The sequence below is a fragment of the Sorex araneus genome, chromosome 9 (genome assembly GCF_027595985.1).
Source record: "Sorex araneus isolate mSorAra2 chromosome 9, mSorAra2.pri, whole genome shotgun sequence".
Classification (NCBI taxonomy): domain Eukaryota; kingdom Metazoa; phylum Chordata; class Mammalia; order Eulipotyphla; family Soricidae; genus Sorex; species Sorex araneus.
The window spans coordinates 61026518-61098084 of record NC_073310.1 but is presented as its reverse complement, the minus strand read 5'-3'; the positions used below and the strand labels follow the sequence as shown (position 1 = coordinate 61098084).

Here is a 71567-nt window from a genome sequence, read left to right as displayed (position 1 = left end):
AGACTCACCTCACTCATAAGCATCAGCCTGAATAAACAGGCGTGGATACCCTCAGTTGGAAAGAGAAGCATTTCCGGCTAGCCAGCTGTAGAACATGTACCCCACACGTCTGTACACCTGTGTGGCTCATCGTATCCCATGCCACCCAACTGAGCTCAGTGACCTAAGATCAAACTGACATTTATATCTCGAAAGAGAATTCCCAAGGCTCTCTACCAGAAACGTTGATAAAAAAAATACAAGCAGGCTCTGAGGAAGGATGGGGGGTGGGGGGCACCATTTTCAGATTTATAGATGGTTTCTCTCACCTGAATGCCAGCATGGGATACTATCAATCCCAGGGTAAGAGCAGCCTGCTGGGGGCCAGAGAGATCAGCCCTGACCGTGGGCAGGGTACATGCACGGAGCTGACCCTGGTTTGATCTCCGGCATTGTATATGGTCCGCCAAGCCCCACCAGGAGTGATCCCTGTGTACTTCCAGGTATGGCCCCCAAACCGAAATAAATCGCTAAAAGAACAGTCTAAAAAAGTCTAAAACAGTCCTTAAAAAAAAGTGCATCAAACAATGAAAAGAGCTGAACATGCTGCTTGACTCCTTTGGGGACTTTTTTTCATGAGTTTTGAAAGTGGCCCAAAGTCTCAGTTCTGTGTTTCACAGCGAATGTTCTCGGGCTGATGTTACCTAGCAGGTAGAACTAGTACCCGGGGGAATTTCACTTGAAAACCCTATATCCGCAGTATGGGGACAGGGCCACCCTGGTCGGGCTCTGTGACTGCGTCGCTGGACATCCGGGCCATGTCACAGCCAAACTCTTTATGCCTCCCCCCCCCCCCCCCCGCCTGCTAGAAGAATAATCCACTGAGCGCAGCAAACCATGCCAGGTGAACAAACCACAAAATCCCCAAACCTGGGCCCTTGCCGGCACCTGTCCACTCTCAGGCAGCCTCGATTTCGGAAAAGGGAGCAGCACTGTCCCTCACATGTGACCTCCCTGGGCACAGTAAAAGTGATGGGAAAGAGGAGAGCATGTGGGAGTTTACAGCCAGAAGGAAACTCGCGCTGCCCCAGTACCGACACACTTCCCACACTGACCTGTAAGGGAAACGCACTGGGCATGCCAGGTATCGGCTCCTTCGAGGGGCATTGCCCCCCCAGCAAGGGAAAAGGAGGGAGGAAACGAGGTCTAGGTTTCCAGAAGGCTGAGTCACGCAGTAGCACCCGTGACTGCATGCTGTGAGGTATGCTTGGTGCTCTCTGATGCTGGCCTGTCCTGTTGCTTGGGAAGGTCAGCGGCAGGGAAGGGCCCTTGTCTGAGCCCACGGAACTCGCATCCCCTCCATGGGGATGTGTCGTGTCACAGAATGCCCGCCTGGGTGATTTTCTGCCACGAGTCTCACAGTTATGCTCCACCACAGAGTAATTTCCCGGGGATGCTCAATGCACTGATACTTTAGGTGTCCTGACACTGGGGACTGGGCTCCACTGGGAGAGCAAAGGGTCCATCCATGTGGCCGAAAGGACCTGGAAAACAGTGGCTCTAGCTCGGAGAGGCAGCCCCAGGCAGGAGACGTGAGCGCAGAGACAGACCAGTGTCCGCATCCCGGCTCTGCTGAGATTATTATTATTTATTTATTTTTGCTTTTTGGGTCATGCCCAGCGATGCTCAGGGGCTACTCCTGGCTCTGCACTCAGGAATTACTCCTGTCGGTGCTCAGGGGACCATATGGGATGCTGGGAATTGAACCCAGGTCGGCCACGTGCAAGCCAAACGCTCTATCTGCCGTGCTATCGCTCCAGCCCCCGATTATTTTTTTTTTTTTAACTAAATTCCTTAAACTCCTTTAAATTCAAGAGTTTAGTTTTGGAATCTTAGAAATGAGACGTTGTTATGGAACTTTAAAAGTATTTTGCTGGAGAGAGAGAGCTCAAGGGTCTGGATTCAGAGAGACACAGGAGACCTGGGTTCGAGCCCTGACCACTGCCAGGAGTAACCCTTCGCAGAGAACTGACAATAGCCAGGTGTGGTCTAGAAACCAAAATGTAAATAAAACAATTTTTCAAAATTTGCAGCTTTGGTCCCACAGTTGACACAGTCCCATATTAGCTGCACATGGAACTACTTTATCTTTAAAATGAGACAAGGGAATCTGTCTTCATTTAATATTCGTGCTGTTTTCAAGTGGAAAGGTTTTTCTTTTTTCCTTGTTATGATTTGTTTAGTTTTGGGGGCACACAGGCATTGCTCAGTCTCCTGGCTGAGCACTCAGGAATTGTTCCTGGTGGTGCTCAGGAGACCATATGGGATGCTGGAGATCGAACCTGGGTCGGCTGCCTGCAAGGCAACCGCTCTACCGGCCATACTATCTCTCTGTGCCCGGGAAAGACTTTTAAAAGTGGAAGTAGGTTGAACCTCTCACTTACCAGTGAAGCGTATCCCAGTGGCCTTACACTCTGGGTCTTCCTACCTTTCCACTCTGCCTCTCATGTGAAATCCAGCGGCCCTTTAGAGTTCCTCAGAAGAATGCTGTCATTCCTTGGGGTTCATTGCATTTGGAGACCACCAGATCCTGAGACACAGTCAAGCCCCCACACAGCACCTCAGAACCATTTTAATCAGAACCCATGCTCATTCATTTGTCTTGTGCATCCCTCCTAAATAAGAAAAAAAATATTTTTTATTTTTTGTTTTGTTTTTCGACCACACTTGGTGAATCTCAGGGGCTACTCCTAGCTCTTTGCTCAGGAATCACTCCTGGCTGTGCAAGGGGATGCCGAGAATCAAACCCGGGTTGGCTGTATGCAAGGCAAACGCCCTGCCCACTATAGTCGCTCTCTCTGGCCCCTCAGTTTAGAATTTTCTAGTGTCTCTTTTCGAATGCCTGTTGCAGTATACCTTTTTGCTCTGCTTGCCTCTGCACACAAAAAGCAATCCAAATAAGTCTGAGGCATGTTACAATGAAGGTTTCTGGTGCAAGCATTTATTACGTAAAAGCGGGTTTAAGATCTTGCTCAAAGTGAACCTAAACATTCTGTCCTGTACTTATAGAAATGACAGTTGGCACGGAAATGATCGATATTGCCTTTGAATCTAGACGGAAGCTGTTTTTCTGAACTGTTATGTAAGACAGGGAGCGGCCAAGGTGTCCAGCCAAAGGAGATTACAAGGGGAATTTCCTTCCATTTTGTGGGATCAGACTCCATAGCATTTTTCATGTGCTTGACTGTGCTAGACCCTCCCGATAGATCTCTGATGATGGTTAGCATTGTGGGATTTGGTTTTATTTAATTAAAAAAAAATTTATAACCCTTTTCCACTCTTGTGTGCCTGATGATTTTTGAATTGTTTGTCTGTATATAGCTATAGACATAGATGCTACTGGCTTAGATGCAGAAGACAATGATATTCCAGCAAACCACCGCTCCCCTAAACCCAGTGCAAACAGTGTAACGTCACCCCACTCCAAAGAGAAAAGAATGCCCTTCTTTAAGAAGGTAACTGTGACTTCCAAGCTCCCTCTGTGCACTTGCTCAATTGCATTGCGTCACACTTCCAGTCCCGTCGACTGTCTGCGTCCTTTGACAAGCCAGTAACATGCATGCTCTGTTATTCTTTGTTTCTTTTCCATGCTGCTGTAGCTAAGCAGAAGCAGAAATCGGTAAGTTTGCACCCACATAAGCTGTGTGTATCCTGCCACTGGCATCATTAGCACTAAAGCCCGCAGTTTTATTAAGTACCATCGTTTGTGTCTAAGAGAAGAACCTATCAAAAACGCTGATTGAGTCCATGTATTGCAAAGCAGCTAAATCCAGTGAGTGGCCTATTCCGGCACCATTACAGTTCTTATCCTTTTTGATGGAATAATAGCTACTCCCCAAGAGGATCTGTTGAAACCTTCCAAGATGTCAGACACTGACAGTTCCCCATAATGCACCTCTCAGTGCATGCTTAGTTTGTCTGTCTTTGGCTCTTCCTTCCCCCATGCCCAGAAATCTAACTAATAATCTAGCATAGTCAAACCATTAAGGTTCTAATTTATGATACCCAGATACATCATAGCTTGTGCTGGAAAAAAAAAGGCACTTCATTTTGAAAATGTAGTCAGTATTTAAACTTCTGACCCATTAGGTGCAAAAGGTACAGATGAACAAGACCAGTGGAAAGCTGCAGGCTTGTTTTGGCGGTTTACTGTGAGTTTTTCCCATTGTCATGTATAAATTCTCCCCATCTCTCACCTCCTCCCTGGGGCAGGCGTCAACACCCCCCGCCCCCCAGAGTCTTTGCACGGGCCTACCTAGGAGCTGCCAGAGTCCTCTCTGTCCAGGTGACCGTGACGCTCTCCAGTTTCCATCTCTTCCCATTGTTCCACGCCACTTGCCCCCGTCTCTACGCTCCCATAAGTTCTTCCCATTGATGCCCCCTCGGGGTGTGACCCCAGCTCTACCCCACTCTCCCAAGCACCCCCCTCCAGAGCTCCTTTTCTTCTCTACACACTAGTGTTTGGCATTTGTGCAGGAGCTCTGGGTATCTTGAATGTGATGTCAGAGCCACAGACTTTGATAAAGAACGAGGGGTCGTTTGCTTTAGAAGACCTCGGCACTGCAGGCAAAAATCCAATTCGTGGATGTCACCTGAGCTCGGAGGACGGAGCGCAATGTGCAACGTGCCTCCCTGCCAAAGGACTCCTCTCTCTGGTCCCGTCTGTTCGGATCACTTGCAGCCCAGTGATGCACCTCGGTCCCTAGTTCCAGAAGCCCAACAAAGCCATGTCAGTCATGACAAGTTTCTAGACGTCCACATACTCTTAATTCCCCAAACCTTAAACATGTTTATAGCAACTGGGGCTGAATGAAATGAGCAGGAAATTTTTTCACAATAGCACGCAAAGTACCAGTATTCCATCAAATAAGGTAATTTCTGTAGCCACCCTATGCAGAAGCCAACTGACTGCCAAAGCAGGGTTAACCCTTTGCTACCTGGCAGTCACAGATCAAAGGAACCAAAGACATAATCAGGCCTGGGCCATGTCTAATGCAAAGCCTTGAAATAAAATTTCTTGGTAGCTATTATTAAAATGCACGCAATTTATATTTCCAATTACAATGCCAGGAAAGGTACTCTTGCACTGTGTCGTTATCAGGACTTGGCTTCTAATAATTTCTAACCCGATCCCAGGTGGGATCAATGAAGTCACTGGATATGCTTATGATGCCTTCGGCACTGGTATTCATTCTTCTTATGTTATTGATTATGTGGTCGACTTCGATGTAGTGTTCAAGAGCTGAAAATGCAACCTGAGATGGGATGAGGTTATGTTCCATGATTAGGTTGCTTTTAGAGTGGTGCTTGTGTAGTATTTGTGCTATCACTGTATTATGTTTGTCTTTTTTTTCCGTTTAAAAATGTACTCTATTGTGTCTATTAAAATTCATTTTGAGCAGCAAGTAAAATTGCAAGCAGTAAAATTTGACAGTGCAGTCAAAACAATATTTTCTCCTTCCTGATAATACCATTCCTGACTTTTGGTGAAATTTCAGATGGAACATTTTCAATATGTAATGCTATTTAATTCTCCCCTTAAGCGAGTTAAATTCAATCAAAGGGCAAAAGTTTGTCAATGGGCCAATTTGAGCAACCATGAAATGTTCTCCAGCTATAGCCAAATGTAAAAATCACATTTGCACATCAGTTTATCAAATTCTTAAAATACTTTAAGGACCATTTTTCTCCTTTGCTCTGCCTGGGTTGTAAAATATATTTTCAAACATTCCTTAATACAGAACGATTTATATTGCAATGATTTGTTTATCCCTGTCTCCAAAGCCCTTTCTCCCTCAATTCTATCTCAATTCTGTAATTTAAAAAATACATAGTGGCGTATTTGATATGCCAAGAACAGTAACAAGTCTCACAATGGAGACATTACTGCTGCCCGCTCGAGCAAATCGATGAGCAATGGGATGACAGTGACATAATTAGAGATGGCATGTTTATATTTCCTGCTCTCAAAATAGCCATTTTGAATATAGTCAAATAAATGAGCTGTTACCTAATATTGATGAAATTTTAATTTTAATTGCTTTATTTAAAGCACTGAAACTGAGAAGTTTTGGACATTTTGAAAAATTGCTACATAATTTAGATCCTCACCTTCCTCTTCCAAAAAAGACATTATTGTGTTTTAACTTAGTTATATCACAGAAACAGTACCTGAACATCCTTGAGAATCGTACTGGACAAGTAAGTCGCTAGTGACCCCTCTTGGTCTCTAACCATTTGAATATACTGTCACTCACTCACTCCTTTTTTCTAAGACACACAAACTGTCCATTTTAATTTCCCCAGTGGAAAAACTAGAAATCCCAAAAATATGACTAAAGTGTGTCGAAAATATGACTAAAGTGTGTCTAGCGATCCTAATGGTTGGGACACGCAAGCATCCTCACTTAAACTCCCACCATGCAATGGGAAATTTGAAATATTTGGGAAACTAGAGCTACGATGTTTGAAAGTGAGGTTTGATCCAGGTAAGACCAACAACTTAGATGCAAAAGCAGTGCCAGCTTTCCTTTCTCGCAATTAACCAAGCCCGCTGGCTCTTCCAAAAACAAAAACCAAACCAGAAACGCATCTGAAATGCACTATTCACTTCGGGCAAGCCTGCAGCACACCTTTTTCTTTCTTTCTTTTTTTTTTTTTTCTGCATGAGGCATGCGTCTGTCCGTCTGACCAATCCGCCAGCCTTGGTTCCAAAGCAGCGCCTCCTGCTTCAGAAACGTACGGCAGACAACTCTTAAGACAATCCAGTCAGTGGAAAAGTTGAGGGAAATAAACCTGCCCGTCTCGAAATGGGTTTATTTCAAAAAGAGACAAGTTTACAAGTGGTGTGCAAAGCCTTAGACGGCCACGCTCAGGAAGAGCAGTTTGTACCTTTCAGAGGCTTCCCTGCCCTTTGCGTGTCTCCTGAAGGTCTCTTCTCTCTGTAGACAGAGCACACGCCCCCCTACGACGTGGTCCCGTCCATGCGTCCTGTGGTTCTGGTGGGCCCCTCGCTGAAGGGGTACGAGGTAAGTCACCACACTGCACCTTCCTCTGTCCAGCTGCTCTCCATGTCCCTTCCTGAGCCTGGGATTTAAGTGCTCCTAGGAGCAAAGCGTGTTTCCCCAGCTATGCTCTCTCTTTCGTTGTTTTCCTTTTTGATAGTTTTAAATGTTTTTGATCACCGTGAATTACAGAGTCACACAGTTATGTCGAGCTGGCTCCTGACTATGATGCCTTGGATGGTGCCAAAAAGGACTGAGATCATCTCAACAGCCGGCTAATCCTAAATACAATTTTTTTCACTTATTTAAAAAGAAAGGGTGGGGGGGGGGGCATTATTTTTGAGCCACACCCAGCTGTGTTATGGCTTGCTCCTGCTAGCGATCACTCGGGGACCACTCCTGGTGGGGTTTGGAGCTTGGGGTACCAGATGGGGTGCCAGCGGTGGAACCTGGGGAAGGACTTTCCCACAATCTTCGGAGGAGTCAAAATTCTTTGTTTTCCTCCTGCAGGTCACAGATATGATGCAGAAAGCGCTGTTTGACTTTTTGAAACACCGGTTTGAAGGGCGGTGAGTAGTACGGAACACTGCGTCTTTGTTTTGAAGCTTATCAGTCCCACTGGGACAAGTCTGGGAGCCCCAGAGGAAACTCAAATCTCCGTGGTGGCGGGAAAGAAGTGTCTGTCAGCCCCACCTGGTTTGATAAAGAATCACTTGTCTGAGCTCAGCACATCCCCGGCTCTGGCTAATCCGGCTTTGCTGTAGCTGTGTCTCTGGGCTCAACTAGCTGAATCACATGACTGCCCCATTTCTGTTTTGTTTCGGGGGGTGCATACCTGGCTGTGCTCAGAGCTTACTCCTGGCTCTGTGCTCGGAGCTTGCTCCTGGCAGGGTTTGGGGGACTGGATGAGGTGCATGGACCAAACCTGGGTCAGCCGTGTGCAAGGACTATACCATCTGCTATACCATCAGTCTGACCCTCATTGTACATTTTTAACAATGTGAACGTGCCACCTCTCCTCTTCAAGCATTTTGTTTTCCCATTTTGTTTCCCCAGGACTACAGAAGGCAGTTTATGTAGCTTCTGGTGCTCCGCTAGATAAATATTTACTAGATTCTTCCTTCCGTGTCCATCCCAGCTCCTGTAGCCATTATAGACAGAGATAACAGTGAATGTAGCCTATTTTAGTGATACAGTCTCACACCTTCTCAAAGCATTTTCTAATCATATTGACTTTTTAGCAGGGATGGCAAGATCAAGGAGGGGAAGTTTTAAAGCAGGAAAAATACTGTCATTGACCAAGTAAAGGACTGAGAGACCCAAAGAGAAACACAAAAACTGTTTCCAGTTTTTTGTCTTGCTTTTTGCATTCGGGCCCCATCATCGTCTACCTAACCAAATGCTCCTAATTAGATTTTTTGGTTGTTGTTGTTTTCATAACTTGAAATATTTTCATTATTTTTATGCCAGGAAACACAGCTTCATCCTTGGGCTCTTGGCTCGGGCCAGGGCTGTGCGCATCTGGCCGCGTTTCAGAGGCGTCCGCTCCTGTCCTAGGCTCGCTTAGCGTTTGTTTCTCTCTCCCTGGCTCTGTCACTCCCCACTGCTTGGAACTCTCCACGCACGAACGTGCACACCCAGATATTTCAGCTCAGCCCGGCACCGTTTTCCATGGCCGAGCACCCGCACTGCCCTTTCCTGAATGCCAAAAATGGGGAAACGGGTTGGAATTTCCTGACTTCACTTCTGTTGAAAGCAGAGTGAGTTTTGAACTTGGCAGAGCGAGTCCGACCCCTGCTGTGTGTGCCTTGGGCCTGCATGCCTCGGGCTCTGCCTCTGGCCTGGACTGACTTGAAAGAGCAGACACGCACAGATCTGGCCGAGGCGCCACCTCTCTGCCAGTGGGCCTTGATGATGTTTGTGTTTTCTGTTTTGCTTTTTTCCGGGGGTGAGGGGGGGGTCACACTCAGCGATGCTCATGGGTTACTCCTGGCTCTGGTGGTGTTTCGGGAACCCTATGGGATGCCGGGGATTGAACTGGGGTCAGCTGTATGAAAGGCAAACACCCTCTCCGCTGTACTTTCGCTCCTGCCTGGCTTGTGATGGACCTTATCTCTGCCTCTGGAGGCCTAGGTCTGAAGTCTGATATTCTAGGTTGGTGATCAACAATTCAAGTTATCAAAGGAAGTCACGGGGTGATTTTTAATTTGGATTTTTTTTTTTTTTTGGTGGTTGTGGTGAGGGAGCTCCCGAGCTACGCTCAGGAGGGCCAGGGGACCCCTGGCATTTCAGTGCAAAGGTCCGAGGACGCAATGCTGTCAGACCCTGTGGTGCGAGAGATCACCAGGCCGCTGGGTGACGCCTGGGGGACCACGAGTGCCAGGAAACCAACTCTGCTCAGGTGCCCGTGACGCCTGCTTCCTGACCATTCTACCTCCCAGCCCTGTGGCAAAATTTGTAAAAGTTGTACGGAACTGTGCCTTTTTGTGACCTGTGGCCAGTATATAGAACGTCTTTGCCTTTGGCAAGCCCAGACAGCAATGACCTCATCAAAAACCTCAGAGAGGTGAGCTGGAGAGCACAGGGGTTAGGGCCCTGACTCGGGTTTGATTCCCGGCATCACATACTCCCCCTGAGCCCTCCCAGGAGCCATCCCCGAGTACAGAGCCAGGGTTCGATCCTGAGCACCGGCAGGTGTGGTCCCCAAATCAAAGGCACCAGAGAGGACACAGGGATGTGGCCCTGCACAGTGACATTTCCCAAAGCCATTGCAGCGAGTGGCCGCTTTCATGTGGTCCTCAGAGCAGAGCTGTTAGAAGGGAGCAAGCCAGGGACACGGGGACGCTGTGGCCACAGCTCCTGCCCTGCCGTGGTGACTGACACTTCCGAGTAGGCTCAGCCACTCTTGTCACTTTTTTGTCCAGGATGGTGCATCTGGACAGCACGCAGGGTTTGTGGAGACGCAGCCCAGCCTCTGGCCCTCAGCCGCGCCTGCGTCCCGCGTGTCACTCTGAGTCCTGCCTGGATCCCTGCCAGACTGTCCCGTAACTTGTCCCTCATTTCTATTTTTTTTTCTTTTTCGATTTTTGGGTCACACCTGGCGATGCTCAGGGGTTACTCCTGGCTCATGCACTCAGGAATTACCCCTGGCGGTGCTCAGGGGACCATATGGGATGCGGGGAATCGAATCCGGGTCGGCCGCATGCAAGGCAAACACCCTACCCGCTGTGCTATCGCTCCAGCCCCTATCCCTCACTTCTAGCCTCTGAACTGAGGCCCCTTTGTAGAGGGGCTCTGCTCACCCGTGTCCTACATTGTTGGCTAAGTGACCCTAATCTGGGCTCAGCATCTGCCACTTGCTGCTCCGCATCCTGTACTCTCTTCTCCCCCGAGGGCGCAGGGCCACCCCAGCAACCCCCAAGCCACAATAGGTATGTAGGAGATACTCGCTCGACCTGTGCTGTGTGAGTGACTCCATCCTTGGCCTTGCTGCTGTGCAGCACACGGGGAATACCATTCCCTGTTGGCGCAGCCAGAGCCTCGGTGATTGCAAAGCTGCAGTCCACAGCATGCCTCGACCAGACAGCACGTTTGTAAACAGTTTGTAAACAGTTCCTAAGGCGGGATGTTCCCACCCAGAAAAGCCCGTTTCTGTGTGGGAAGGCATGGGGGAAATGACACTAAATGATTCGGATGGATGGTTTTGGTGTCTTCTCTCATTATTGCTTTTCATGCAAGAAAAAAATTTCAGCAGCATACAACAAAGCTTAGACATCAAATAGATTTAATTTTCCAAAAGACAGTCTTTCTCTGACCCAGCCGCATAAAGGCCCACATTCAGCAACTGGGAGGGACCTCAGATTGGGGATGTAGAGTAAAAGCTTGATGCAGAAGCTGCAGTGGTGTCTGGGCAAAAGGCAGAAGGAAGGGGCGAGACACAGCCTTGTGGATGGGAGAGATGCACAATGTGGTGGATCTAGAATTCTAGGAATCTCCCAATTCATACTTAGTATATCCCAATGCCTGGATTTGACAGTACAGATGTAATCTGTGTGTGTGTGTGTGTGTGTGTGTGTGTTGCTTGACTGGCTTTTGATTTGGGGGTCACACCTGAGGGTTCGCAGGAGCTAGTCTTGGCTCTGTGGTCAGGAGTGACCCCTGGAGTGACCCCCAGCAAGACATATGTCATGCCAGGGATCACAAACTCTCCAGTTCCAGTTTCACCTTGCTTTAGTTGTTGGAATCCTCTTTACTAGATCCCTTGATAGTTTTCAGGGTTTACCAAGATTTTGGCCACAAACATCCTCCAACAGATTCCAGAGGATATCCCAAAATGTTTTTGAGTGCCTCACCTAGCAGTGCTCAGAAGCTACTCCCGGTCTGTGCTCAAGTGCCCCATGGTGGTACTCAGGGAACTATATGCAATGCTGGGTATATTTGAACCCGGGGCAATGCCTCGTGCAAGGCACCTGCCTGCCCTTCTGCACTCTTTCCAGTGCCTAAAATCTTTTGAGACCCCGAGTGTCTACAGATGACTTGGCTGAACTCTCCCACTCATTTTTTCCACCATCAAAATGCCAAGCCCCCTCCAGCACAGTCTGTGGCCCCCGCCCTCCCTCTCCTCTTGTAACCACAGCTCCACGGTCTGAGCTCTTGATTTGTTCCCATTGTCAACACGGCCATATCCGTGATAGTTAAGGCAGTTATGGAATTCTTGGAATGAAGCCCTTCCGCTTTGGAGACTGCCATAGCTCCATTCACTTTTGGCTTCCATGTTGTTTTTGAGAAAGACCGAAACAATTATTGATTCTTTAGACCAAACCCTTTGTTTTTCTTCTCTTCTGGAAAATGTTAGCTTTCTTTGTCCACAGTGGCATGGATTTGTAAAAATGTCTTTCATGTGGAACTTCCAACCTTTGTGCTGTACACTCTTAGGAAAATCAAACTCATTTCTGGAATTATTAGTTTTCTATTTCTCTTTTTCTGGAACGTTTGTTATTTGGAAGTTGGATCTCTTGGATAATTCTGTATTTTTATGTCTTTTTCTATGTGCAATCTCTCATTTGGGTTTTAACTCTTTAGATTTAACTTCATCTTCTAACCCTTCTCAAAGTTTTTTCACTCTGTGGTTATATACTTAATTTCCAAAAATCGTGACTTCTTCTGAGTTTTTAAAAATGGAAAATTGCCCATTTCATGTGCAAGCCAGTGATGTAATTGATAATGCATCTGACAATGGATTAGAAAATTGTTCATTTCTTTCTGAAGAGGAGCATGTTGGGGCCACATCTGCAGTGCTGAGGGATAATCCCTAGCTTTGTGCTCAGGTGTGATCCCTAGCAGTGCTCAGGGGTTATGTAGTGCTAGGGAGCAAAGTCAACCAAAGGCACACAAACTGCCACACTCTCTTCAGCCCAAAATATGTACCAGTTGCAGGGCTGGAGAGATAGCACAGCGGGTAGGGCGTTTGCCTTGCACGCGGCCGACCCGGGTTCGAATCCCAGCATCCCATATGGTCCCCCTGAGCACTGCCAGGGGTAATTCCTGAGTGCATGAGCCAGGAATGACCCCTGTGCATTGCCGGGTGTGATGCAAAAAAGCAAAAAAGCAAAAAGCAAAAAAAAAAAAAAATATGTACCAGTTGCATGGGTGTCTATGTGTGTGTGTATATGTACATCGTTGGGAAGGACGAGTAAAGAGAGGCTTCTAAAATCTCAGGGCTAGGATGAATGGAGACGTTACTGACCTGAGAAATTTAACGATCAACGGGATGATGATGATGATGATGATGATGATATATCTATAATTTTAGTTTTCAGTTTTTAATATTATTCACATTTGTTTCTGTCTGGGCCTCATGTCAGCAGCTTTCCCAAGATGTCAAGAGAATACAGGTGTGCTGGAGCACAAGAACGGAGCACCAAGTAATCAATTGGAAAGTTGTTGTCTTGGGGTGGCAGCTTCCTGCATCCCTGTAGGGTCTCATGGGATGGTCTCCAAAGAAGCTTTCAGTGCCATTGTCTTTTAGGTTTTTTCTGTTGGGTAGTCAGAGTCCCAAGGTGATGACTGTGTAGTCAAGGGAAGCAATAAGCGTGAACACAGAATTTCTACAAGAGGCAGAGGGTCAGGGTACAGTTTTCCAATCCCTGTTCCTGCTGTTGTCCCTGGTCCCTTCTCTGCTTAGGGCCCCTTGGTTCAAGACCCTCTACTTTCTCCCTCATAGAAATAATGTGGGGCTGGAGAAACAGTACAGTGGGTAGGGCGTTTGCCTTGTATGTGGACGACCCGGGTTAGATTCCCAGCATCCCATATGGCCCCCTGAGCACTGCCTGAAGTAATTCATGAGTGCAGAGCCAGGAGTAACCCCTGTGCATTGCTGGGTATGAGCCAAAAAGCAAAAATAAATAAAATAAAAAATAATGTAGGGACTCATGGGGACTGGATTAGCACCAGGAGCCTGGCTGTTGCTAAAAGGAGAAATAGTATTTTCCTCTGAAATAGGTATTTACCAAAGCATATGATATGATTCCCCCCTCCCCTGCCCACCTCCTTCTGCGTTCTTGGAAGCCCTCACGTGATGTGTAGATTCAGCCTCTCCAGGTCAAGTCCCTGGTTCTGAGTTCCAGTTGTTGCTTCTCTCACTTCTACCCTTACAACAATACCCTCACCCAACTTACCTTTCTTTAAACCAACAACCTGTGTGTTCCCTTCAGAAATCATCTTAAATCTTTAATCACTTTGTGAATTACTTTTCTTATTCACTATCTCTGTTTTAAGACGTTAGCCCTGGATGCTGGAGGGGAAGGGGAGGCAGAGGGGGAGTGTTAAAAGATGAAGGCCTTGCTGATGTGGGCCTTATTCATCTCCATACCCACCATTAGCACACAGGATCCTGGACATCTAGGATCAAATTCCAGCTTCACAAATTTTACTAGATGGCCTTCCAGAAATGATCTACCAATGACTTATTTTCTTCATCAGTAAAAGTAGGATGATAATAAACCTCCCTGCTTGTGTGGGGGATGATATAATCCAGATAATGAGATAATGCTCAGTATCGACTTGGCACCTGCTACACAATCAACTAATGTTCACTTATGCAACTGCAGAGAAAACACAAGGAATGAGATGTGCGCTGGTGTTTTCTGGACTTGAAAGTAGGATTACTCTGTTTTTCACACATAGATGAATATTGGGCATGCTTTTGTTCCTTTTTTATCGTTCATAACCTGGGCGTCTTTTGCTACTTCCCCCCATCAGGATCTCCATCACCCGGGTCACTGCAGACATCTCACTCGCCAAACGCTCAGTGTTGAACAATCCCAGTAAGCACGCAATAATAGAAAGATCCAACACGAGGTCAAGCTTAGGTAAGTCCGTGTGCTGCCGACGAGCTCAGCTATGTAAATACTTGTTCAATGAGGTTGCCAGTGAAAAGATCCAACTCGATGATAATTCCATGTGTCACCGAGCAGAACAGAAAAGGGCACCGGGTGCCAGTAGCTAATGCCACAGTCTCAGTGATTTCACGGTTGGAAAAAATGTGTTATGATAGCTGTGAGTTCAGATTTCTAAGGCTGTCAGGATGAATGTTTTGGCTATGTGGTTTGTTTATGCTCATGTGAGCTCTGGTGTCTGCAGACTCTAAAACTCTTGGTCTGTGTCAGTGAAGCCAGTGACCTCTTTAAGGCCCCGTTTTGTCGTCTATGAGATCATCTTGACAACCTTGTAGAATGACTGTAAGGAGGAAATGCAGTCGTCTCCACAGGGGTTTTGTTCCCAAATCCCTTGGGCTTGAATTATATCACTAATAATATTTTATTCAGGATTGTGTATTGGGCTTATAGGTGTCTATGTAAAGAGTGACGTCATTCTCTGCCTATTTTCCACTGACAGCTATCAGTATTTCTATTTTAATGATAAAATGAGGTAGAGTTTCAGTTGACCTGTCTGCAGAGTTATGTTTGGGAACATTATTAACACATACGAGTTTAATCAAATGAATCTGATTGGCAACTATTCCATCTCTTTGAGCTATGCCTAGAGCCACGGGTTTACTGCTGTGCACAGAACTTCTATCTGGACTGGAGCGATAGAACTTCTATAAATATACATTTTCTGATCATGTGACAGCTTCAATTTTGGTTATCTTTTCTAATTATAAACTAAATAACATGTGTATATTTACTTACATGTTGTACTTTGAGAGTTAAAACATTTTTTAATTTAAAAGACTTCCCTTCTCTTTGCTGTTGCAATGACCAGGGTCAGACACTAGGTGGTGGTGGTCACACCCTCCCCCTCGTGGTGCTTACACACACTTGATGCAGCTCCAGACTCGGTTGACATTTGGGCAGTGCCAAGAATTGTAGTGATCTCAGGGCCTGAAAGGCAAGAGCACTACCACAGAGTCATCCCAGGCTCCCTAGAATCTGGTTTTCAGCATAGAAACTTTTAATTTTCTTCTCGTCTATGGAATAAGCGATAGCATAGCGGGTAGGGCGTTTGCCTTGCACGCGGCCAGCCCAGGTTCGATTCCTCCGTCCCTCTTCGAGAGCCGGCAAGCTACCCAGAGTATCTCGCCCGCACGGCAGAGCCTGGCAATCTACCTGTTGTGTATTTGATATGCCAAAACCAGTAACAATAAATCTCACAATGCAGAAGTTACTGGTGCCCGCTCGAGCAAATCGATGAGCAATGGGATGACAGTGACAGTGACAGTGACAGAATTAAGTATTATTGAAAATAATGTACATTGGGGCAAGGCATGTAGCTCAGTGGCAGATACTTCACCCAAAAACCCTGGGCTTCAATCCCCAGTATTCTCTCCAAAAATAATGAACTTTATCTGTGAGTAATAACTGCGACACTACAAAACACAATCTTGTTCCTCGTTCTACCTCATCTAAAATATGTACCTGTGTATATGTACCTGTCCCTCAAAACTTCCTGTACTTAGTCCATGTTGTCAGGAACCGTTGAAAGACTTACTGACTGGATGGAAAAACAATGGAGTTCATCTATTTAGATTGACCAGTTAAATAATGGCGTAGCAGCTTTCTTTGCATTAACAAGACATTTCTAACTCCCAGCTATAAATCGCTGTTTCGTTTTGGGGAGGCCTCCCAAATAATACTTTGGAGGCCTAGGGGGATTCTTGGCCAGCCAGGCTGGTGACTCAATACAAGGGCTCAAGGATGCAGCGGAGCTTAGATCCTAGTACAGCCAGGAATTACCCAGGCATCCCATCAGTGGTCAGGGGTTCCCAGGGCCACACCTGGACGTGCTTGGAAGGCTCTGTAGTGCCAGGGAGCCAGCTGGACTCATGCAGGCAAGTGCCTTAGCCCCTACACGCTGATATACCCGTAAGCCACAGCTTTGCCAGCCTTAAGGCTTTGTGAAGTTTGGGGAGTTACTGCTTCTCTGTGTTCCACAGGAGTGTAACCCTTTTGTATTCAAGTATCAACACACCAAAATCTCTGCTTAAAATCTATTTTCTTACCCCTTAAAACAATTTCAAGGTAATATATTTTTCTAAGTCTGTATGATACGGTATCTATAATGTGGCCTTATTTTTAAAACATATTAGCACATCAGGAGCTTGCTAAAATTAAATCAGGACTTATGATCCAGTTTTTCTGAGCAGCTGTGAAGTGTGTGTGTGGAAGAAAGGTAAAATGTGGGACTCAGTTTCAAGGCAGAGGCAAGATATTAAAAAATTCTTTTATTCAACAATTTATTAGCCTCAAACTTCAGTTTACCCAAATTCCATTACGGTGGCAGTAAAAATGGAGAGTTTACTATAAAAGCACTTTTCATTGTATATAGGTTTAGAGAATTTTTGAGAATACTTCAAATGTAATAGATCCTTGCAGCAATTACACCTTTTTACAAAGGAATGGAAAGTTCAGGGGCTGGAGCGATAGCACAGCAGGCAGGGCGTTTGCCTTGCACATGGTTTCGATTTCCAGCACCCCATATGGTCCCCCGAGCAGTGCCAGGAGTAATTCCTGAATGGAGAGCCAGGAGTAACCCCTGAGCATCGCTGGGTGTGACCCCCCCAAAAAAAATCAACAAAGGAAAATCCAGCACAATTTAAGGGGCAAAAACAATCTTTCTGTAAGCTTGGAAACTGGCAGCAATATAACATGTTATCTTTGGAGTTCATTTCGCTCACATGCCATGGTATGAAGAAAACAAACCCTGAGAACATGGTAGCTTTAAGTACATCCTTAGATTTTTGAAGGGAACACTGGACTTTTTGCATGTAGAAATGGTGTTATATAGGCTCATGAAAGTTCTAGCCTTCTTTCTCAGTTATAATAAAACTTATTTCAGAGTGAAGGTTTATAGCAAAAAATTATTTAAGTCCCATAGATGAAATGCATTCCTAAAGCCAACTTTTCTCCCTGGCTGAACAGAATTCCCTAAGACCTTGGGGGGTGGCGGAATAATGGCCCTTTCCACAGGAGGCCCTCCTTCGGCTCTACCGTGTGCAAGCATCAACCCAATAATGGCAGACACACCTGGAAACAGGTCTACCATTTCGCCTTGATCTGTTTGGTCTAAAATCTGTTTGTACTTTCAAATAACCAAACTCTCCTCAATCCTTCACAGCGGAAGTTCAGAGTGAAATTGAAAGGATTTTTGAACTTGCAAGAACGCTGCAATTGGTAGTCCTTGATGCAGACACTATTAATCATCCGGCTCAACTTAGTAAAACCTCTCTGGCCCCGATTATAGTGTATGTAAAGATCTCCTCTCCGAAGGTAAGCTGGATTGCTGCTGTTGGCTCTGGAATCAAGCTTTAATTAAATATGTGTAGGTTCTACTTTGTAGTTACAGCAAAATAGGAATATTTTGTATAGCTGGTAGTCAAAAATTTTTACAATTCTTGTAAAATTAGAACAGTTCTCAAACTGTGGTCAAGATACTTCCAGAGTATATATATGCTTGGCTAAACCAAAGACATTCTTTTTCACTGTTTGACATTTGCACACAGGATGGGTAAGACTGCAGAATCAAGGCTGGTCTGCTAACAATTACTGTACTCTTAACCACTACAGTGTAAATAGTTTACAAAACCCAGTTTTACTTGATGTGTGGAAGGAGTTAAGTGCTTTGCACAATGAAATAGTATCTTGAGACAAGTACTGGTGTGATCATTTAAGCTTCCTAAGTAATAGGATTTTTACAAATTTTCTTGAACAAGTTGAGTCACTTCAAGGAAAATAACAAATACTTTGTTTCTGGGCCACACCCAGTGGTGCTCGGGGCTTTCTCCTGACTTTGCATTCAGGAATCATTCCTGGGGTGCCAGAGATCAAACCCAGGTGGACTGAGCAAGGCAAATGCCCTACCCACTGTACTATCGCTGTAGTGCCAAACAACAAATACTATTTATTGCCAATAACAAAACTCCAACTTTAAAACCCAGGGAACCTGTATCCACCAGTTCCCCCAGCACATTTTTCCTACTAGATCGATAAATATGTTCTAGTATGGCATAAGAAATGTGTCAACATTTGGAAGATCTGAAAAACTCACTGAACTATTATTTTCCAACTGATCAATGACTGTTACAGAACATTCGTGGTTAAAAAATCCGCAAGTTTAAAGATAAACCACTGGAATTTAATGTAAGAAAAAGCTTTGTAACTTCTGGCCTTGAGAAAACTAAGAGCAAACACCATGCTGAGTATTTTAAAGGGCTACAAATTGGATACGTGTGAATTTTGCAGATAATCTTAATTATATCTTACATCTCAATCTGTTATTAGCTATCAGTGCTGCATATAAAAAAGCCCAAGGAACCCAGGGGATTTAGCGGGCCCTGAGGCAATGATGGGGAAAGCAGACATGCTGGTGGGGGGTAGAACACGTATGGCTGAAACCTTATCATCAACAGTACTGTAAATCATGGTGCCTCAAATTAGGAAATTTTTTAAAGCCACAAGGAATTATTAGTAAATCTTAAAGTTTACCCAAGTGCATACAGTCTTGTTTATAAGTTTATCTTTTCTAGGTTTTACAACGACTAATAAAATCGCGAGGGAAATCTCAAGCTAAACACCTCAATGTCCAGATGGTCGCAGCTGACAAACTGGCTCAGTGCCCTCCAGTGAGTTCTCTTTATGCTCAATATAATCCTGGGAAGAGATCAGACTTGTACATTAAAATAATTAGGGTTAGTCCCAAAGTAGTAGAGATAAGTATCAGAAGGTCTGCCCCACCTTGGGGCAGCTTGGAAACTGGCCTCACATGCTGGGGGAAAAGGCAGCTCAGATAGAGAAGGGAGCACCAAGTAGAGGATGTCGGGAAGACCCATTCAAATTAGAAGATGTGAACTAAAAGTAGACCATAGACCAAACATGATGGCCACTCAATACCTCTATTGCAACGTACAACACCCAAAAGGAGAGAGAACAAAAGAGAATGCCCTGCGCAGAGGCAGGGTAGGGTGGGGGTGGTGAGAGGGATACTGGGATCATTGGTGGGGTTGAATGGGCACTGGTGGAGGGATGGGTAAGTGATCACTGTATGAATGAAATGCAAACACAAAAGTTCATAAGTTTGTAACTGTACATCACAGTAATTCTCTAATAAAAATTTTTAAAAATAACTAAAATACTGAGGGTTGGGGCTGGAGAGACAGTGCCAAGGTTAAGGGAATACAAAGAGACAGGTCGGTGGGCAGAATAAGTAGGAAGCAACTCCTCCCCCAGGGCCTTGATCTTCAGCCCAAGCATATGCCCTCTCCTGCAGGAGCACTGTCTGGCAGATAGAAAGCGTAAGGCAGTGACAGAACAGCTAATTAGCATCCTGCATGCAGGAATCAAGGCTGCCCTTTATTGTTCACCTGTAATCCTGAAGAGCAAATAGCCAGCTCTTAATAACTGAGAAATTGATATGAAGCTTTGTTTTTTTTTTAAAAAAGCAAACTTTAAATAGTGATTCCATCCACCTCATACTTTACATATCACGTGCTGGGCTCAGAGATTACTCTGATCTGTTTCAAGGGTAGGTGTTTCTGAAGCTGAAGAATTTTAATTGGACTATGGTAAACACTCAGAACTACTTACACTTTGGACTGTGTCAAACCACTGGCTGCAGTTTCTGCCAAATTTCATGCCCTGGCCTGGCTTCATTAATCTGCCAAATGAAGCCACTTCCAGTACTATTGAAATTTTCTGATTCACATCTCTTTTCTGCCATACCCTTAACAATGATTCTCCCTGCTCACCTTTTCCTGCTGCTTTAGAATACGGGATACTGTATTATGATTTGAGGTAGGCACGCACGATCTTAAGAAATGGGAGTACTGGAAGCGTATGTAGTGGTGCCCCCTTGAGGCCTCTTCCCTCCTTCCATGAGACTGGCTCGGCTCGGGGTGACGTGGGAGAAGGCGTGGGACTGGTACAGTTTTTGCCTCTGCAGGAGTTGTTTGATGTGATCCTGGACGAGAACCAGCTCGAGGATGCTTGTGAACACCTCGCCGATTACCTGGAGGCCTACTGGAAGGCCACCCACCCGCCCAGCAGCAATGTCTCCAACCCACTTCTCAACCGGACGTTAGCCACATCCACGCTGCCTCTTAGCCCCTCTCTAGCCTCTAATTCACAGGTAAGGAGGCTCTCTATGGCTCTTCACTGAGCAGCTCGCCAACTTTAATTCCCATCGCAGCGTCCAGCCCCAGGAGTCCGCGCAGGGCTTGTTTCAGTAGAACAGCTCCACTCAGACCGAGAATAACACTGAGTATCTCAAAACCTTCAGCATAGCTATACACCTGTGAGAAAAGCAGAGGAAATGGGCCACTGCACGCACGCACACATAAAGACCTCAAAACTCCCTACATGCATTAAAGCAGCATTTCACAGCTGGAGGCATACGGCCCCCACATTATTTCAAGGGGGGGGCACAGCTGGAAAGAAACAGTAAAACACTGCTTAAAAGACAGGGATTGGTGGATTTTCTACACGGTGAGCAGCAAGTGGTAGAGGCGGACCACCTTCCCCATATTTTACCCAGTATATAGCCTCGGATAAATTCCTTTTCTGCTCAGGCCCTATGGCAACCTTTCTCTTCTGATAAGGAAGTCAGATGACACAGCATTGTTCAGAGACGTGTCTTATGGTATTTCCCTTTCAGTTCCCCACGTATAGCCTAACAGCAGTGGTAACATCTACACCGCAGGTACAGAAAAATCTCAGGGACCTCTGGGCAGAGGAGAGATCTATCTGAATCCCATTAGAAGAAATCAAAGACCTTTCCATTGTACTATTCTGTGTAATATAAATGAACATGTAGTATAAAAAGCAATCCACTAAAAAGAGCCAGTGGACAGTAACCGGAGAACAAAGACAATGAACTAGGTTAGATTTCATTTCAGCGTATTAGATGGAATGTGAATACTTAGTAATTCCTTATTGCTGATCCTGGCCAATGCCCCCCTCTGCCAGGGTTCTCAAGGTGATCCGAGGACAGATCGCTCTGCTCTGGCCCGTTCTGCGCCCCGAGTTGAAGAAGAGCCCTGCCTGGAACCAGTCAAGAAGTCCCAGCACCGGTCCTCCACCCAGCACCACAATCACCGCAGCGCCGTGAGCCGTGGCCTCTCCAGGCAGGAGACATTTGACTCGGAAACCCAGGAGAGTCGAGACTCTGCCTACGTGGAGCCCAAGGAAGATTACCCCCACGAACACGTAGACCACTATGCACCACACCGTGAGCACAACCACGGGAGCAATGAGCACAGACACAGGGAGACTCGGTACCGTTCCAGGGATCGAGAGCAGGACCACAATGAGTGCAACAGACAACGCAGCCGTCATAAATCCAAGGATCGCTATTGTGACAAGGATGGAGAAGGAATATCCAAAAAACGGAATGAGGCTGGGGAGTGGAACAGGGATGTTTACATCCGCCAATGACTTGTGCCCTTATTGTGTGTGTGTGGTTTTTTTTTCTAAGTCTTGTATAACAGCACTCCAAACTAATTCTTTGGGGTCCACATTGCAATCATATGTGATGTCTTGTATATTTTTTATTGCTGTTGCTTGAATAGCAATAGCATGAAATAGAGTATTAATATACTTTGTTTTCTTTTGTAAGTGGTACATGAATTTGCCTGGTACAGCTGCAGTCCTCCGGTTATGCTGGACTTTACAGAAACTGGTACAGCTGCCACTTGAACAAAATCTGTTGCCATCCAGATGGCATTAGTATTTTCAGAAATGTAGTGGATGTGCGCAGCAAGCCAGAATCAGCCCAGATAAAATGTGGTAGGTACCTGATTTGCATATTCACTCATCCATGGACACTGTTGCTTGTACCTCTGGCTGACTAAATTTGGGGACAGATTCAGTCTTGCCTTACACAAAGGGGATCATAAAGTTAGAATCTATTTTCTATGTACTAGTACTGTGTACTGTATAGACAGTTTGTAAATGTAATTTCTGCAAACACCTTCTTATATATAATATAATATAATATATATATATCAGTTTGATCACACTATTTTAGTCTTAATGCCAAGTCAGCAATTTCTTTGAATTACAGGGACTAGAAGTGCCCACATTCAGGAAATTTGTAAAAACATCATCTAGACACCTATCCCCATTCGAGTAGGAAGATTGTACATACTGTAAATATGTGTGATTGCTTGACTTGAAAAGGTTTGATTTCTTACGTTTCCCCATCCCTGTAAGTACATCATTTTGACCATAAATTATGGCAAATATAACCAAACTCCAAAGGCTGTTTTAAACCCGTACAGTTTCACACTGATTGTGACAAACACCTTCTTAGTAGCTAGTGTCTGAGGTCACTGGAGTATACGAGCCAGAACTGTATGCACGTGTGTGCGGCTGTGTGAAGTGTGACTGACTTGAGAGATGAATCTAATTAAGAAACTAAACTGAGAACTAGAATTCTGCCCACCTGGCTGTGCATTTAACTGTGCTACATGTTGTTTTCATGATGGATCAAGTGGTCAGGGATGTGAGGGAACTTGCTGCCAAAGGGGACATGGGAAAGCATTCGTCTTGCTGGGTCCCGGTGTCTGCCCCTGGAGAAAAAGTACAGGCAACTTTCAACTGTGTTTCACTGGAAATGTACAATCTTTGTGTGTTCGAGTATTTGTTTTGTGAGAAATGTTTACACAGCTTGTAGAATTATTTTGTGGGAAAATAAATTTTTCTAACTTCTCCCACTTCCTTCCCTAACTGTACCCATCACTCCTGTTGTTTGTCTCCCGCTCACCTGCCATTTAACCCCTCACCACCAACTCCCAACAATTTCACTGTCTGTTAAAACCCAGAAGTGCTTCTTAGAACCAAAGTTTCTGCTCTTCAGAATCGGTCAGGGGGAAAATGGGGAGAGATGAAGTCAATAAAATGTTTAAAATATTTTCCTACACCTGTTCTGAAGGGGAACCCAGGAGAGACTAGCTACCTGCCTCAGCTGTCTTGCTGTAAGCAGCTCACAATGTGGTTGTCGCTCAAAGACTGAAACCACCCGTGTCTCTTACATGCCCATCTTTGTCCAATTATGACTGATCAGTATTAGATGTGCAAGTACCTAACACTTGAAGTCTGTATATGTCATCCCATTGCTCATTGATTTGCTCGAGCGGGCACCAGTAACGTCTCATTGTGAAACTTCCTGTTACTGTTTTTGGCATATCGAATACACCACAGGTAGCTTGCCAGGCTCTGCAGTGCGGGTGAGATACTCTTGGTAGCTTGCTAGGCTCTCTGAGAGGGACAAAGGAATCGAACCCAGGTCAGTCACGTGCAAGACAAATGCCCTACCCGCTGTGCTGTATACTATATAATTATTGTTAAAAATAAGTCACCCTGTTTCTTTTGCTGGATTATTCCAAGCTCTTGCCAAATATTCTTGAGCCTTTAAGTAAAATCATTTCATATCTAATTCATTAATTCCCCCTTCCCTCAAGAATACTTAAAAAAATTAGTTTACATATATAATTTTTATCCAGTAATATGAAACATTCCCCATTTAACTATGGGCAAGTTAAATATAAAAATATAATATATAAAGCTTTGCTTTAAAGTGTTCACCTCATTAGAAGTACATATTCCAATTTAAGTACTTTCATAAAAAAAATTTTATCTCACCAGCCCCACTGTTCCCTACACACAACTTTATGTAAATAACTTTGAAATATTTAAATTCTTTCAAGTACTATCTTATTACTTGCTGCTACCATCAATCCCTTTGAAAGAATTATGCTAACAGATGATCAAAATTTTATTTTCTTTAAATTTTATCCTTGGATTCTTTTTTTTTTTTTTTTTTTTTTTTGGTTTTTGGGTCACACCCGGCGATGCACAGGGGTTATTCCTGGCTCTGCACTCAGGAATTACCCCTGGCGGTGCTCAGGGGACCATATGGGATGCTGGGAATTGAACCCGGGTCGGCCGCGTGCAAGGCAAATGCCCTACCCGCTGTGCTATTGCTCCAGCCCCTATCCTTGGATTCTTAAATTTCTCACTTGACTGTGAAAAACATGTTAGTCTGAATCAGAATATTCCTCAAAAGCTCTATTTTGTAGTTGAGTTTGAGTTGACATAAGGAGTTCTATGTGAAAACTTTATAGTGGGTATATGTGTAAACAATGTGTGCTATAAAATCTGCACGGAATTTTAAAGTGAAGAAATAATCCTAAATCAATGGAATACTCACAGATCATACAAACCTAGTCTCTTCATACAGCAAAGGCTTAATTTTAACCTACTCAGCTATAGGATCATTTTTGTAGTTAGCCTAGAAAATTCTAAAAATGTCAACAGTTCTTTTTTCCTTTTTTTGGTCAAGCCCATTTCACTTTTTCCTATACTCTTTCTCTACTGCTTATTTAAGCTAATGTTACAAAACGGTGCTGCTTAATGTAGGACATATTAGTCATACTGTACTTTGGGACAATGCCACATTTTTAACACTGTCTGCTATGCATTCCCATTAAGCAATCATTGTCAGCTACACTAAAATGTTCAACAAATATGGGTTCAAGTAATTCATATAAAACAAAGAGCTGGCTTCTGTATTGTTTATTAGTAGCAGCATTGATTACTGTCTTGGAAAAAGATTTTTAAAGTAGAGAATGGCAAACATTCAACAGGGCTACAAACAGGGGTTGGTGAAGACCATTTGCCCTCCATGTGCACAGCCCGAGTTTGATTCCTGGCGCTGCCAAAAATAAATTGACATATTCAGTTCCACTTGCCCCTGTGGAATGTCTTAAAAGCAATGCCAGTCATCGATATTCCTTTAGTGAGCTTATTATGTTGATTTAAAAAAAGAAAAAAGATTTCAGGTAGGTAAAGGATCTATTAAGACGTTAAGTACAGCTCTCCCACCTTAATTCTATATTTGCAGCAATTCTTGACTCAACTTAAAATTTCATTATTCACTTTTATAGGAGAGATTTACTTTAATTCCTCATCCATGTCCCTTTACGCAATGATGTCCATACTGATAGTCTTAGATGCTCTGATCTTATTAAAACTCCAAGAGTCAGTGTTAGAAAAAAACAGGTAACTAGATGGTTCTGGGTCAGTTGTTTCATTATGGCTAAGTTATATTTTTATCTATTTGTACTTCACTTTGCTATTTAAACTAACGTGATAACAGGGTTTTGAAGTGTACTCACTGTTGAATTTAAATGCTCTTATGTTTTGCAGAAATATGTGTTAATACTTAATGGTAAAGATAATATATTAATTTTTCTCCACATTTCCTGATTTTTTTCTTTATTGTATTTCTCTTAAATTTCTGTGTCCCTTTAAAACTGGATAATTTTAAATTAGTTTTTATTTTCCCATTTGCTCTATTTAAAGGAAACTCACTGAAAATGTTAAAGAAAAATTTTTGTCTAATATTTGTCCTCACTGTTTTAAATATGCAAATATTTACTTTTGTTATGTCTAAATTAATTCATGTTTATTGCTAGGAGACATTACTGATGTCCGCTCGAGCAAATCGATGACCAACAGTGCTACAGTGCTAGGCTATGTCTCTACGATTTTCATCCCAGCTTCTCATATAAGGCTTTCCAGAGAGCCTTAGGAAATATGGAGTTTGTGGATTTTAAACATACATTTAAGGGCCAGAGCAATAGCACTGCAGGTAGGGCGTTTGCTTTGCATTCAGCCAACCTGGGTTTGATTGCTGGTATCCTATGTGGTCCCTTGAGCACTACTAAGAGTGATTTCTGAATGCGGAGCCAGGAATAATCCCTGAGCATCACCAGTGTGACTGAAAATACAAATAAAATTAAATAAATATACATTTAAGAGCTGGAGAGACAGTGCAGCAGGTAAGGGTCTTGCCATGCACATGGCTAGCCTGAGTTCAATCCCCAGCACCCTATATGGTTCCCCGAGCATCATCAGGAGTGATCCCGAAGCTCAAGCCAGAAGTAAGCTCTGCATACTGGTGTACCTAAGCTACACCACACAAAAAACAAGTAAACCATTTGTTTAGTCAAATACCTATAAGACAAAATGCAGAATGTGGGACAGACAGAAGTCAGCCACATATTTGAATCTTACAGAACTTTGAACTAATAAATAAGCATTCACTGAGGGCTGAAATAGAGAAAAGACGGGCTCCCTCCCTCCAGGGGTTTCCCAGTTCAGGGGAGCAGTTTAGATGCCTAGGTGTATAGTAGATGCAATGTATCAAGGGCCACAAAAGCAGTGGAAGAAAAATGTTCAAGACAGCCTTCTTCAGAAAGAAGGCTACTTAAAGATCTTAACCTGAACCAAGTCACTTAAGCAATCCTGATGGATAATATAGCTACGAGAAGTTCCTAAGGGAAACCTATGAAAGAGAGGAAACTATTAGACAACTGTTCCCAAATGTCCACTTGATATGCTCAAGGCCCAGCAATCTGGGGATGAGCTGAAAGTTAACAACACTTATGTGGTTAACATCATAAGACCCTCTTCAAACTGCCCGGGGTTATCTCTGACCTAAAAAGCAGGTAGCATATAGCAAGCTTGAAGCTAGAACTTGAAGCTTTTTATTCATTTTTCAAAAGGCAGTCACTTTTATTGGCCATACTAGGATATGCCTAGTGATATTTTTATCTAGATTCAGTTTTAGTTATGAAGTGCAATTTTTGTTTTGTTTTGTCTTTATCATACGCATAGTTGTTTTGCCTGATGGAGGTTTCCTGTGAAATATTTTACATTCGACAGGAAACTCTAGGACCCAGATGTACATGGCAGGCCAGCTACCAACTATCAGAAGTTGGTTTTCTCTGCCTCCAGTCACATCTTAAATAACACATGTGTTCTGGTAGATAATAAAAACTACCCAAATTGCAGGACACTTTGTTTAAAAGTACGAAGAAGAAAAAAAAAAGTAACAGTAAAGGCACAGCACCATTTCTAAAGGTTTTAGACTTCATTTGAGAGAGAGTTGAAAGGCCACAGCAATAGACAGCGGATAGGAAACTTACCTAGCATGCGGTGATCAGTTTGATCCTTGGCACCACCACATGTTCCCCAAAGTCTGCCAGGAGTAATTCTTGAGTGCAGGGCCAAGAGTAAGGTCTGAGCACTGTGGGTGTGCCACAGCCCTCCACCCCACAAATGAAAACATAAAGAGGCTTGAGTGACAAAATATTAAGAAAAGTCAGGTAATGTGCAGAAATTAGCACAAGGTAAGCGCTATACCTTCCATTAGGACTCAGGAATAGGAAAAAATTTCCAAATTTTACATTACTAATTTTATTTCTTTTGGGAGACTTGCTGATTTTAACCTTAAAAATCACTTACATCCTTTATAAATACAAACCAGATGAGTCCAAATGAAAATGTTTTTCACATCTATTGGCATGTCCTCTTCTTCATACTCTACTAAATCAATGAAAATTCTTCCCAAAACATAAGATGACTTCCTCTCTGTCTTTGTCCCTGATGAAGGTCTCTGGCACTATTTTCTTACAGCTGTGCGACCAGTCACTGGCAACAATCAGGTTTTTTAAAAAAACAAACAAACAAACAAAAAACAGGGCTGAAGTGAAAGTGTTAGCACTTGCCTTGCACATGGCTAACCTGGGTTCGATTCCTGGCATCCCATATGATGGCCCAAACCCCGCCAGGAGTGATCTCTGAGCACAGAGCCAGGTGTGGCTCCAAAACAAACACAGCCACACAAGAAACCCTAACAAACCCACAGATGATGTTTCCTAAGCCTCCTCTGAGCTTTCACATTTTAGGAATTTTGCAATAAAAAAGCCTATGCAGTCCTTATTTGCCAGTCGGATCAGGTCGTCCCGGCTGGCCTCCCCGAGAGACTCGATGTCAGTGTCCTGCAATGGCACAGCAGAGGGATCAAATCGCTGCAGCTGTTTCAAGTGTTCGGATGACAGTCCAGCTCCCATCATTCCTGCGCCTCCGAGCTGTGGCTCCTGTTTGGAGAAAATGAGCCAGTGTGAGCAAGCATCCTATCCAGAGAGTGCCTGTGTACATGGACGTTATAAGGCAAACTGGACTGCAACCACCACAAATTCTAGAGAGGAAGGAATGAAAGTATCCTTAATTTCTGTGGGATGCAAATGCTATTTGCTCACTAAAACAGTCAAGTGGAAAAACTGAGGGAAAGGCACCAGGTAAATGAGCACCCAATTCCCATCATTGCTAGAAACACACAGAGCCCAATTCCAGCTCTGCCATGGCCTAAAGTACGTGATAAACTCTGTTATGAGGCTTTAAGAAGGTGGGGTCGTGCCTGGCACATAGTGAGTACTCAATACACGGGCCCGACCACCATCATCAATAACAGAAGATACAAAGGAGCCTTATCATATTGCCCCAAACTGACAGGAGCTCCCCAGGCATCAACAGATTCTTCTCTTGAACACCATACTAACTGGATTTAAAAAAAATTTTTTTTTTGGCTTTTTAGATCATATCGGTGATGCTCACGGTTATTCCTGGCTCTGCACTCAGGAATTACTCCTGGAGGTGCTCAGGGGATGCCAAGGATCAAAGCTGAGTTGGCTGTGTACAAGGCAAACGCCCTAGGTAAACTATACTATACTATACCGCCAGTCCCTTGGACTTATTTTTTAATGTGCTATAAATATTAAAAAGAGATCCATATATTAAGGTCACATCAGCACTTTGAGAAATACAGAAGCACAGGAACTGCAAACCAGTATTACCAACAGATCTAGAATTTGAATTATGTCAGCATTTCACAGACAAGTTCGTGTTACCATAAATTTTCAAACACTCACCCGACAAAATACACTGCTTACTAACTGACTCATCTTTTGTAGATATAAATGATGACAATGATGACATGTGTGGTATCTGTAAGGTATATACTGAGTATGTGCGTGGACATACACACAAATTCCAAGGGAATTCTGAACTGTTACTTTCATCTATAATTATCTTAATTTCTTAGTCCAGAAATTAACTCTGAATTTTTTTTTTTTTTTTTTTTTTGCTTTTTGGGTCACACCCAGCGATGCTCAGGGGTTACTCCTTGCTTTGCACTCAGGAATTACTCCTGGCAGTGCTTGGGGGACCATATGGGATGCCGGGGATCGAACCCGGGTCGGCCGCGTGCAAGGCAAATGCCCTACCCGCTGTGCTATCGCTCCGGCCCCTCTGAATCCTTTTTTATATATTCTAATTACCTCTAGATTCAGTCTGAGAAGGTACAAAAATTAGATGTTCAATTTATCTGAATGTGAGCATTATTACAGAGCTAAACAATCTCAAGTATGGACTAAAGCTCTAATCATAAATAGTAACAGAGCAGCTGGAGTGACAATACAGCAGTTAGGGCACTTGCCCTGATCAGCCAACCCAGGTTTAATCCCTGGCACCCCACACGGTCGCCCAAACACCTCCAGGAGTGATCCCTGAGTATAGTGCCAGGAGTAAGCCCTGGGCACTGCCTAGTTTGGCCTAAAAAACAAACAGGCAAACAAACAAAAAAGAAAGAAAAGAATAATAATAACCTAACAGAAAACCAATGCTAGGCTTCTTAAGTGGCAAGCTTTTTTTTTTTTTTTTTGGTACGAAACAGTAAGTAGAAATCATCCTGAACAACCCCTCATCCCACCCACTTGTTTTTTGATATACTGGTAATTAAAGCCTGTTTGAACTTTGATGTTACATGAGAAAAAATGTTCAGTATTTCCATGTCAGAAAAATCTAGGAGAGGGAGGGAAAAAATAAACACAACTTTGTAAAAACAAGCTCTCAGTAATAGGGAAAAAAAGCCACAAATAAAAGAAACATGAGTAAATGCACATTATCTGATCTCAGTGGCACTTGAACCCAATGGCAATGAATGAAGGCAGAGGAAAGACTTGGTGAGGACATTGAACACTCTCGCAGCAGACTAACATGGATATAATCCAAGAAATGTTCTTGTTCATTGGTGAATTTGCTTCAGAAATCTTGTCTGGCATATTTCCTCCTGTAACACCCTGTGCTTATCACCACACTTAACTTGCTGTGATTTTTCACAGTGCCCTGAAAGATTTGAAACTATTCTTACCTGAGGCTGAAGCTGAAGGCAAGGAAACTTGGCGAGGGCCCAGGCAACTTGCTCCTCGTTCTCTGCCAGGGTGATAGTGCATGTGCTATAGACCAGCACGCCCCCTGGTTTCAGCAGCTGAACGGCCTAAAGGAAAGTGAGATCACATCACAAGACCCAAACACTGCTCAAGGCATTTGATAGGGGCAGTGTTTGAGGGTCGCTTAATTGATGTCCTGTATGACTCCTTTTTCTCTACTTCGTTCTAAACGAGAGTGATTTAACGGTCTTGGACCTGCTATATGGTCCTCTGGACCAAGACTTTCCCAAACTCGATCATTCAACCCCACTGCATTTAAATGCCATTTTGATGTGAAACTATACACTCACATATTTAGGACAGACAACCTGCTGAAGTCCCTCCATTATAGAATCAAACACTTCACAATTTCCTACCATCAAACTTGATAGGTCCCAAGATGAACATCTCGGTTTCCTCTGAAAGCCACAGATGTCTTCCCGACCTTCCAGATTCCCAGGCCTGGTGCTCACACTACTCCAGCATTCTCAATCTGCCTGTTTCTTCCTCACACACACGTAGCACACATTTCCACCCCACCCCAGCACATGCTACCAGCTCTATCCTCAAAATATTACAAGAATTTTGGCAGTAATCACCATTCCCTCTGCCATCGTTTGAGCCAAGTCTCATTATCTTTTGCCTGGATTGTTGCAACAGTCTCCTACTTGATTGACACGTGTCCTTCTCTGACCCTCGGTGATCTATTTTCAATACAGCAGTCAGAGCAGCCCTTTGAAAACTTGTCACTTCTCAGCTCAGAACCCCTTGAAGTGCCCTTCACTCTCCTTGGATTCATAGCCAAAGTGGTGACTTTCCAGGCCAGAGCAGGCCTCTGGCCTTTCTGACCCCTCTTGGTACATGGTGCTCACTCGACTTTTCCTACAGTGGGCTCTGCCACTCTGGAACGTGCAGGGCACACTCCCACCTCAAGAGCTGTGCCCCCATGCTCGGGCAGCCTGCCAGATTCTCTGCATTCCTGTCCCCTCATAATCTTACCTTTGCGTAGATGCCACTGTTTCAGCTATGCCCTTCTCCCACTGCCACCATGTAAAAGTACAACTACTCTAATTCAGCACTCCAAGGCTTCCTTTCATTTCCAGTTTGCTCCATACGACTATTGCCTTATAATATTAGCTTTCTCACCTACTGATTTTCCACCCCAGTTATAACAGAAAGCCCATGAATAAAGGCAGGGACTGTTGACTTTTCACTATTGTATTGTTAGTATCTAGACTAGTATATTAGGATGCAGAAGGTGCTCAATGAATATGTCCAGAAAATGCATCAAAAAACTGAGGACGGAAAGATAGAACGAGGGTTAGGTGCTTGCTCTGTATGCAGCCAACCAGGGTTCAATTCCTGGCATCCCTTCTAGCCCCCAAGCACCGTCAGGAGTAATTCCTGGGTGCAGAACCAGGAGTAGCCCCTGAGTACCATCAGGTGTGACCCAAAAACAAAAAAAAAGGAGTATACACAAAAAGTATACCAAATAACAAGTTTGATTTTCCAAGTATATATTACACTCATAACACAGATCTTAAACACAGTAAGCTGGTTAAAATTTAGGTTTTGTTACTATGGTCAGTAATTATTTTAGGCATTTTATATAGATTTTCCTCATTCTACTTACAACAAACACAAGGTAAGTTCACTATCTCCAAAAGGTAACCCTTTACAAATTTTTTTTTATCTTCTATCTGGGGTGGGAAGGTTTGGGTCACAGCTGGCTGTACTAGGGCTTATTTATGGCTCGATGCTCGGGGATAACTCCTGGCTGTACTTGGGGTACTAGAAGTGGTGCCAGAGTTTGAATCCAGGTAGGCTGTGCCAAGGCCTTATGTGCTGCACTATCTCTCTGGCCCCAAAGGGAACCCATTTTATTAAAACTACTACCCACACTCCCTAGCTATGGAAACCAATGTTCCTCAAATCACTTAAATTGAGGAATCAAGTCTGCAATCAAGATGTGTTTGATTCTAAGCCCACATTCTTGGCTTACACCCAGCAAGTGGTATATCTGCTCTATTCTTTTATTTGGTCTCCCAAGCAGTTCTCATGGGCCTCCAAGGCTACATCCAGGAATGCCCAGGAAAACCTTGTGGTGCCAGGGATCAAACCCACAGCGTCTGCCTACAAAACATTTGAGTCAAGAACTATCCACTTCCAATTTGCTATCTAAGATGATCAAGAATGTTTGTTTTGAAGAAGGGAAATTTATCTTATGCCATTTTTTAACACCAATTAGTAACTACCAATTATTAACAGCAGTTTCCTAGGAGAAAGCAAAATGCTCAAATTTCAGTGTCTGAGCAGAAAAGCTGCCGTATTGTATTTCGGAAATGAGTGATACCACCTGCTGAAGGAGCAATGGGCATTAGAATGATACAAAGGGTGACAGACAATACAGCCTTGGGTGCAGAGGCAGGGAATAAGGGGCCATTTCTATATATGATCACTTAAAGAAGGTGGATTTCTAGGGGGGGTCACCAAACAATTTTTTTTTCCAGAAAGAAGGACCATAGGTCAAATAAATTTGAGAACCTCTGGATTAAAGGCTGGATCAAATAAAGAAAAACTCCCTGCATTCAAAACTAGGTCTTCTGGGGGGTTCGCTGCATGATTAATAAAAAAAAAAAAAACACACACATGGAATTTACCATTTCAATAACCCAATTTGGTGGCATTAAATATACTCACACTGTTACATAATCATCACCACTATCTACTTGTATAACTTTTGTTACTGTCCCAGACCAAAATTCTGGACACAACTACCCAGGGAACTCTCTCCAGTCCCCTAATGAATTCTATCCAACTTCCTGTTTCAATAAGTATTAAAGTAACCTATTAAAGTAACCTCACTGTAAGTGTAATCATATAATATTTATCTTTTTCTGGCTGGCTTGCATCACTTAGTATAACTTCATCCACACAGACTTTCACTCCTAAGTATGTTAATACAGAACTTTGCTTTCATTCAGCTGCTGACTAATAACTGGATTATTTCCACATCTAAGTAACTGAATAATTGCTGCTGAGTACAATTTTTCATTTTTTTTTAACTATCAGAGTAGTATTATCACCTACCACTGTAAAAAGCTTTCTCTGTAATGGCGGATACGAAGTCACCTCCTTTAAAGTCCAAGTATAAGCCATGTTTGGTCTTTGTCCGAGGCCACTGCAGGGTGCATCAAGAAGAATCCGGTCAAAGGATTCTGGTGAAAATGGAGGTTCTTCTAGGGAAAGAATCAAGACACTTGTTGTGCACCCTACGATAGATGCATTATCAGAAGCAGCTTTTATATCATTCATCATCTGGCATAGGAAAATAAAAAACATTTTTTCCCCTTCAACAGATGAAACTAATTGACTACATTCAGTAGAGATTTCCTATATAAAAAGATTCAGAATGTGATTTTCATAGTTGAGGATTATAAAACCAAATTCAATGAGACATTATATCCCTAATGTCAGAAGTTGCAACTCATCAGAGCTCAAACTTCTAATTAATTCTAGTCTTTTCAGGAAGCTGACACTTCTTGGTGATCCCTGGGACTATATGGGACTGTATGGGACTCTATTTAATAAGTCCCAAGCACCACCAGAACTGATCCCTGAGCACAGAGCAAGGAGGAAGCCCTGAGTGCGAAAAGGTGTGGCCCCAAAATGAAACAAAATTCATCTGAGTAAATTTAAAGATCTAATACTCCATAATTCATAAAATCAGGCAACAGTGATTTGGCAAGGAGAAAGTCACTCCAAAGAGCTGTAGAGACAGTGGATTATTTCAAACACGGTCACCTTTGCAAGGAGAAAATTGAACAATCAGGTCAGAAACCTCACTAGTGCTGATTAGCTAATTTCAAATTGCCAGATCAAACGTTATGTTTGAGGCCAAAATTTAATTAAGTGGGGCTGGAGATATAGTAGAGCTGGTAGGGTGCTTTCGTGTACACAGCTGACACAAGTTTGATCTCTGGCACCTCATATTATCCCAAGCCTGTTATCAGTGATCTCTCACTGCAGAACCAAACACACAAACAAAAAATTCAATTAAATTAGTTAGCTCTTAGTAATCTCCATTTAGTGATTACGGTTATTAGTACAAGTGACTCCATTTTTGAACTGTTGTCTTTTTTTTTTAATCAGACATTACCAATACTCATTACATTATCATGTGATGAGTAAAAAAAAAAAAAAGCAGTAACTGATTATGCCAGGTTATTTATTAGACTGTCTCATAGCAACAAAGACTGATTATCCCTCTATCTTGACTGGTCTAATCCTAATCCCTACTTTGTTTGTAAGATTACATACATTCATAGACATGTGAAAACTGCTATCCTAACAACAGTTTCAGTAATGGTATGGTAATGAATTAAATTGAGTTGTTTTCACTATTAACGATTTTTTTTTCTTTTCTGGGTTACACCCAGCCATGTTCAGGGGTTACTCCTGGCTCTGCACTCAGGAATTACTTCTGGTATTGCTCAGGGGACCATATCGGATGCCGGGGATTGAACCCGAGTCAGCAAGGCAAACGCCCTACCTGCTGTACTATCATTCCAGCCCCCTTAATTACCATTTGAACAACAGTTTTCATACAGGAAAACTAAACAGTTAAAAAGAGTATTTTTCTCTGTGGCAATCCATAAGGGAGTAGGGAATCAAAACTATTTCTACAGTCGGGGCTGGAGCGATAGCACAGTGGGTAGGGCGTTTGCCTTGCACGCGGCTGACCCGGGTTCGATTCCCAGCATCCCATATGGTCCTCTGAGCACCGGCAGGAGTAATTCCTGAGTGCAGAGCCAGGAGCAACCCCTGTGCATCGCCACGTGTGACCCAAAAAGAAAAAAAAAATTTTCTACAGTCATTTATCTATTTTATTCCTATTTGTATGGGGACTGCATCTGATGAGACTCAGGGTCTCCTAGTAACCTATTATGTCTAACACACATACTCTAGTAACCTCATTATAAGTGAAATCATGCGGTATATTTATCCTCTTCTGGCTGGTTTACATCATTGAGCTTCATCCAGCTCTGTGCCCAGTGGTCACTCGCAGTGTTGCTCAGAAGACCAAGTGGGAGCAGGGATCAAACCTGGGCTTCCACCATGCAAAGCATGCACTCAATCCACTAAGTTATCTCTTCGACCCCCACAGCATTTTAAAGCCATTTTTACTCAAATTAACTAATACACGTTCTGAGAAGAATAATGCTCACTCGTTCATTAAAATAGGCAAATTTCTCAAATATTTAGATAAAATAAAATCTAAACAAAGAAACAAAGAGAAACAGATAATGATTTAAAGAATGTAACCTTTTATTGGAAACTAGATACATGGCAGTTTTTTCTCCCTTCCTAATTCATATCACATTCTTCAAGAAAAAAATGAAGAAAACAAAATAAATCAGAAATCATAAAACCGAAAGACTCGTATTACATCTCAGAAGTTTTCTGAGATGTAATATGAACTAATGTCAAATATGTTAAGAACAGAGTATAGACCAAGGCTTAGGGGATGATACCGCTTTATCAAAAACTTCATATTCAGAGATAATTACCTGAAGATGAAGTTAAAAAGCAAAATGACTGATAAGCAAAATGGTAACTATTGTAGACAAAATAGCTTAGTTCTTTGCCAAAGGTTCAAAGTTCTAAAGATACCTGGGGGCTAAAACAATGATAATGAAATCTATCTGGAAAAGTCAATGATTAAAAGTCTTTAAAAGATAATTTACTCACCTTCTGTGTCCTTAACCATATCATGTTTAAGTGCCTTTGTTCCATCAAAGCAAAATGCTCTAATGGAATTTAGCCCCAACAATACAGCATTTTGCTTTATTTTGTCCACTTTGTTAGATATCTTATCCAGTGCTATCACTTTTCCCTAAAAAAAAAAAAGAGAAAAAAGTGTAAATATAAAGCAATTATGAAAATTAATGAGCAAAAACTAATAAAAAATTAATTCTCCACATTCCTCCTAATCCTACTTTTGAAGCTGAATTAACAAAATGCATATATTAAATTTTTATCAGATACTTAGTCCTTCTGTTTTAAAAACACATTTTGGGGGCTGGAGTGATAGTACAGGCGAGTAGGGCGCAGACCTTGCATGAACCTGACCTCAGTTCACTCCCCAGCATCTCACATGGTCCCCCAAGCACAGCCAGGTAATAATTCCTGAGTTTAGAGCCAGGAGTAACACCTGAGCATTTCAGGTCCAAAAAACTTCCCCCCACCCTAACCAAAAACAAAATAAAACAAAACAAACAAAATAACCCAACAACCACATTCTTTCTATATGCTTTTCTTCTAAGGTCCAGCTACTTTGATCAACAAAACTCAAAATAAAAAACTAGGTTTGTGGGGTGAGGAATGAAGCTCAATGGACAGGCACTTGCCTAGTATGTGTGAAGCCCTCAACTGCAATCCCCAACGCTGCAGAACAAACAAAATGTGCTTGCAATCTTTAAAAAAAAACAACAAAAAACCTGAAAAGCCATTTGCATTACATGCCATTAATATCCTTTCTATTTTGCATTAATTTTATGTTGTGGTAAAATAAAGTATTTCACCTCAAAATTTCTACTGTTAACAACTTAAATTCTTTTTGGAGGGGATTGTGGGAGGGCGTAATACCCAGTGGTGTTTGCAGTACCAGGAATCAAACCCAGGACTCATCTTCTAAACCCTAAACCATCTCCTTAGCCCCACACCTTAAATTATTTTTGAACAAAGAATGTAAACACGTAAGCCAATTCATTCTAATGAACAAATGATTTAATTCCCCTCAAATTCAAATAATAATTTTTTAAAATATGGCGACCGCACCCAGAACACTTGGGAATGAGGTCACCCTAGGCAGCAGTAGGCTCTGAGATCACACTCAGAGCTGCTGGGATGATCATGTTGGACCGAGTTTGCACTATTTTCCTGGCCACAACAAAATATCTTTTCTATTAGGCAATTTTTCTAATCACTTAAGGCTAGTCATCAGTTACTGCTACTGCAAATGGGTGTGTGAGGCCAATAGCACAAGATAGTAAATTTTATCTTTCAATGTATTCACTTGAGAAGATATATTTCAGTATTAACATTTCAACCTCCAGTATGTGACATTTTATTTTAAGGAAGTCTAAATGTGTTGGTTAAAGACTAAAGCGAGGGGCTGGAGAGATAGCACAGCAGGTAGGGCGTTTGCCTTGCACGCAGCTGACCCAGGTTCAATTCCCAGCATCCCATATTCCCCTGAGCACTGCCAGGAGTAATTCTTGAATGCAGAGCCAGGAAGGAGAAACTCCTGAGCATTGCCAGGCGTGAAAAAAAAGCAAAAAAAAAAAAAAAAAAACCCAAACAACAACAACAAAAACCCCAAAAAACGACTAAAGTGAAAGTGAGTTTTCATTAGATGCCTTTGGATAATGAAAATAATTTGCACTACTGAAAAACCTATGATTTGGGGGCTGGAGAGTAGTACAACAGGTAAGAATCTTTCTTGCATGCTGCTGACCTGGTTTGATCCCCAGCACTACACAGGGTTCCCCAAGTCCTGCCAGGAGTGATCCCTGAGTGGAGAGTCAGGGTAGACTCTGAATAAAGCCAGGTACAGCCCAAAAGCAAAAACAAAAAAGAGAAAATAAAAATTACAACTTCATCTTGTCAGAGTAAATGATCCTGTTACTTATTTCCTGTGTAACTCACTTCACTGACTTAAGAATCATCACATGTAGATCAAAAATGGATCAGCTGGGGCTGAAGTGAGAGCACAGCGGATAGGGCATTTACCTTGCATGCAGCCAACCAGGGTTCGATTCCCAAGCATCGCCAGGCAGAATTCCTGAGCTCAGAGCCAGGAGTAACCCCTGTGCATTGCCAGGTGTGACCCAAAAAGAAAAAAAAAGGATCGGCTGCTAAATTCCACCATCTGACACTGGGGAGAGGGAGCAGCAAGGACACTGATTCTGTTGGTAAATAGAGCCTCTGCCCTTCCCTCTGCTACCTTCCTTCCTTGTCACCACAGCCCCAATCACAATCCCTGTCCACTGACTTGTCTATAATCTGCCTTCTGTTTAGTATATAAGACTAGAGCAATAGCACGAGAGGTAGGGCATTTACCTTGCATGTTCCCACCCGGGTTCAGTTCCTCCATCCCTCTTGGAGAGCACAGCAGAGCCTGGCAAACTACCCGTGGCATATTTGATATGCCAAAAACAGTAACAACAAGTCTCACAATGGCGACGTTACTGGTGCTCACGAGCAAATCCCGTTGATGAACAACGGGAGGACAGTGCAACATTGCTACAGTTTACTACTAAATCCCCAGTAATTGGTACACACTAATAACCTGTTGAATCTGTCAATTAAAATCTGGCTTCAGATCAAGGAAGTTATTGCAAAAGATATTAGTATGCAATAAGATTTTTGAAACCATTCAGTTAGCATTATCGGGGGGGGGGTGGAATTAGCTACTGGCAATACTATTATTTTCTTGGCTTCGGGGACACACCCAGCAATGCTTTAGGGGTTACTCCCAGCGTGGGTCTCAGGGGACTCTGTAATGTCAGAGGTTGAACTCAGGCTTCCTGTGTGTAAAGCCTGCGCTCCAACTGATTGAGCTATCTCTACCACCCGCTACATCATTCTTGAAGAATCTCAATGAAATACTGATTGGTTACAAGGCCAAGCTGAGTTTGAAAACATAACACCAGCCCCGAAGATAGAAAACGCATATGAAAAAAGATACATAGGAAAAAAGCAATTAAATCTAAACTAAAGTTCAAGGACAGACTTATCAATATTTTGCGACAATGAAGTCAGCTGTACAATTAAGCCAAGTAAGGTTTCTAAGTACCACTAAGACTACACAACATACATAATGGATACATATCTGTGTATATATTTGTATGTATGTTTTACAACTTTAATTGGGTACTACCAAATTAATTTGTAGTGTTGAAATTAACAGTTTAAGCAACTGTCAAGTCTCTTAAGAACATGAAAACACCACCTAATTTTAGTTAATTTTAATTTTATGAGGGAAGAAGTTTATTCTAAATTATAAGAGCAGACATGGGATGCAAGGTCCTGAGACAGTCTTCACAAACGGCAATTCTCTACTGAGCTTAATAGGTGGCTGAGAACTAAGCAGTCTACATATGCCTGAACCTGAAGCATCTGAACACCAGATGTCTATGAAGTCCAGGCAGTCCCCGTTCCTCACTAATTTCACTCTGAACAGACTTACCTCATCACGCATTAGCGTGGCAATGTGTGTTGTTTTGCCTCCAGGTGCTGCACACAAATCCAGAATCTTCTCTCCAGGTTGAGGATCCAAAACATGAGTTACAACAGCAGATGGCAAATTCTGTAAGAAAAAACAAAAATTATCAATGACATGAAACCATTCAAACTTTTAGAGACAGAAAACAGAAAGAAGTCTTTGGAAGTGATCCCATACAGCATCCTGTGCTAGAGTGTGCAATTTCGGTTTTTTTGTTTATTTGTTTTGGGCCACTCTCAGCAATACTCAGAGCTTACTACTGGATCTGTGCTCAGGGGTCAGCCTAGCAGGGCTTGGAGGACCATATAAGATGCCAAAAATCAAATCCAAGTTGGCTGCATGCAAGGCAACGACCTTCCCTGTGGTGCTATCTCTAGAGTCCCAGAGTACACGCTTTGTAAATATACGAGTGTCAAGAAGATTACCATTTCCTAAAAGGACCTAAAATTTCATAGGATATTTACACACACTACACATTTCTGACCTTTCACGAGGCCAACCCGTGTTTGATTCCTCTGCCCCTCTCAGAGAGCCCGGCAAGCTACTGTGAGTATCTCGCCCACACAGCAGAGCCTGGAAAGCTACCCGTGGTGTATTGGATATGCCAAAAACAGTAACAATAAGTCTTACAATGAGAGACGTTACTGGTGCCCGCTCGAACAAATCAATGAGCAACGGGATGACAGTGACAGTGACACATTTCTGAAACCAATTCGGCAACCAATTAAACAAAATTAAAAGCATACTGCTCTTTCTAAATTCTAAATTCAATGATTGTCAGTATTCGAACACCTAAGATCACTTAGAAAAATAAGTAAGCCTTAGGTCTTTTTTCAGAAAATTTATGCAACTTTGTAATTTCAAGTGCTTCCCATCTAACTCTCTTGTAAGAAACCCCATCTAAAGTTGCTAATGCCACTCTATAGACGTGTTTACATTGCCATTTTCTCATCACTGAAAAAAAATTTAAAATGTAAAAAAAAACCATCTTGGTCAGTTCTGATTTATAATCACAAACAGAATGACAGTACATCACCTGAAGACTGCTTATGTATAGCAACAAGTGATATGACATCATTAATTCATTCTTAGTATTGCTGTAAACTTAAATGATAGAATGATATCACATAATAATTCATCTTTTAAATTACTTAGCAAGAAAAAAAAGTAGAAGCTAACAAGCATAGAACAAGTTTTTTTCAAGTTTAAAGGTCTGAACTCATTCCCACATTTACATCTATTAGCATGTCCTCAAGAACTACAATAGTACATGAATCCCAAAACACTACTTCTAAACTGAAGCTCAAAGGTGAGAAAGATGACAAAATGAGACAGCAGAACTGATGCCAGTTGACTTTTGGTTAAACAGCAAGCAGAAGAGGAAGTAAAGAGCATCTGAACTCGGGTTAGCAACCAGATGCTACTACATGAAAGGCCTTGCTCAAGAACCCTAACAGATGCACTTGCCAAATACACTTCATTTGGCCATAAAACAACATCTGGGGGCCAGAGAGAATAGAATAGCAGGCAGAGCATTTGCCCTGCAAACGACCAAACTGGGTTCAGTCCCCGGCACTCCATATGGTCCCCAGAGCACCACCAGGAGTGATCCCTGAATGCAGGGTCAGGAGAAAGCCCTAGCACTGCCAGGCATGGCGACAAAACCAACAAATAAATAGTCACTGTCACTGTCGTCCTGTTGCTCATCGATTTGTTCGAGCGGGCACCAGTATCATCTCTCATTGTGAGATTTATTGTTACTGTTTTTGGCATATCCAATACGCCATGGGTAGCTTGCCGGGCTCTCCGAGAGGGGCGGAGGAATCAAACACGGGTCGGCCGCATGAAAGGCGAATGCCCTACCGCTGTGCTATTGCTCCAGCCCATAACAAATAAATAAATATAAAAAAAATTAAAAACCATCTAACCAGCAGACTAGTAACAAACCAAATGAGAAAATACACATGGAAGAATTTTGTTTAGATTTGGCCAATACCTAGCAGTGCTCAGGGATCACTCATGGTGGGCTTGGGAGACCATACGGAGCACCAGGCATTGAACCCTGGTCCAAGGTTTAAGGCAAGCGCCATCCCCCACTATATTATCTCTTTGGCCCCCATATGAAAGAATGTAATAGCCTGGGTATAAAAAATTAATTGCTTATCTCTCACAGCAACTGATAACTGCTTGACAAAAACCCATTAGAAAATCATTCGAACTTTATTCCAGGTTACAAAGAGACCATTTATATGTAAATACAAGCACACACACACCACACCAGTAAAGATTAAGAATCTCCAGGAAAAGCAACAACCACAAGAAGCTATTAAAGCATCATGGGCAAAAGAAATAGAAAAAGGGTTGTTAAAAATTCAGTTGAGGGGCTAAAGCAATAGCAGAGCGGGTAGGGCATTTGCCTTGCATGCGGCTGACCCGGGTTCGATTCCCAGCATCCCATATGGTCCCCTGAGCACCGCCAGGGGTAATTCCTGAGTGCAGAGCCAGGAGTAACCCCTGTGCATCGCCAAGTGTGACCCAAAAAGCAAAAAAAGAAAAAAGAAATTCAGTTGTGGGTTGCAGAAAGAGTACAGTGGGTAGAGCACTCGCCTTGCATGAGCTTGACTTGGACCCAATGCCCCGTTGTAACATCAGGAGTGATCTCTGCATGCCGAGCCAGGAGTAAGCCCTGAGCACACGGGTACAGCCCCCAAGCCGAACACCCAACGGCAGATGCAGAATCAGAAGGCGGTTAGGGAGCCCTGACTGCATCTACAGCGTCACCCCCAGGCTGTAGGCTAGGCAGGCACACTGCTCTGAGGGGAACACAGCTCTGCCAGGGGGTCACCTCCACACACTGCAGCCAAGCATGTGCGGGCATCTGCGCTGGCCAGTAAGGCGTCTATGTTTGTGTGTGACCCCTGGTCATCACAGCAACAATACAGAAAAGGGAAAGTGGGGAAGAGAAGTTTTTGTCTTACTGCGTAATGAAAGGCAGATCAGAAAATACATAAATGCCACCCTCCCCTCGAAAAGAAGTTCTCAAAGAAACATTCAGATTCCACACAATTCACTGAAGACTGTTTCAAGAGCACCGAATAGTTGACTTTTCACTTACTTGTAAAAACACATAGCCGGGCAGGACACTGTCAAAGGAAGGGCTGCGGTACACGGGATCCGTCATTCTTATGCCTACACCTCTGAAAAGGAAATCAAGTGTTGGTACAAACAACCTGATCTCCACAGCATTTTTCAATCTCTAACTGACTATGCCCCACTCTGGCCCTCCTGAGTCCTCTCCCCACCAGCCCTGCCCCATTGACTCTGTTTTCACCTGTGACCCTTTGCAATATCCTGGGGGGAGACTCCAGTTGAGAAATGTAGATTACAGTTAAGTTAATGCTGATCTACACAAGCTTTCCAGGAACGTGTCCATGCAGCATGTCAAACATAAAATGCTATTTGGTTTTGGGTTTTTTTTTGGGGGGGGCAGGGGGCGGGGGTAGAGGTTGTGGTTCAGGGTTTTCTCCTGGCTCTGTGTTCAAGGGTCACTCTGGTAGAACTGAAAAATCAAATAGGAACTGGTGGCAGACGAGGTGAGTGTCTTCACCCTTTATGTGCTCCCTCAGGCCCCAGAGAGAAATCGGAGCACACTCTGGGGCAGGAGCCCCCATTGTGCTGCCCTGCCCTTGGGCAATCTTGCCTTCCTGAGGACAGGACAACATTCAGGTGTTTCCCGAGCCCATTTTTTTGTGTTTGTTTTTTTAGTGTATTATTTTCAAATCAACTATGCCCATGCCAAAATGGTGTGTTTGGGAGAGGCGTATTTTGCTCCCCTCCCCCCAAACTATGAACTCCCCTCACTTCTAACCACCTCCAGTACATGATAAATATAACTTTCTTCCTCTCCTCCATTTTAGCTTTCATCTTGTGTTAACAATTAGGCATCAGTGAATCCAATCAAATCAGGCATTTTCAATTAGAAGTAAGACTACTTGGGTCCTGCTGTAGGCAGGATCAAAGCAAACCGTTTCCTACTGAAATCCTGACTAGAACAGGCTGTATACAGGAAAACATCTCAAATGTCACTACTCTACATTCAAAAGTCAGTTCTACACTGAGACAATGGTGCAAGCACCTAGACCAAGACCTCAGCCTCAACCACAGTCTAGGGGAGACCTAATATTAAACTCCTAGAAACCCTGGACTGTTCCTTCACTTAAAAGACTTTCTTAGGGGGCTATAGCACAGCGGGTAGGGCATTTGCCTTGAACACAGCTGACCCAGGTTCGATTCCCAGCATCCCATATGGGCCCCCAAGCACTGCCAGGAGTAGTTCCTGAGGGCAGAGCCAGGAATAACCCCCGTGCATCGCGGGTGTGACCCAAAAACAAAACAAAACAAAAAAAGACTTTCTAAATTGCCAAACTCTAACCCTCTGAAATACACAGAAATGTGCACATTTATATGCCGGCCTTCCTAACCCAGATGGGCCTGACTAACCCAATATCCTGAGCTCTGGGCCCCTTTGGGCTATCTCTTTTTAACTATGCCTACCAGTACAAGCATGTCATCTTTACAATGTTTAATTAACAATAATTGGGTCGATGAGATAGTAGAGCGAGTCAGACCTGGGTTCAATCCCAGCATCACATACACTGCGCCTCACCATAAGTGGTCCCTGAGCCTTTAGGAATAAGTTCTGAACACAGCTGGGTGTGGCCCCCTCCCAAATTAAAAAAAAATAATAATAACAAAGAATAATGTCAGTCAATTATCATTCAACCATAAATAACATATAACATACACTTGGGCACACACACACACACACACACACACACACACACACACACACACAGAGTGTATACGTTGTTTGGCAGAGCCTGGGAATGAACCCAGCAGTGATCCCTCAGCACAGAATCAGGAATAAACCTTGAGCACTTCTGGTGTGGCCCAAAACAAACAAACAAAAAAAGTTATATAAAATGGAAATTTGTTATAGTCAGAAAAAGGGTGAGATAAGGTCACTGGCCAAAGGAGATAACTTCAGGCAAAGCATCCATCCATGAGGGAAGGCATGTTACCTCATGAGCATTGATCAGGCAAACTCTGACTGGTTAGGTTCAATTTCTACTTTGGGAGAAACTTAGACCACAGTTAATACTAAGTTTCGGTGGGGTACAGCACAAAGGACTTTATTTGGAACCCACCGCCCCTTTTTCTAACGGCACATACTATTTCTTTATAAGGCGGTGTGCTCTTTCTCTCTTAGGCAGAGCAGGAGCCCAGCTGTTGCGCTTGAATTTATGAAGTGTTTTTGAAAGGTGGCTGCCTCCTACCACAAAGAAAAACACTCAGAAAAGTCTTCCGGCCCAGTTACGAGAACCACCACATCAAAGAAGAGAAGGAAGATGAGTAAACCACAAAGAACGAACTCGGAGAGCAGGCCCCAGTGTTAATTCTCTCTTACAAGCCCAAAGATAACCACAGCAGATGGCTGGAATCCTGAAACAGAAGCGCCCAAAGCCGGCTCAAACACTCAGCCCTTTTGCAAAGCACACGTGGCCACAGCAAGACGTCAATGAGCCCCAACACTAGCACAGCCCAAACCTGCAGCAATGGGGGCAGAAGCGATAGTAACTGGGGAGGGTATTTGCAATGCATGTGACAGACCCGGGTTCGATCCCTGGCATCCCATAGGGTCCTCCAAGCAACACCAGGAGAAATTCCTGAGTGGAGAGCCAGCAGTAACCCCTAAGCATCGCAGGGGTGACCCAAAATGCAAAACAAACAAACAAACAAACAAAAAACCCTGCAGCAATGGAAGTAAAATCACTGACTTTTTGAGCAGGCAGCACTAAAAGCAACAGGGACCTGAGGTGAGGCCCCCGGGCCCCAACCCCAAACAGCCTGTGCTGAAGATCAATCAGCCAGTCAACAGGCACACACCCTAACTCCCTTCTCTTGCCTCATGTGTCCCCTCAGCTGCGGGAGGGGGGTACAGAGATTGATAAACTACCTCCATCAACTTCTGAATAAATCACTTTCTCAAAAGCCAGAGCCTCAGGCAGCAAGTCCTTCCCATACTTCTTTATCTCCATAGTCATAGTCTGCTAAAGAGAGCAAAATCTTCCTGGCAGTTTAGAAGTTCTTGACACTTAAAACAGGAAGCTGATCTTCAGAAGAATCTGATTATATGCCCAAATTGCTACAACATAAAAAATGGTTCCAGCAGCCAGGTATGAGTAAGATGGAGAAATTGGCATCTTCTGTGCAATGATGGAGCTAGAAGTAGAATTAGAACAGTCTGAAAACACTAGACAAAGGAACTGGGTAGCTCTCAACTGTATTTAGAACCAACAGCCATAGATGATAAAAAAATAACTGCATTTTGGGAGCGGGAGAGATCGTACAGAGGCAGGGCACTTACTTTCATGCAGTTTTGATCCAGATTTGGTCCCTAGAGCCAATACGGTACCCTGAGCATTGCCAGAAGTGATCCCTGAGAGCCACCAAAAACCACCACCACCACAACAAAATAACCCTGTATTTTTACAAAATATAGTTGTACCTTTGGGTCAATCCTTACTATTCTAAGTTTTCTTCCAAAAACCTTCTCAAGCAAATATTACACCCACTCTCTTACAGAAAGAAAAACATTGGCAAAAATCCTTTCACGGATGACACTGTGCTTCTCTATCATATCAATTCCTCATGGGCTATATGAAATGCAAACCTTGACAAAAAACATTGTTTTGCCATAACTTTTCATGTTGAATGCTGACTTTCTGTTAACATTTAATTAAAACAATTTTACTGTATATTAACATTATAAACTTTCCTTTCACAAAAAGATAACGTTAAAACAATAAAACTGGATTAACTTCTCCTTTACCTAAGTACTGTTCTCAAATGATATAGAAAGTTTCAAAACAATAAAATTCAAATAAAATTCAAAAGGAAAAGTAAAGTTATTTGACAATCAGTGTGACTAATAGCTTACAGTATTTAGTCTAGGCATTTATTACCTAAAAGCATTTTCTCCAAAACAAGGAAATAAGGGCTAATTATTATACCAAAATATTATCCATACAATGCAACCAGATATACTCTTGTTTTAAAATTCTTGAACCACAAAAAGAAGAGTATTTATTTCCTTCCAAACACTTGGATAACATACTTTAGTTCGGGAAGCCCACTGAAGATTTCTCTGCGGCTTAGTTCAGAAACACCATTTCCAAGAAATACTTTGGTTCCATCAAATTCTTTGGCTCCTTTTTTACATTTGCCTTTAATATCAGAGTACACGGAAATAATATCTCCAGCTTTCATAACTAGAAAAAGGAAGAAAAATCACACTTTAGTGTTCTGTACTTTGGTGTAAGAAAAACGAAAATTCTTTAATCAGACAGAGGGTGGCTAAGGAGGAGGGGCGGAGGTTCTAGGGGCTTCAATCAAAACTGGCTCCATTAACTCATTTTGTGGAACAGAAAATAGAGCTTTACTTTCTGTTTCCTAACAAGAACCCAACTGAAGATCTACTCCTAGGAAAATAAAGAGAGTGTTTAAATATCCTTTCTCACCCACAATTTTTTTTTTTTTTTTTGCTTTTTGGGTCACACCCGGTGATGCACAGGGGTTACTCCTGGCTCTGCACTCAGGAATTACTCCTGGTGGTGCTCAGGGGACCATATGGGACGCTGGGAATCGAACCTGGGTCGGCCACGTGCAAGGCAAACGCCCTACCCACTGTGCTATTGCTCCAGCCCCTCACCCACAAATTTTTAACCAAACAGAAGGATTGGTACTTTAAGTTACTTCCCCCAAATCTAATACTTCCTACAATACTTTACATAAATCTGGGTATCTTTGGGTCAATCCTCCTGTTCCAAATTTTCTTCCAAAAAACCTCCTTAAACATACATCACACCCACTCTCTTACAGAAAGAAAAACACTGGCAAAAAACCTTACATGGGGGGGCTGGAGCAATAGCACAGCAGGTAGGGCGTTTGCCTTGCACGCGGCCGACCCGGGTTTGGTTCCCAGCATCCCATATGGCCCCCTGAGCACTGCCAGGAGTAATTCCTGAGTGCAGAGCCAGGAGTAACCACTGTGCATCGCTGGGTGCAACCCAAAATGCAAAAAAAAAAAAAAAAAAAAAACCTTACATGGATGATACTGTGCCTCTCAGATAAATACCTCATGGGCTGTATAAAATGCAAACCCTGGCAAACTCTGATAAAGGCAAATTAAAGATAGTATGCATGATAATTTAATAAAATTCCCATCTGATAATGCATATAAGTTTTAGGAAATTTTTATTTTACAGAGAAACTTAAACACTGCACTTACATGCTGAGGCTGACACAACTCCTGGCACATAGACGTGGGCACCTCTCAGCACTGCATTGCCACACTGGGCACCGACCACAGCTTCACATGGTTGTTTCTTAATGTTCTTCCTTGGGGAACAAGACAAAACCGTGACATGCCTTCAACATTGCCAACCTTTTGAATGTTCTGAGGGATGGGGTGGTCGAGGAGAGGGTGTTAATAAATATAAAACAAAAAAGTTTTTTTTTTTTTTTTTTTTTTGCTTTTTGGGTCACACCCAGCGATGCTCAGGGGTTATTCCTGGCTTTGCACTCAGGAATTACTCCTGGCGGTGCTTGGGGGACCAGATGGGATGCCGGGGATCGAACCCAGGTCGGCCGCGTGCAAGGCAAACGCCCTACCCGCTGTGCTATCGCTCCGGCCCCCAAAAAAGTATTTTTAAGAAAAAAAAAATTTCAATAGGGTTCTTAAAAAAAGAAAAAGAAGTGCAGCGGAAAGGGAACCCAATAAAGAGGCACCAAGGAGCACATGAGAGAATACAGCGGGAAGGGCTCTTGCCTTGCACACAACTGACCCAGGTTTGATCCCCAGCATTGATATAGGTACCCCACCTTCACCACGAATGATCCCTGAACACAGAGAACACAGAGTCAAGAGTGAAGCCATGAGAACTGCTGGGCATGGCCCAAACAGATAAAAAGAATTCCTTTCATTCCCTTAGATTCTTTCATGTTTTAGATTCCTACTGTAGGGTGTTTGCCTTTCACGCAGCCGACCCATGTTTGATTCCTCCGTCCCTCTCAGATAGCCCGGCAAGCTACCGAGTATCCCGCCCGCCCGGCAGAGCCTGGCAAGCTATATCAAATATGCCCAAAACAGTAACAATAAGTCTCACACTGAGAGATGTTACTGGTGCCCTCTTGAACAAATCGATGAGCAACAAGACGACAATGACTGTAGTTTAAAATCACTTCTAAGAAAACTGGCATTATTTCCTACCAGATAACTCTATTTGCTAGGGAGCTGTGACTGTGGGATGGGGGTGGGACCCTAGTTCTTCCGCTGATTCTCACTTGTGATTTCATGAGAGGATCGAACTCACTGCAGGGAAAGCAGTACTATTTCTCCAGCTCCCTGAAACTCTGCATTCTTATCAGAAGCAAAACATCACTGAACCTTAGCCAAACAGCTGAGAAATGATTAGAAGCACAATCTCAAAAGACCTGTGATCACAAACATAGTAAAGACTGACTTAACACTGAGAAGATGAGAGAAACCAGAACCATGGTTTCTTGGTAGGGCGGATGCAAAACATGTTTCAAGGTAAGGGAAATGGGTTACATCTTGATTGAGTGGGTGACTGGATGGGTGCTTCACTGCTATTTAAACGTAGGAAACCTCAGCAAATGGTATTTAATTGTAAGCAGTTTCATATTGAAACTCTTACAAAAAAAAAATCACCTAATTGCAAAACACGTGCTCATACTAAAAAAAACAAAAATAATTATGAGAAAAAAACCTCTTCTCCCCTTCTTGCCCCACTTTGTCCTTAAACAATTAACCCCTGTAACTCATTAAGCTATACCCTCCAAACTCAGCATAAATGGAATGTGTAATTGTTTTATTTTTTTAATAATAAAAAAAAAAACAAACGATTAGGGGCTGGAGCAATAGAATGTAAGGCACTGGCCTAGCACACAGTCGACCAAGGTTTGATCCCTGGCACAACATATGGTCCTGAGCCCCACCAGGAGAGATGCCTAAGCACAGAGCCAAGAGTAAGCAGGAGTAAGCCCTGAGCACCACCAGGTGTGGCAAAAAAAACATAAGTGATTATCATAATCACAGCCACATGCTTTGATAATTGTGCACAGGTTTTTTTTTTAATTGCATGTATAATTCTTCTGCATTAAAGGCAACATAACATTCCACTGCATGATAAACTATAATTTATTAAACCCCTGATCCTCTATCTATAGCCACTAAATTACCTGACACTTTTATTATAACTTTTAGGGATATAAATATTATACCATAACTAGAGAGTATTTTATGTTGCTAAGAAATAGAACACCCGTAATATACAGGTTATCTTTTAGATTTTTAAATACATCCTTTCTGAATATGCAAATGAATAGAAAAATATTGTTCTTTTAAGAACATACACAGTAATTTCACTTCATTAGGAATGAATTAAATTTCTTTTTCTATTTAGTCACTGTGCAATCACAAAGTATTCATGACTGGTTTTAAGGCATAAATGTCTCAACACCAATCCCTTCACTAGCATCCACTGCCCTCCACCAGTTCCATCCCTATACACTCGTTTGCCTCCCACCCATCAGTATACCCCTATGAGAGACACCTATTATTATAACAAGTTTTACATTGTGGTTTACAGTACAGTTACTAATAAAAAGTAGAAATAATAAAAATATAAAGAAAGTAGAAATAATCACTACACTGAATTCATCTAAAAATGCATTATTCTGAGACAGGGGCAATAGTACAATGGGTAGGGTGATTGTTTTGCACACGGTAGACCCAGATTCAATCACCAGCACCACATATGGTTACCCAAGTCCCACTAGAATTGAACCCTGAGCACAGATCCAGAAAAAAGCAGTAAGCACTGCTGGGTATAGCCTACCCCACTCCCCAATTTTTTAAGTAAATAAAACAGTAAATAAAAATGCATTATTCTCAGCAGTATGAGTTCCACTCTGAGTCTTCTTTTACAGTCTTTTCCATAATGGAATATGGACAACACATAAATTTGTGAATTCTTGTCTTTTTATATAAAACTGCTAGTAATGGAGAAAGTATTACCAGTAAAATATAAAAATGTGTAACAGTAAAGAATGAACCTGTGACAAATTTCTACCTACGTTAATTTGAAAAATAAAAGTTACAAACCTAGGTCCAATGACAGGAATAAGGAGAACATCCTGAAGGTCTGGATGTTGAAGAACAGGAACACTTAATCCATTATATTGCTGTTAGGAATAAAAAACAAACTATAAAGCAAGTAATAAATCTGATAAATTTCAACTTGCAGAACTTTATCATGACTTCAAAAACCATAAAGCTTCCACGGGATACTACTTTAAAAAAAAAAAAGCCTAAGCAGGGCTGGATGGTATAGAGGGTAAGGCATTTGCCTGGCACCCGGCTGATCCAGATTCGATCACCAGCATCCCACATGGTCCCACAAGCACTGCCTAGAATGATTTCTGAGTGTACAGCTAGGAATAACCCCTGAGCACCACAGCTGTGTCCCCCAAATAAAAAAGCAAACAAAAATCTAAAACAACTATGTTTCCTTTATAATGAATTTCAAAGCATCCTGACTACGTCATAAAGCTCAACTCCATTTAATGTTTGACTTTATAATCAAATTTTCACCTTAAGTGACTGATGTTGAAAATATACATCCAATACTGAATTGCGTTTAATATCCTTAGGAAAAAAGTAGGAGGTAAGGAATGTGACTCAGTAGTTACATGGTATGCACATTTGAGTCCTTGGGTTCGATCCCCAGCACCACAAAAACGAGAGAAAAGAAAAATTCTATGAATAGGGCATTGCAGATTGAGATTACTAAACATTTTGAGATTGGTAAACATCATTCATTAAACACTAACAATACTGAGTGCTATGCAGAGTGTAGGGTGTCTCTGCCTTGCATGCGGCTGACCTGGGTTCAATCCTCATCACCCCACATGGCAGCCTGATTAATGCCAGAATTGGATTCCTGAGCACAGAGCTGGTGTGGCTCAAATCCTCAGCCAATGCCCGCAAAATAATAATAATAATAATAATAATAAAATAATAAAATAAAAAAAAATACTGAGTGCTATGTCAGTTTTGATAAGGAGAAAAGGGGGAAAGATGGGGCTCAAATAGGTAGTACAGCATGTAGGGCATTTGCCTTGCATGCAGCTGGTCCATGTTCAATTCCCAGCATCCCACAGAGGTCCCTACAGGAATACTTTCTGAGTGCAGAGCCAGGAGTAACCCCTGAACACCACCAAGTGAGACGTAAAAAATAAAATGCGGGTGAAATAAATTTTGTGGCAAAGGTGGAGGATTCTCAGTGCCCTTCTTCATATGTGGCTTTCATACAAGAAACAGGTGCAGGGCCAGTGGTCTAAGTACTGGGGCCGAGCCAGCTCTCAGTACCCCGAAAGCCAACTATGTGTTATCACTTCCTAGCTCCATGGTTACACTGATACCCTGAAACCAACCACAGAGGAATATTTATGCCACTGAAATTAGCAAAGACCACAAAGCAATGACTTCTTTCCTAGAAAGTGGGATTTCAGTGTACCACTACTTCAGAATGACTGAGCATCCCACAAAGCAGAACAAAGAGTGGGTAGGCCAGTAAGAACTGCATGCTCCATCAGGGGGAACTGTGCAAATATTTGAGAACAAATCTAGCGCATGGGCAAGAAATTATCTAGTCTTTAGACTTCAGATACTATGTGATAGAGCAGTAATGAGAATATACTTTTCCTGTAGTATCCATATGCCACCCAGAAAAAAACACTTCTAAAATCAACTTAATTTATAAGTTGATAAAAGAAAAACTATTACAGAAAGCAAATTTTTCACCAGGTCAAAAATTATCCAGGTTTCTGCTGCTCCCCAGGAAAAAGTGGATTCAGGAGTCTATTTAATATTCATTTAAAAAAACTGCCCCTGGTGCCAGAAATATAGTATGGCAGGTAGGGTGTTTGCTTTGCACCGGCCAACCTGGATTCGATTCCCTGCATTCCATATTGTCCCCTGAGCACCTCCATGATAATCCCTGAGTACAGAGCTATGAAAAAAATGCTGAATGTCACTGGGTGTGGTCCGAAACCCAAAAATAAAATTAAAAACAAAAAACAAATCAAAACACTCTCTCATCCCCATTCTCCCTGTCTCTTCCCTAGTCTCCAAAGACTTAATCACTGTTTGATGAACTTACAATATCTAATCTATGGTAAACTGATTCTTTCAAGTAGACAATACATTTTCTCACTTACTTTTGTTCATGAGTATCACTTGCTTTATACTACAGAAATATGTGAGAAGCTGAAGAGACAGTACCAGCAGGTAAGGCAGTTGCATTGTACACAGCCAAGCTAGGTTCAATCCCAGAACCATATATGGACCTCTGAGAACTGCCAGAAATGGTCCCTGAGCACTGCAGGGTGTGGCCCAAAAACAGAAGGAAAAAAACATAAACCACATTAAATCAAGGGGTTTCCTTTCTTCTTTTTCATTTTATATAGAAATCAAATTTTCACAAAACCATACATGTACATAATTCCCTAGAATATAAAACTTAGCACCTCACTACCTTCTTCTACTATATCTGCTCCATGACACTTTTAAATTTATTTGTGGGCTGGAGTGTTTAGGTCATACCTGAGAGGCTCAACGGTCATTCCTGGCAGTGTTGTGAGCAACCATCAACCATGCCATATTCAGAACAAGTAAGGCTACAAGCAAGGCACAGGGCCTTAAACCCCTTTAAAATCTCTAAAGTTTTTCATTGTGTCCTCCACCCTCTATTTTGGGGGTTTTGTTTCAGGAGTTGGGGATACTCAGCAATGCTCAGGACATACTTCTGACTCAGTGCCCAGGGACTACTCCTGGCAGGGCTCAGGAGTCTAAATGGGGAGCTGGGGATTAAGCCCAGATTGGCTGATTGCAAGGCATATGCCCTGGCTGCTGTAGTATCTCTCTGGTCCTTTTGAATTCACTTTTTAAAACACTGAATATTGGGCCCAGGGAAATAGTTCAAAAATGTGGAGCACATGCTTTGCAACTGGGAATTCCAGGGTCAATTCCCAGCTCTATATGGTCCCCAGACACTACTGAGAGTGACCTCCAAATCCCCAGTAGAGAGCAGCCATTGTGCACTGGAAGGTGAGTACAGAAACTAAATGAGGCATGATTTACAGACTATAAAACATACCTATTAAAAATGCACAACTCAAAGATCATTCACTACATGTAAAGAATTGCACAATAACCACAATTGCCGTTTCTGGTATTTCCATCACAGCACAAAGGCTCCATATGCCCATTTGCAGACAATGTCTGTTCCCAGGTCCCAATTCCAGGCAACTATCTACTTTTTTTCGGGGGGTGGGGGAGGTCACACCCAGCGATGCTCAGGGGTTAATCCTGGCTCTACACTCAGGAATTACTCCTGGTGGTCCTTGGGGGATGCTGGGGATTGAACCCTGGTTGGCCATGTGCAAGGCAAACATCCTACTGGCTGTACTATTGCTCCAGCCCCAACTATCTACTTTCTCTATAGTTTTGCCTTTTCTGGGTATTTCACAAAAGTCAAATTAACATATGATATCATTTGGGGAGTGAGAGGCACACTTAACAGCGCATAGGGTCACTCCTAGCTGTGACAAGATTCCTGCATGCACAGCATGTGCTCCAGCCACACAGAGCTCCCTCCCTCATGGTAGCATAGAGTCTGACTTCCTTCACTTTACATAAGAACATAAAGTGAGGTTTACCCATGCACAGTGCATGGATCTGTTACCTTCAGTGATGATTAGTTTTCACTGCCACGAATAAATTATTGCACGTATCCTCATTCAATACCAGATGGTGGACATTTAGAACGTTTCTCTCTTTTAGCTATGATGAGCTGCTATAAATAAACACATTTAAGCATTTGTGTGGACATGTTTTCATTTCTCTTGGGTAGAAACCTCAGATTGGAATTGCTGGGTTTATGTTTAACCCTGTAGCTGTACTCTAAAGAGCCAATCATTTGGCATCCCACTACAATATGGAGTTTCAAGCCTCTCCATCTCCTGGATTTTCATTTAAAGCCAACATTTTATTTTAGAACATTGCATTTTTAACATGTGGCCCAAATAAATTTGGGACACGTCCTACCCCTTCCATTTGGAACATCTCCCTAGGAAACAGGAGTATTGGAAATATGAAAGGAAAAAAATTAATTTTTATAGGTTTGGTTTTTATTTTTAATTGCAGTGTAAGGAACTGAACCCAGGTTTCACTCATTCAAAGTATGAACTTTCCCACTAATGGAGGAAATCACTTTAAATTACTGGTAGTGAAAATTTTATTCAGAATGATATTAAATATGTAGCTTCCCTAAGTCATTACAAGTTTAAAACGGCCCAAAACAGCACTCTTCAACTGTTTACGCACAGCTGCAGACAGGCACCTGCCCTCCAGAGAGCCCAGGATCCGCAGTGATACTAGGGCACTGCAGTGGTTTTCAGCCTTTCGACACCTGCAGCCTGAGATCAGTCCATAGCCAGTGGCTGAAGGTAACTGTCTCTTCCAAGACCCGTTTCGTGCTCTGTCATCAGGGCCTGCCACTTCATCACCTTCACTTTTTCCTAACCTTTAAGGAAGGCTTCAAAGTCCACTTAGAATGACACTCACAGACACATTCTATTCAGACCAGGAGATCTTGTACACCTAGCTGGAAAGCTAGAATAGCTGGGCTCTTGGAACAAGGTGCCAAATCATCATCATCATCATCATCATCATCATCATCATCTGTATCTTCCCAAGTTATAGGCACCTCTGCTGGGTCTCAGGATAGGGTCCTGTCTGCTAGCTTAAAACATATGTCAAACATATGAAAACGTATGTAATGGCTTCAAGAAGCTGCTTGTAGAGAAGTTAATGTAATGGCTTAGAGAAGCTGCTGTTTTTTTCTAGATCTTTATTATTATGCTAAGTTTTGGTCACACAATTATAAATGATTCTAGTTGGTTCTCACAACCTGGTCATTTACTACTTCAAGCTGTGTCTTAAAAATGTCTAACACAGGGGCCGGAGTGATAGCACAACAGACAGGGTGTTTGCCTTACATGCGGCTGACCCAGGTTCGATCCCCGGCACCCCATATGGTGCCCCAGGCACCGCCTGGAGTAATTCCTGAGTGCAGAGCCAGGAGTAACCCGTGAGCATCGCTGGGTGTGACCCAAAAAGCCTAAGTAAATAAATGAATAAAGTTTAAAAAAATGTCTAACACATATTCCACAGATGTCATGAAATTTTATTTATATTTGAATTGGGGCCATACCTGGCTCTGCACTCAGGGATCACAACTGGTGGTGGTCGTGGGACCATATATGGTGCCGGGGACTGAATTCATGTTGGTCACCTTACCCTTATCTGTACTATTGCTTCAGTCCCTAATGTCATATAATTAAAAAAAAAAAATCTCGGAAATTTCTGATCACATCAAAAAAAAAAAATTGGTAACGTAGCCTGTGACAAATGAAAGCTGTACCTGCTTTTTGTATTTAGATGATTATTAGGATATCTGCTGCAAAATCAGACTTTTAGTTAAAACTGACCTTTTCAAATGTATTGTCTTCCTTGGACACACAGCAGTCACTCCAATGGGTGCTCAGGGGACCACACATTGCTAGGGATAAAACCTGGGTCTCCGGGTGGCCATGCTTTTGCACGGCCACTTTGCTGCTGAACGAGCAAGATCCAGAGCCAGCTACATGACTTCTGGTCCCAGCAAGTGCTTGCAGCCATGTCTCCAGACTATGAACTAAGCTTTTGCTCCATGCTGCCCCAGGAAGGGAAATGATGCAATTTCCAACTTAAATCTCCCTGGACTTAATTACTAAAATACAGAAATCCTAAACTGCGCGGCTGCAGTATATCTTTATATCTCTTCATTCTCATCATTGGTAAACTAATTATCAAATGTTTCCTTGTCAATAGGGCCGTATTTTTGGGGATAAACTCCAACAAGAATGAGTTCTGCGTTGAAACTCCAACAACAATAGTGAGTTTTATGCTGAAATATGGAATGTAATCAAGGTAAAGAGAAAATGAAGTGAAATTTATCAGTTATGCAGGTGGGGGTGGGGACCTAGGGGGACGGGGGTGGGGGGGGTGGGAGGTATACTGGGTTGTTTTTTTTTTTGGTGGTGGAATATGGGCACTGGTGAAAGGACGGGTATTTGAGCATTGTATAACTGAGACATAAGCATGAGAACTTTGTAACTTTCCACATGGTGATTCAATAAAATAAATTTAAAAAATAATAATAATAAAACCTGGGTCTCCAGAATGCTGTGCTTGCACTCTAGCCTATTGAGGAATCTCTGCCCTTCTCATATATTTCAGTGATAAGGTAATTAAGGTCCCTAGGCATTATGTAAGCTAGCCATGAAAATAAATTCAAAATTAGAAATGCTAAGTTCCAGTTCTGGCATAGCCATTATTATATAATCCTGAGCAATTTAACATTCATTATCCTGAATTGCTTCACTTACAAAACTGGAATGTTAGCAAAGATACTAACCAGCCCTTCAAATCCAAGGGTTCTATAACCACAGAATCAGCCTCTAACGGCTTTACCTATACTGGACACACAGATATTTTTATCTTGTCATTGTTTCCTACATAAAGTATACAATCATAGCATTACAAAGCATTTACATTGCCATTATAAATTAAGATGACTTAAAATACACCGGGAGTTGTACACACATTATACAAATATTGTTTTATAAAAGGGACTTAAGCATCTGAGGATCTGGGTGTCCAAGACAGGTTACTGGAACAAATTCCCCCTTGAATAAGGAGGGTCAGCTGCATATCAGAAGATACCGGTGGAGAGCTCTATAACACAGACATACCATAGTACTATATACATAATGATAAAAACATGTGCACAAACCTTATGGAGTTCATCAAGCAACAAATTTTTCACATATTGTACTGAGGCTAAGTGTGTATTTATTCTGACAGTTGTGAATGATGGCGGGTGTGACAAGTGCTTTAACAGAGTTTCAAACTTCCTTTCTGCTTCATCTTTACCTCCAGCTGCTATAACCTGAAAAGAAAAGAATAAATTAACGTCTCTAGTTCCCTTTACAAATTAACATTATTAAAGAGAATGTTGAAGACTTACTGTCTGGACCAGAATGTCATTGCCTTCATTCATTATCAATACCCGAAAGCCCCTAGAGTATTTTTTAACCAGTCTCTATAATTTGCATGCACAGAAAATCCAGGTTCCAAATATGTACTTTTCATTCACTATGTCTAGGGCTGGAGCGATAGCACAGGGGCTGGGCGTTCGCCTTTCACGCAGCCAAGCCGTGTTCGATTCCTCCGCCCCTCTCGAGAGCCTGGCAGCTACCGAGAGTATCAAGCCCTCGCCAGGCTACCCCTGCGTATTGGATATGCCAAAAACAGTAACAATAAGTCTCTCAGTGAGACGGTACTGGTGCCCGCTGGAACAAATCAATGAGCAACGGGATGACAGTGATTCACTATATTTGAGTTTTTTAGCTTCAGATTTCTGCATGGTCAGTTAATAGCTTTTGTCAGTTTGGGGACTCAAGGATCCTCTTCCACTTTCACATCTGAGAGGAAATCTAAAGGACTGAGGTCTAAAGGTTGGCAAACCACCAAGCACAACCACTGGCATTGAAGCTGCACTCCACAGAAGCGCGCGTCACTTCCACCCAAGCGCCTGAGCAAGTGCTCAGACCGGGTGCAAGCTTGCTTTCCCGTTGGAATGCCAAGCCATAAAAGGCACGCGCCACACCGGCCTCTAATCCCGGGAAGCAGCTCGGTCCCTGCAGAGAGGCACTGGCAGGTACATCCAGCAGGACAGGAGCAAAAGACCAAGGCTACGCGGGGTTTTACCCCCGGCACCACCTCCGCTGTCCCGAAGCCTGCCAGGAGTGATCCCCCAGCACAGAGCCAGGTGTAAGCCCTGAACACGGCCGGGTGGGGTTGTCTGCACCCGACCCCTCAAAGTCAGGGCCAGGACTCGAACAATTAGACTCGTGGGCCTGGGAGAGCGAGCGCAGCGGGGTGGGCGCCTGCCTTACACGCGGCCCACTCGGGTTCGACCCCCGGCACCCCCGGACGGTCGCCCGAGCACTGCCAGCTGGAATTCCTGGGTGCAGAGCCAGGAACCCCCGAGCATCGCCGTGTGTGGCGTCCCCCCACCCCCCCCAAAAAATGAGGATTTCTTCTCAGAGGAGCCAAGTGCAGGAGCGCGTGGGCGCAGGCGGGAGGCGCGGGTTCGAGCGCGCCCACGCGCGCCGAGGGGCCTCCTCTCCACGGCCCATTTCGCTAGGAAGCGTGTGGGGACGCCTCACGTGTCTCTCTGACCTACCTCCGGATTCACAAAGCTGGCTCTGAGGTAGTTTTCGACCTCAAGCCTCAGCGCTATCTTAGGGAAAAAAGCCATTTCCCCCCCGACGGCTCAGTCCTCCGAGGCAGAGGCTGGGCACGGCCTTCGGCTCCCGCCCAAGCACGACGGCGACGCCCGGGAAATGGGCGCCGCTCAGCGCCGCGGTCCAGTCGGGGCCGCGGGGCCCATCCCCGTGCTGCGGGCCCGGCCGGCCGGGAGGCCAGCGCGGGGACACCGAGCGGGAGAGCGAGTCGCGGTCAGGGGAGCGCCGCGCAGCCCCGCCGCGGGCGAAGCCCGCAGCCCATTTCCAAACCCGCGCCCACAGCGTCTCCTCAGCAAGCCACTTCCGGCCCGCGCCACTTCCGGTGGCGGGGCCCACCCCCTCTCCCTCCCACGGGCCAATCCGCAGCCCGCTCTTTCGTGACGTCACGCGCCCGGGTTTCCCAGCGGTGATTCCCGGCCTCGGTGCGCGGGGGCGGGAGGGACGCAGCTACAGCTGGAGGTGCGGCTGGTGGGTGCGACAGTCCGCCAAGGAGGGGCCGGGAAAATGCGGCCAATGACGTGGGGATCAGGCGAAGGCGTGGCAGGCAGCCTACAGCAGCTGAGGCACGGCCCCACTAGGTGCCCCCTCAGAGCTCCCGGGGTAAGGAGCCAGGGCTCATCCCGAGCCTCCGATTTCCTGAAATTAACCTTCTACGCGCTGCCCTGGCAGGCAGGCCGGACTCCAGTTGTGAAGGAACATGGTTCTTTTATTTATATATGGCTTTTTTTGAGTCACACCCGGCAATACTCGGGGGTTACTCCTGGCGGTGCTCGGGAGACCATCTGGGATGTTGAGGATCGAACCCAGGTGAGCCACATGCAAGGCAAAGGCCCTCCCCGCTGCCCTATCGCTCCGTCCCAGAACGTGGTTCAGATTCCTCCAAAGCTGAGTTAATGGCTTGCGATTAGCCACGAATGCGTAAGAAAGCCGAAAAGCCACCGCTAGGATTTGCAATTAGCTAAATTAAGGCTATTCCAGTTTGAGGGTGATACCTTAAGCTCAGGAGATCCCCAACATAGGAAATCATTTTAGGATTCAATAGGGAACTAAGCATAACTCCCCCAGGGGCTGGAGTGAGAGTATAGGGATTAAGGCACTTTCTTGCCTGACCGATCCCCAGTTCAATCCTGATGCACCTCTTGGTGTCACCCCAAAACCCAAAATAGTAAAAATTTCCCAGTTCCAGGGCTGGAGCGATAGCACAGAGGGCATTTGCCTTGCACGTGGCCGATCTGGGTTTGATTCCCAGCATCCCATATGGTCCCCTGAGCACCTCCAGGAGAAATTCCTGAGTGCATGAGCCAGGAGTAACCCCTGTGCATCACAGGGTGTGACCCAAAAAGCAACAACAACAACAAAATTTTCCTAGTTTCATGCCAGTGTTTTTGGCAGAATACTGTTGTCATCAACACATAGACTTGTTTTTACTTGTCACAAATAACCAGAAAGAATTTTTAACCCTTTCTCACAGGTTCTATAAATAAATTAGAAGGAACCCCTACAGTTGCCCCTATAGTTGCCTGCAAAGCTTGCGTCTTCACTGTACTCTCTGACCCTGGTAAAATTAAAGTTAAAATCAAGTATTTTAACTTTTAGCCATTAAGCTCCACAACCACAGTCGGTTATCATTCTCTTCATAGAAGCAAATCAAAGGCTTCCAGAGCTGAAATAACTCTGCATGGGCTCACAATTAATCAGGAGAAATAGGATCAAGACTTAACTATCTATGGGGCCGGAACAAACAGCAGGTAGGATGTTTGCCTTGCACAGGTCCACCCAGTTCAATCCCCAGCATTCCATATGGTTCCCTGAGGACCATCAGGAATAATTCCTAAGTGCAGAGCCAGGGGTAACCCCAGGTGTGGCCTAAAAATGAAAATAAGAAAACAAAACAAAAATAAAAAGGAGAGACCTAGTTATCTGGATTTCCCTGCCCCTCCCCCTCCCCCTGCCTTTTGCAGTCCTACAGATTAGAACCCAGGACATGCACCATGCACTTTGTCACCAAGCCACACCCAGGCCACCATCAGCTCCTAAAGTCAGCACCACAGCTTTCCGCCACGGTATAGATCTTCAATATGTTCTTGGGACGCTCCAGGACAGTCCTCTGAAACTATCAGAAAACCCCCGAAACCAGAAATTTCTAAAGGAATTTTTGTGCTGTCTCAACACTGTTTTGACCTTAGAACCAATAACGACTGGAATCATTATTTTAGGAGAAAAGAAGGGATCAAAATGCAAAAGAATCCATCCTGTACTCTTGGAGATTCAGAAGGGCTGGATAAAAGAGAACCCTGCAGAGTAACACACCCACAAGGTTCTTGGACAAGGCATTCAATTATCTCCAAGAAAAGGGGGAGGGGGAGGGGGAGGAGGAGGAGAAAGAGGAAAAGGAGAAGGAGGAAGAGGAGCAGGTGGAAGAGGAGCAGGAGGAGGAAGAAAAAAGACACTGAGTTTAAGAGATAATTGGCTCAGATCTTCCCCCCCCCCCCCCCGGAGTGTGAGGAGAGCATTTCCTCTGTACAAGTCTTTTCCAGGAAATGAGAAGCTGGGTGGTGAATAGAGGAGTATTTCTTTAAGAGAGAGAGGACCCTTTTAGGAAGACAACCACATAAGCATCATTCAAGCTGTCTACTTCCAATACTTGTTTTGATCCCCAAAGGAGGGAAAGAGTAGGAAGGAACCAAAGAATCTTAGATATAAGCCTAAATATGTGGCATTCTAAAACTTAACGAGAACAAAAACAAAGTCCTTGTCTTTAATGTTTAATGTCATGACAAAGCAGAAGATTTGGCAAAAAGTCTAGGAAGGCTGGCTTTTTATCAGAACAGCTCTGGAGACTGACCAAGTAGACTAAAGTGACAGTGAACGTAATCTTAACCATCTGAGTTGTTTCGTTTGTGCCTTTTGTCCCAGTTGGCTGAACATTCTGTTCCTAGATGCTCTGGTTTCTCTCTCTCTCACACACACACTCCTTGATTTTGTTTACCATACACACATACACACACTCCTTAATTTTATTTACCTCAGTAGTATACTGAATTCAATTCTAGCTGCACTCAGTTTCTCCAAGTTTATGTGTAATTAGTTTAATGTTGCAAGTTATACCTAATATTCCTAAATCCTAGGAAACATTAGGTATAATTTGTGGGTCTTTTATAAAAAGTCTAACATTGTCCTTTAAAACTTCCATTTATTTTCTGTATATATTCCTTCCACTTATTTACAAGTAAAAGAATTAAAAATTCTACACTATCATGAAGTCATCATGAAAACATGTCATTTTTTGCTTCGTCTCAGCAAAAAAAAAAAAAAAAAAAACCAAAACATTAATTTAAGAACTGTCTCTTCAAAGTCTGAAAGCCAGAACATTTAGGAGTGTCTAACAATTGAAAAAAACTGAGTCGCAGAATCTAAAGTTTATTTAGGAGTGAAACTGGACTCCAAGTGTCCCTTGCTCACTTCAATGCATAAACACAACCACACTATAGACCCAGGAGTGTGTCTAAAAGTTAAATATCCACAGGCTCAGCACCTCCCTTCCCCTCTATTTTGGAGGGGAAACTTGCTTTCTGTACCCCAAAGTTGAGATTCGCTACCCAACACGCATGTCTTAACAGGTGCTCTCTGCTTCCTTTTAGAGACTTTGGTTTCTCAGAGCCAAACCCTGGAAGAGAAAATGCAACTGAGGACCGAGGGGTGTGTGTGTGGGGGGAAGGTCGCAGCCAGGGCTGAACCCCCAAAAACCAGAACAGAAAATACAACAGAAACAGCTGAGTGAATTGGTCATGAAGTGAGCCGAGTTGCAGTTGCAACCAGCTGCTTCCTAAGAAAGGGCTTTGCAATCACCTGGACGGGATGGAATAAATGTTATTTCCTCGTTGTGTACCCCCCCACCCTGACAATTTTAGCTTCTTTTCTTTCGAAGCCCTAGGATCCAGCTTTTTCTTTCCTGGGGATTCGGAGCCCGGGGAGAGCTACACGAGCTCCCGTTTTACAAGGATCTCTTCCGGAACACGGGGTCTTCCTCATCGGGAGGGGGCAAAGGACAGCTCGTGATCTGGGGGCAAGCCACAGGACGGCCCGGCAAAACCCTGAGGGGGAGGCGTTAGGTCACCCCGCAAGCTGAACTCCGGCTCCCATCACTCAAGGACCCGTCTCGGGGTCGGTTCGATGCCGAATTCAGAACCGCCGCCCGCCCGAATCCCGCGGGCACGCCGAGGTCAGCGAGGAGGCGTCGGGGCCAGTCGCCCGGGGTCGAGCAAGCTGCGTCCGGAAACGGCAGCGCGTCCCCCACGGCTCCGCGGCGGGGCTGGAGGGGGCCCTCCCCGGCCACCCCCCGCCCGGCCCCGGGACGCCCCGACGCGGCCCTGCGGGAAAGTCCCTGCCCCGACGCGCACGCCCCGGCCGCCCACGCGCCGCCGCGCGCCGGCTCGCCCCGCCCACCGGAAGTGAGGCGGAGGAAACGCCACGTCGGAGGCGCGCGCTGGCGCCGGCGCGCTGACGTCAGGCGCCCTCCCGGCGGCGGGGGGCGGGCCCGGGGGCGGGCGGGCGGGGAGGCGGGGCGGAGGCGGGGCTGGCGGCGGGGCCGGGGCGCTCGCCGGGGAGGTGGGTTCAGAGCGAGGGGGACTACGGGTCGGCGTTGGGCTCAGCGGGCTCGGAACAAAGGACTCTCCGGTGCGGGCCCGGCGCGGCGCCGTGGGACGGTGGCGGCGCGGCCGAGCGCGGCGTCTGGGCCAGCCCGCGCCGTCGCCGCGCGTTCCCCGCGCTCGCCTCCGGCGCGGTTCCCCACGCCGAGGGGGCGCCGGCGCGGCGGCACCTGCTGCTGAGGGACCCGCGGCCCGCCCCGGGCGCTCATGATGGGGCTGATCTTCGCGAAACTGTGGAGCCTCTTCTGTAACCAAGGTGAGGCGGCGCGCGGCTCCGGCTTCCGGGCTGCGGGAGCGGGGCCGGGGGTCCGGCCCGGCCCGGCCCGGCGGGGGGCACCTTGGGGCGCCCGCGGGCCTTTGGACGCCCCGCCGGCCCTGCCGGAGCCCCCGGAGCCCGGCCCTCGCCCCCGGCCCCCGCCCGGGCCCGCGAACTGTCAACTTTGGGGTTCGGAGAAAAAATCGGCTCTTGCAGCCGGGGCTGCCTCGCGTTGGGATTCCGCCCGCTGCGTCTCTCTGTCTCTGTCTCTCACTGCCTCTCTGGCTCTGGCTCTGTCTCTGTCTCTCAGTCTCTGTCTCTGTCCCTCACTGCCTCTCTGGCTCTCTGTCTCTGTCTCTCACTGCCTCTCTGGCTCTCTGTCTCTGTCTCTGTCTCTCACTGCCTCTCTGGCTCTCTCTGTCTCTCTGTCTCTCTGTCTCTGTCCCTCACTGCCTCTCTGGCTCTCTCTGTCTCTCTGTCTCTCTGTCTCTGTCTCTCACTGCCTCTCTGGCTCTCTCTGTCTCTGTGTCTCTGTCTCACTACCTCTCTGGCTCTCTCTGTCTCTGTCTCTGTCTCTCACTGCCTCTCTGGCTCTCTCTGGCTCTCTGTTTCTGTGTCTCTGTCTCTCTCGCTGTATGTCTCGGTCTCTGTCCGTCTGTCCGTCCGTCCGTCCGCCTGTCCGTCTGTCTGTCTGTCTCTCTCATGAGTGGTCCCGAGTCACCGCGCTTTGCAGAGACCCTCCTGCCAGACCCCTGACTTCCTTAGTCCTCTCCTTTCTGGGGTGCTGGGTAAAGTCACGGGCTTTGGGTCGGGGCTCTCTGCGCTGGCAGTTAGACACCGAGAAGTTGTAGAACCTGTTCTGAGTCAGAGTGAGGCGCGATGGGTCTCTGGAGAGGGAACACGGGAACTCGGCCCCTAGCGAGGCCCTGGCGGGGAAGTCGAGGCGTTCCTGGAGCCTCAGCCCTTGCAGTCAGTTTCCCCAGGGCAGCAGGTCTCATTCCGCAGGTCACGCACGGGCCTAATCGAAAGCAGCGTTTTGCGATGATGACTTTCCACTGCTGATGTGGTGTTTGGGTTTTGTTTTTGTTTTCGTTTTTCACTTCTTCTTCTGGATCTAAGACCCGAGAAGAGCATGAAATGACAGCAATCTGCTTGCTCTGTGAACCAATGCCACTAAAATAATTCCCGCTCATCAATACAGATCTAGGCAAACACACACGCAGATGTGTGTATTACCAGTGAAGGCGCTTATTTTCAAGTGGTTTGGAAATGGTCAGAGTTTTCAACTCCTTGTGGCTATTATCCAGAAATTCTTGACATCATTTTTAGCAGGTTTAATTTGTTGTTGTTGTTCTAATCCTTGTTATAAGAATTTATCGCTGTGTAAAGCGCATCTTTGGATGCATTGAATATTAGAGAAATCAGTGCATCCATCACCTGTGTTTCTCGTCTTCCCCATCGTTTAATACATTACGGAGTCATGGGTTCCCCCTGTGAGACAGGTCCTAGTCTCGCTTCTGTATGTTTTATTGTCACTCAGGCACTTTTCTTTCTTTGAGGCTTCAAAGCTAGAAGGGAGTCCGAATGTAAAGGGAAAAGTTCAGAGAGGGAGGAAGATATTCATAGGCTGCTCTTACGGACTCGTGGTTGTTCACCTCAATGCATTAGTGTTGGAGATTGCCTTTTCCAAACTTCCCTATTGAAATATAGGTCTTGAAGCTGTTCTGTCATTTTATTCTCATTCATCCATGCAAATAATGTTTAGTGGGAGACCTGAAGCCAGTCTTCATAGTAAGATACAAATATTAAAAATAATCAGGGGTGGGGCTGGAATGATAGTACAACGCGGCATTTGCCTTGCATGATCTGGCTTCACTCCCCGCCATCCCATATGGATCCCCGAGCACCACCGCCAGGAGTGATTTCTGAGAGTAGAGCCAGGAGTGACCCCTGAGCATTGCTGGGTGTGGCCCAGAAAAAAAACAAAAACAAAAAAACAGTCCAAAGATACATAGTCACTTGATCTCAAGAATGAGTAAACTGAGACAAACATTGCTGTGTAAAGATATGGATAAAGTCAAGGTTTGACTCACGTGGCTTCTGGAGGGATCAAGGTGTACTTGAACTTGAATGATAAATAGTAATTGATAAAGTATGTTAGGCAGGCTAAGTAGAAGGAGCATGTTTTTCTCAAAAGAAGGACTGATAATATGCAAATGAAGACGTTGAGATCCCTTGATACTGGGGAAGGAAGTGGGCAGTGTTTTGGCTGTGGAGGAAGAGGAGGATGAGGTTGGAGAGGTGCCCTGTGTGTCAGTCATACAGGGCCTAAATGTCACCCAAGACAAGGCTTAGGGGCAGAGGAAGAATTTGGTTATTATGTTTACACATTTCCAAGCATGGAAATAATGTAATAATGTGAGCAGGTTGCTGCCTTTGTCCTATAGTCTAGCTTTCTCTGTCAACAAAATTAACTGTCAGTCTCAGCGTTTTCCTTTTCACCACTGACACAGAGATCCTCAAACCGCTTATTCTTGGCTGTATTTTAGAATGATATTCCCAAGACCTCATCTCAGACCAGTTAAATTAGAGTGGTGGTCTGGGTATGAGTGCCAGAGTATTTTTCTGTGCAGTAGAGTCAAGAACTGCACATCTGGCCTGCGTGCCCCTTTCCCTCTCCTGCAGTGTTTTCCTAAATGGCATTGTTTTTTCCCTATAGCATTTTTAGAATACCAAGTTCTATAAAACTCATGTACTCAGTACCATTCCAGGAAGAGTATTTTAATGCCTTAAGACTATTTCAAGTACCTTGAGGATAGTACAGCTGGTAAGACACTTGCCTTACCTGTAGCCAACCAGGTTCAATCCCCCCTCCACCTATGGTTCCCCGGGCCCCGCCAGGAGCAACCTCTGAGTGGAGAGCCAGGCATAACCTTGAGCACCAAGGTGTGTGGCCCCAAAACAAAAACAAAAACTATTTCAAAATAAATAGGTTCTGCATTTTTAATTTTAATTTTTAAAATAAAAGACTTTACTTGTCAATGGAAGAAGTAATTTCAAAATCTGATTATCTTTACATCTATGTGCTCTGTATATGTATAAAGTCAGCGTGTGTATTTTTTAAATTCAGATAAGAATTTGAGCATTCTCCTTTTTTAAAAAAATCTTTTTAAATTTTCATGGATGTCTTTCATCATTGAACAACTGTAATCAGTTCTTGTGCTTCTGTTAAGGATGAATGAAATATTTGTGGAGGTGGGGGTGGGGGTGTTGAGTCACACCCGCCTGTGCTCACGGTTCACTCCTGGCAGTCTTCGGTGACATAAGTGCTGCCACGGATCAAACTCATGTCTGCTGCATGCAGGGCAAACACCTTACCCATTACACTCTCTCCAGCCCTGTGTAAAATACTTTTAATCATAGTTGATCTTCAAAACCAAATAACAGTGACTTTGTTATCTAATTATCTTTATTGCCTACAAGCATCTTAAGGCCTATTATCCAATTTTATGACATTGTTATTGAACATTCTATCCATACTTGCCTGTGGTTCAAATTTCTGATAAAATGTCATCACGCTTCAGAAAGACTTTTCTATTCTCCATGGCAACTCTCATCTTTTTTTTTCCTTTTGTGTCACACCCAGAGATGCTTAGGGGTTACTCCTGGCTCTGAGCTCAGGAATTAGTCCTGGCCATCCTCGGGAGACCATATGGGATGCCTGAGGTTGAACCGGGGTCGGCTGTGTGCAAGGCGAACGTCCTTCCTGCTGTACTGTTCGCTTTGGCCCCAACTCTCTGTGTGTGGCACAAAAGCCAAAATTAAATTAAAATTGTCTTTGCCTTCCTGCTTTTCTGAATAAAGTTTATCATACCTGTAACCATAAGACTGTTTATTGGCTATCATGTTTCTTTTAATAAACTCTGAGGCATGAGTTATATTCACTATGTATTCCTAGTACCAAAAAAAGTCTCGTTGAATTTTTTTAAAAACAAAATTTATATCAAAATAGCATTCTCTTTGAAAAAATTGAATTTTTTTAATTTTGTTTTTTTTCCCACACACAGGGGTGTTCAGGGATTAATCCTGGGGGGCACAGGGAACCAGAGGGTATGCAGGCGATCGAACTTGGATCAGCTGTGTATAAAGCGAACAACACCCTGTCTGCTATACTATGAGTTTGGACCCAGATATCTTGTTAATTTCTTTCCCGGTATAGAGACATTTCCCCACATTTCTGAGAAATACAAATATATGTAAGGATCGTACACCTCGAATTGCGGTGTTTGCCAGGGGTCACACTCCTGGCCGGGTTGCTCACTGGGGCCCTCCTCTTTTTTGTGGTGCGAACACACACCTGGCTGCATAGACAGCAGATCTATCAAACCCACTGAGAGAGGTGCCAGGCTCAAGCTCGCTGCCTGTGGGACACTGGAGATTTGAACTTGAGAACTTACGCCAAGCACTCTCAGTTGCGATGCGGTCCCAGGAGGGCCTTCATTATTTTCAGTCTGTAAGATTTGTTCCTGCTGAGCCACCCTGTGCTATATTACCTTTCCATGATTTCTACAGAAAAAAGAATTCCCCTGGAGTAAATAATGACATGCTCTTGCTTTGATTTTCTTGGCATGTTTAGCTAAGTGGTTTCATGCTGTCAGAAGCACACTCCACAGGCTTCCCGCCTCTCACCTGCCAGGTACTCTTTCTCTCTTCTCTGCCCCATTATTCCACCCTGCTCCTACTAGACCTGGTACACAGCTGTTGTGGACTTGTCTTTGCTAGTATTTAGGAATTTCCGTAACTCTTCTGTTTGATTATGACTTTACTGTTTGATGAAGCACTTTTTTTTAAATTTCTGCAAAGGTATTCAAAAGTGATTTGTTATGGTGCTGTTCCAAGTGCCTGAAAATGGAAATCTCTTTACTTTTGGCTTACAGTTGAACTGGATATAGAATGCTGAGTTGGAAAACGTTTCTTTGAGATTTTGTTTTGGTTTTGGTTGGGGGCCAGACTCAGGAGTGCTCAGGCCTTAATCGTTGCTCTGTGCTCAGGGATCATTCCTGGTTGGCTCTTGGATCATATGTGGTGCCAGGGATCATACTCGGTACTATCGCTGTAGCCCTCACCTGCACTTTTTTATGCTGTTACTCCATTCCTTTTTTTCCTGTTTCTTTTAGATTAACTATTTTATTGGCCCCTATTGGCAATTCCTGTTTTGCATATTTATGGTTCTGAGGATTGCAACTTTCTTGCCTTTCTGCAGTCTTAATTAATTGAAGGAATAATGCACCATTTGGAAAGAGAGAATTCTGAAACTGTGGCTGAGTTCTCTCCTATCCATGTGTCATGTATGTTGTTGTATATATAAGCTGTACAGATTTTTTTCTATGAAGTCTTATGTACTTTAAAAAAAATAACATATTTGGATTTCCATCCAGTCTAGTTGCCTTTCAAGCCAAAGAACCCTGAAATTTTCGTGCTGGAGTATTGCTGGTGATAAGTAACTTCTATTAGTTCTTTTTATCTGACTATACCTTTATTTACTTTCATTCTAGACCTGTATCTTTGCCGGATATGATTTCTTAGACAAATCATATTTTCTTAGATTCATAATTTCTTAGATTTAAATTTTATTTATTTATTTATTTTTGCTTTTTGGGTCACACCCAGTGATGCTCAGGGGTTACTCCTGGCTCTGCACTCAGAAATTACTCCTGGTGGTGCTTTGGGGACCATATAGGATGCCAGGAATTGAACTTGGGTCGGCCATGTACAGGCCCACCTGCTGTACTATCGCTCCAGCCCAGTTTTACAATTTTCTTAGAAATCATAATTTCTTAGGGTTTTTAAATTTATTTATTTATTCATTTATTTATTTTTACTGCCTTTAAATTCATCATTTTACTGACTTCTGGCCTCCGGTGGATCCCCCCTCCCCCAACGTTCTTATCTTTATTGTTCTTTAGTAGCCTGTGCTTTTCTCTCAGGCTGCCTTCGAGTTTTCTCTTTATTTTTGGTCTTCAGCAGATTGGCCATGATTGATCTAGCTTTTCTATTCCATTTAGAATTTACTAAATTTGTAAAATGTTTATATTTTTAAATATAAGTTTATTTCCCCCCAAAATGCCCATCATAATCACGAGTGACTTATACTATCAGTTTAGTGAGAACCAGCATTTAAGCAAGAAATGAGGGGCCATAAGAGTCTTGCCGGTCAGGCGCTTGTCTTGCCTGCGGCCAAGTCAGATTTGAATCCCCACATCTATCACATATGGTTCCCTGAGCACAGAGCCAGGAGTACACTCTGGCCTCCCCCCAGCCCCCCCCATGTATACATGGAATGAATATTCTAAAAATAGAAGCTATCAGAAGTAGGTCATTTAGCAGTGCTACGACCATTGAATCTTCATTTCAGTTATGTGTCGCCAGGGATAATCTAAATGGTCTCTCTCTCTCTCTTTCTCTTTCTTTCTTTCTCTCTCTCTCTCCCCCTCTCTCTTTCTCTCTCTCTGTCTCTCTCTCTCTCTCTCTCTCTGTCGTTTTTTGGGCCACACTGGGCAGTGCTTGGGGGTTTCTCCTGGCTCTGCACTCAGGTATCACTTCTGGCAGGCTCTGGAGACCATCTGGGACACTGGGGATTGAACCTGAGTCATCCGTGTGCAAGGCATGCGCCCTATCCACTGTACTGTCACTCAGCCCTGTCCTCCTTTCCCTTTTTTCTCTTTTCTGCCTCCCTTCCCCCCTGTCCCCTTCCTCTTTCCCTTCTCCTTCCCCTGATGAGCGGGGGCCGTTGCTCAGCAGATGGGATAGGGCTCATACTTGAATCACCTTTTCCCTTCTCTTCCCTTCTCTTGTTGGAGATCAAAGCCATATCCCCAGCTCTGCAACTTTTTATATCCTCACTGCCCTTCCTTTTAGCTTTTTCACTGTCTGGGATTGAACCAGGGCTTTCGTGTCAGGAAGTCCTGAGTCACCTCTGCAGTGCCTGGGACTGGATCTTCTCCTTTACTTCATGTAGGTGACGGGCCGTGGAGATGGCATAGGTCCGTAACACTGAAAGTTCTCACATCTCGGAAGTGTGTTGTGGCGAGCTGAGACTTCTGAGCCTTCTAAGGCAGTAGGGTGCCCAGTGCGGCAGTCTCATGAGGGCAAGGTGTGCTTT

General features: G+C 44.0%; 3 protein-coding genes across 9 annotated transcripts in view; 2 read left to right on the top strand and 1 right to left on the bottom strand.

The window, feature by feature from the left end:
* CACNB2 (calcium voltage-gated channel auxiliary subunit beta 2) overlaps nucleotides 1–25796 on the top strand; it is a 325617-nt gene extending 299821 nt beyond the window's left edge. For 4 of the 6 annotated variants that reach the window (XM_055147054.1, XM_055147055.1, XM_055147057.1 and 1 more), the window contains 8 exons: nucleotides 3361–3494; nucleotides 6987–7067; nucleotides 7554–7612; nucleotides 14304–14413; nucleotides 17661–17812; nucleotides 19069–19164; nucleotides 20481–20666; nucleotides 21503–25796. In XM_055147054.1, the coding sequence (XP_055003029.1) occupies nucleotides 3361–3494; nucleotides 6987–7067; nucleotides 7554–7612; nucleotides 14304–14413; nucleotides 17661–17812; nucleotides 19069–19164; nucleotides 20481–20666; nucleotides 21503–21970 (1286 nt within the window). In that variant the 3' untranslated portion in view covers nucleotides 21971–25796. Of the gene's footprint in view, nucleotides 1–3360; nucleotides 3495–3638; nucleotides 3659–6986; nucleotides 7068–7553; nucleotides 7613–14303; nucleotides 14414–17660; nucleotides 17813–19068; nucleotides 19165–20480; nucleotides 20667–21502 lie in introns of all 6 variants that reach the window. The other 2 variants (XM_055147056.1, XM_004605348.2) reach the window with 1 other exon arrangement.
* Nucleotides 25797–28058: 2262 nt separating this feature from the next.
* On the bottom strand, nucleotides 28059–59805 carry NSUN6 (NOP2/Sun RNA methyltransferase 6). 2 transcript variants are annotated; one of them, XM_004605481.2, is made up of 11 exons: nucleotides 59440–59805; nucleotides 57985–58140; nucleotides 51189–51268; nucleotides 48291–48400; nucleotides 47118–47271; nucleotides 43056–43137; nucleotides 39905–40024; nucleotides 36403–36547; nucleotides 33742–33890; nucleotides 30594–30719; nucleotides 28059–28482 (listed from the first exon to the last, which is right to left on the bottom strand). In XM_004605481.2, exons 1-11 carry the CDS (start codon nucleotides 59512–59514, stop codon nucleotides 28261–28263), a joined length of 1419 nt encoding a protein of 472 aa, XP_004605538.2. In that variant the 5' UTR covers nucleotides 59515–59805; the 3' UTR covers nucleotides 28059–28260. The 2 variants fall into 2 exon arrangements, with proteins under 2 accessions (XP_004605538.2, XP_055003033.1); XM_055147058.1 differs by having other exon boundaries at nucleotides 33742–33887.
* A 4313-nt stretch (nucleotides 59806–64118) lies between these two features.
* The window catches only part of ARL5B (ADP ribosylation factor like GTPase 5B), a 24135-nt gene continuing 16686 nt past the window's right edge, over nucleotides 64119–71567 (top strand). Inside the window, exon 1 of the mRNA XM_055147321.1 lies at nucleotides 64119–64405. Coding sequence (XP_055003296.1) covers nucleotides 64357–64405 — 49 coding nt within the window. The 5' untranslated portion in view covers nucleotides 64119–64356. The remainder of the gene's footprint in view (nucleotides 64406–71567) is intronic.

Coding starts and splice junctions, on each gene's coding strand:
- NSUN6 (XM_004605481.2), bottom strand. CDS start 59,514: ATGGCTTTTTTCCCTAAGATAGCGCTGAGGCTTGAGGTCGAAAACTAC. Junction 58,141..59,439: donor CCAGCTTTGTGAATCCGGAG/GTAGGTCAGAGA, acceptor TTTTCTTTTCAG/GTTATAGCAGCTGGAGGTAA. Junction 48,401..51,188: donor ATTCCTGTCATTGGACCTAG/GTTTGTAACTTT, acceptor TTGTTCCCCAAG/GAAGAACATTAAGAAACAAC.